This window comes from Trachypithecus francoisi, unplaced genomic scaffold (assembly GCF_009764315.1).
Source record: "Trachypithecus francoisi isolate TF-2019V2 unplaced genomic scaffold, Tfra_2.0 Lachesis_group2, whole genome shotgun sequence".
NCBI lineage: Eukaryota > Metazoa > Chordata > Mammalia > Primates > Cercopithecidae > Trachypithecus > Trachypithecus francoisi.
In genome coordinates, this window is record NW_022681465.1 from 8,200,183 (window position 1) to 8,272,271 (window position 72,089).

Here is a 72,089-nt window from a genome sequence, read left to right on the forward strand (position 1 = left end):
ACATTCCAAGCTATTTGGTAGCTAGAGTTTTCTCACACTTTCTTCAGACAGGATCTTATCTGTTTCTATGGCTTCAAAGACAACCTGAGGCTCCTATTACTGATCCAAACCTTCTCAGGTTTCAAAGGATTTCCAGGTGACTCTTAGACCTACCACATGCAATTGGAACTCAGTGTATCCAAAACGGAGATCAGTGTCTCCCTTTGGACCAAATCTGTCCATGCATCTAAAATCCTGAATTCGTTTGCTAGCATGAAATATTCAAACTGACTATCCTACCTTTCAGTTTCATCTCCTGTCTCTTCACCCACAACTGCAGGTCATTTCAATGTCTCCCCCTACCCAGAACACCCCAGGACTTTCTAGAGCTGCATGCTTTGCATATTCTGTGCCCTCTCTGCCAGGCAGCTGAAAGAACACATCCCCCCATATGCCTCCACTTCCTGGGCCCGACACAAACACATCACAGCCTTGAGCACATCACATCCCCCCATATGCCTCCACTTCCTGGGCCCAACACAAACACATCACAGCCTTGAGCACATCACATCCCCCCATATGCCTGCCCGACACAAACACATTAAGAAAAACAACACCTGGAGAAGCTCCAATAAGGTTACAACCATTTGTAAAAGCGCAGGAACCGATAAGAAGGCTGCTAAAAGCATAACTTCACATTAACATGTAAACCAATTGTAATGCTGTAGCCTAGAGAAATGCCTTGTTCCTCTGTAACCTGACAAGTCCTGTTTACCTCGAGCTATAAAAAGCAAGCGCAGGCATTGTTTGGGGCCCTCTTGAATGCTGTGTTACGGAGGGACCAAGTTCGAACTTGCATTAAAGATCCTTGCCGCTTGGCTTTGACTCTGGACTCTGGTGGTCTTCTTCGGGGAATAAACGGTCTGGGCATAACACAGCCATCTTCCCATCCCCCAACAGCCAGCTCCCAGGCCTCTGCTCAGGGTGGAGGGGGAACCTTTTCTCACCTCCCAGGCCAGCTCAGTGTTCCCAAAGTCTGTATGCTTATGGAAGGTATTCTTCCTTCAATTAAGAGGTCGATCTGCAGGATAAATGTCTGTCTTTTGTGTGATGTAAGCTTTTCTTTGCGTAACTTGCTGAGTCAAATCGTCATCCATGACAACTTCATACTCTACGGACACGCTAGGTTGTTGATCAAGCCTTAATGAATGAACACACAAGGATTTCACAAATGTAGAGTCATGCCAGGAAAGTCAATCTTTGAGCTCAGGGTTGAAATTTATCTTTCAATTTTCCTGGTTATCACCAAGGAACAGCAGAATAATCATGTTTAAAAATTCTACTGTATAGAGGTGTCCGGAGCAAACAGGTCACCCCTAACTTTCTATGCACCGCTCTTGCTGTCCACTCCATGAAAGTTGCCCGAGAGGTGAGAAACTGAAGTGAGGTGGGGGTGGGGTGGGGATATGAAAAGGAAGGCATGACAGGAGGAGAGCCCTAAATACAGCAGAGTGATTCCCAAGCTTTATGACTAGAGAAGCTACTCAGGGAGAAGGCTGAGATGAAGCTTTCAGTTGTAGCCCCAGAGACTGGGATTTGGGAGGTCTGCAGTGGGCCTGGGGACCATCATCAACAAGAATTCTAGGTAAATCTAACCCAAAGTTCTAGAACAATCCTTTGACCAACAATTAGGTGCTGTTGATTTTAGTCCACATCACCAAAGTTGCCAAGAGTGAGGTCCATGATGAAGGAGCTTTGAGTCTTGGTGACTATTCCTTAACTTCCTAAAGCCTTTATGTAAAGTCTGTAAAGTGCTTAGCACAGTGCCTAGGCAAGGGAAGCATTTTTGTGTCTTCATCATTGTTACCATGCTGATGAGGAGGATGAGGACGCCATGACCAAGAGCCCTTCCTTCATCCTGGAAGCTCTTCTTTCCATGCATTGAAAAGTCACCCCTAATAGGTCATAATCTTAAGTAGATGCAGTGGACCTTCTGCCTGGCTGAAGCTTAGACTCATCTTGGGGGCTGTAAAACATTATAAATGCCTGGATCCTGTCTTCATGTGCGGAGACCCAAATTAATTGTTCCTGGTAGAGGGTGGGAACAGGTGGTTGTTAAAAGCTCTTGAGATCAATGAAATATAAATATAATAGTTGAAAACTACTCACGTCTAAAGCATGAGAGGAAATTGAGAGAATTACAGGTGATTAGATAATTCGTCTGATTTTCCCCATTATCTAATTCAGTCCCACATACTAAGCCAGATACTTTAGGAGATTGAAATTCTTATCCCAAACATTTAGGGGGAGATGTGAAGACATATTATACAGGCTCAACTTTGGCCAGCTACAGGGCTTCTAGTTAGCAGACAGCCTCCAGCTGTTAACTCCTTAAGCCTTCTAACTGCGTCATATATTCTTGGGAGTGGCCCTCAACCTGAGGTGATGATAGTTGCCAGGGAATGCTCTTATAGACACCCACAGCCAGTAGCTGGGCAAAATAGCTCCTAGCCATTTTTTTGTTCAAATCTTCCAACAGAATCACTTTGCATAAAGTTCCACACTGGGCTGGGAGAACCTTTTGACAGATCTGTGCCACATTCTGATGGCTCTCTCTGCCAATTTCTGCTTCTTCCTTACCTTTTCCTTCCACAGGTATTACTCGTCCAAAGTTTCTTGTGCTTCTAGCCATCTCTGTCTTCTTCCTGGAGAACCCAACCTATAATGAGGACATCGGGATGAGCAGATCCACTGAAACACAGAAGAAATATAATGCACTTACAAATCAGAAAAAGCCAGTGGGGTGAGGGAGGGAAAATACTAGAAGTCAAACTAGTGAGTCACAGGCCGTGGAGATACATCTTCTCTTTTTATTCACATTGACAGTTTTGCAGAATAGAGATTGTGAATTCTACTTGGTAGATACTAAACCTGGGAACTTCAGTGGTCTAGAAATGTACTGTGTCACATAACTTATCATAGGTGAGTAAGAACATGATCTCAGGCATGTCTAGAACTAATGCTTACATTTTGTCCTCTACACTATACTGTTTCTAGGTCCTCCATTTCATAACCATTTTATCCTTGTCTGAACTCCTACTTCAGTAACCATAATCTGAAGAGTTCCCTTTGAACAAATTTGCATCATCCTTAATGACTTCCTATGGCCAGATATAAACACACCCTGGACTATAATTGTAAATGCTTTAAAGTTAAGGACTACCCTTTACGTTTCTTGTGTAGCCTGAACTTAACCTAGTAAACAATGTGCCCTCTGTCCATGCTTATTAACCACATGAATAACTCATACAGAATGTAGATGGCCTTGTTCAGAGCTTTGGATGATGTCAATGGCGTGCAAACATGCTGAATACACTGGGTAGCATCCTATTGTTTAGCATTCATTAATGGATTTTTCCCTCCAGAAGCAAGAGCGTGTAGTATGCGTAGTATGCGAATGACATACCTGGCCAAGTTTGGCTTACTCACCTGACATCACTCTTCTGTTGTTTCTGGTCTTTCCCTGAACAAATAAAACCTTCATGTTGTCAGAAGTCCCCCACCCTCCCCTCCCTTCAACACAGCAGAGCAGCTTTGATGTGGCTTCTGATCAGGACTTATGTCCTCCTTCTTGTTTCCCCAAGCACAAAGACATAGCTGCCTCATGACAAGGCAGGGACCCACGAGCTGTTCAGGTCTGCAGGTGGACCACTCAGATGACCCTGTTCTTCTGTTTATTTCTGACTCAGAACTGCCAACCAATTGCCCTTGGACACAAATACTAATTAGTTCATTTATTCATTTAGTGAAAATTGAGGGCATAATTTGGGTCATGTTCCTATTTAACTGCTGTTGCTATGAAAATATCAAACTCAGAAGCTTTTTAATATTTGGGGCTGGACTCAATATCCACCAGTTTCCTCTGATTTTAAAAAATGAGTTACCGGGAAGAATTTCTTTTCACCTGCCCATGTCTATCTGGGATATGGTTCACAGTAAGTAATGTGTTTCCATTTACAAGTCCAGAATTACAAAAGTTCCATTCTTCTAGCCCAAGCATGAACAGGATCTGGCCATTCTGCGGGGTTCTAAGTACTTCAGTGTTCTGCCTCCCACCAGGATGTAACTTAGAAGGAAGAAAGGGAGGGTCACACAAACTACTTAGGAAAATGGGCTAGAGGCAGAGCTTCCAGGATCTGAAAATGCATAACCTGTCTCTGGGGAGATTATGGAGAGATGAAAGCCTACACTTTTTATTTAACTTTCACTTTAGGTTCAGGGGTATATTTGAAGGTCTGTTACATAGGTAAACTCGTGTTACTGGGTTTGTTTTTTTCATCACCGAAGGATTAAGTCCAATACCCAATAGTTATCTTTTCTGCTCTTCTCCCTCCTCCCACCCTCCAGTCTCAAGTCACCCCCAGTGTCTGTTGTTCTCTTCTTTGTATTTATAAGTTCTCACCACTTAACTCCCAATTAGAAGTGAGAACATGTGGTATTTGGTCTTCTGTTGCTGTGTTTGCTGAGATTAACAGCCTCTAACTCCATCCATTTTCTCACAAAAGACATGATCTCATTCTTTTTTATAAGCCTATACTTTTCAAGTGTACCTTGAAGAATGAGCAAGTATTTGCCAAGCAGAGAAGAAAATGAGGGCATGTGAGGGAGGCATGTGAGGGAGGGAGGTTGGCTTGACCAAAGTATTAGAGACCATGGCTTATGGACATGTAGGGTTCAGTATCACTTAAAAGGGTGGTGCATTGCGTTGGAGTCAGTGATTCATCCTATCTCTCCCAGTCTGCCTCTTCAATAGAGGCAGAAATGCTTTGTGGTGGGCAACTGCAAATGTTATATTTGGAATACAGAAAGTGTTCTGCATATATGTGCTTTCATAATATAATTAATTGGTTCAAATGTAATTGGACTACTGAGGTCTACAAAAAGAGTTTGGACACAATTTAGAAAGCTGTAGCAGAGTTAAGACTCGGAACCCTGATGGACCAGTCTTTCCACACCTGGCACTCCCCTGCTCAGCCCTTAGGTCCAGAAAGTGTTACAGGTACACCAAGATATTGATGTCTTCCGCCTTGGAGAAGATTTGTACTTCTGCTGCCATCACAAAGAGTTTTATTTGTTTCCCAATGAACCATACAAACAATATTATTTCCTGTGGTTGCCATGATTGAGAATCCCTGACTTAGGAAAACTCCTGCACCAGGAGACTTGGACAGAAGTAGCCATACCAGCACTGTTGGTGCTAGCAAAAATCTGGAAACATCACATATGGCAATCAACGGAATAACATGAAATTCTGTACTATAAAGGGACATTGTATAGTGGTGAAGATTAAGAAATCTTGGTTATCTGCATGACAAAATAAAAATGAAAAATCGCAAGTCACAGAAGAATGCTTATCTTTCTGTTTGCCTCCAGATCGAACCACACAATGCTAAGTGACACTGCAACCACGTCTTTATGTGGCAAAATCATAAAAGAAAGGGGAGTGATAATCATTATCCAAAGCAGAGGACAATGGGTTGGAAGAGTGTTCAGAGTAGACATCAAAGGTGCTGATGAGGTTGTGGGGTAAATTTGGGTGAGAGGTAACATAATGTTTTCATTTTATTACTTTATATTCAGTACATATGTTTAATACTATATTATTTATGTATTTATTATTTATTAATAAAACGGATAACTTTTGTTGAACTCAAAAGACACGAACAAATACAATTAAGAGTAAATTATTGGCCGGGCGTGGTAGCTCAAGCCTGTAATCCCAGCACTTTGGGAGGCCGAGACGGGTGGATCACGAGGTCAGGAGATTGAGACCATCCTGGCTAACACGGTGAAACCCCGTCTCTACTAAAAACACAAAAAACTAGCCGGGCGAGGTGGCGGGCGCCTGTAGTCCCAGCTACTCGGGAGGCTGAGGCAGGAGAATGGCGTGAACCCGTGAGGCGGAGCTTGCAGTGAGCTGAGATCCGGCCACTGCACTCCAGCCTGGGCGACAGAGCGAGACTCCGTCTCAAAAAAAAAAAAAAAAAAAAAGAGTAAATTATTGGCCTCTCTAGACTACATTTTAACACAGCTGGGTGGGTCACTCGGGCCATGTTGTGCATATGCACAGACACCTGCAGATACACACATACACAGTAACAAGGTAGGCTGCTATGTTTAGATGCTAATGTGTTAAAATAGGAATGTGTTGGTAACAGGTGAGAGGATGAAGGGGACACACTGTGATTCACAGCAGAACTCAGGAAGTGTGCAGACTTTCTTGGGCAATGCCTGGAGCCAAATTTGAAATGGTACCTCTACAACTAAGGTTTGAACATTGGATTGGGGGTCAGACAAGAGAGGAGCCTCTGCATAAGACCAAGGAGTAGTTTTGGTGCCTTCCTGGTGAAGGGAACAGAAAGAGGGAAGAAAAGAGTGAGTGGGAGAGAATGGAAGCTGGGGAGGTGGCAGAAAGCTGCTGACTGCTCTGTAAACACTTCCCCGCCTCCACTGAACCTTCAATAGGAGCTTCCAAATTCATGTGATGCTTGATGTAACTTGTTTGTTTTTGTCTGTTTGACTACAGGAACAAGGGAAAGGACTGAGACTGCATTTGTTCTACAGTGAGAGAAGCACATCCTGCCTCACGTAGAGAGGACTTGGTGAGTCTAACCCCAGGGATTGGTAAGAGAAATAATGGGGAGAGCTGTGGACATCCTAGGCATAAAAGAAGTAAGGAGCCAAATATCTGGGAAGCAAGAAAGCCTTAGCTGGCATCTGAGGGTCGGGCATGACATATGTTCTTAAACATTCATGCAGAGAAACAATAGGTTTAAGTTCTGACCCACTGCTGAGATGTGAACCTGAAGGATCCATACTAATGGTATGAAGTCCAGGACCCTCATCTCTCTGGCTTCTGTTGACTTTCCTGTGTGACTCCCCAAATCTTTTCATGGGTGCAGATTTGTTTATGATCTATGAGGCATCCCAGCCCAGTTCATACTGGGCAGAAGGCAAATTATGAGTCTAATATGGTCTGGCTGCGTCCCCAGCCAAATCTCATCTTGAATTGTAGCTCCCATAATTCCAAGGTGCTGTGGGAGGGACCTGGTTGCATCATGGAGCTGGGTCTTTCCCGAGTTATTCTTGTGATAGTGAGTAAGTCTCATGAGATCCGATGGTTTTATAAATGGGAGTCCCCCTGCACAAGCTCTCTTGCCTGCTGCCATGTAAGACATGACTTTGCTCCTCATTCACCTTCCACCATGATTATAAGGCCTCCCCAGCAATGTGAATTGTGACTCAATTAAACCTCTTTCCTTTATAAATTACCCAGTCTCAGCTATGTCTTCATTAGCAGTGTGAGAACAGACTAATATAGAGTCTTAACCAAATTCACTGCTTTCCCTAACTGGGATGTAGGTGCCTGGGGGGCAGCCCATTCTCAATACCGCTTATATATCCTTCAGCCAACCACATAGACTGTCGCCATGAGTCCCCAGTCAGAAAGCAGGAGGCAGAGGACCAGGGGAAAGAGAGGTCTGTACCTGAAGATGAGGCAGGAGGGAGTGGGCACCAGCCACAGGCTCTGATTCCTTACATGGGGATGTGTCTTAGGACACAGGACAAAGCTCAGGCACCAGAGCAAAGGACTGATCACAAAAGAAGATGTCAAAGGCCAGGTCACTCAAATTGGGTGAGAGGTGAAGCAAGGAAGGCCCCAGAATTGGAGGACCTAGAGGTGTGGGTAAAAAGGCTCCAACTCTGAGAGTTAGAAAGTCCCAAAGACAAGCTTCCAGGTGAACCACTGCAGGTCAGCAACTCAACAAATCCCGAGACAACTGGCTTGTATCCAACTCATGCAGAGAGAAATGGATGCTGCCCAGAGATATTGAAAAATGCTGACACTGTGTAATTAATATAATTTCTAATTGAAGAAAAAATTATAGTTTAACTCAAAGAGCAGCAGCTCATTATGAAAACTGCCTTTTAAAGACCCAATTTACCAAGGACAAGTGAAGGTCTCTGTGGTTGAAACTATTTTTCACTTTGAACCAGTGTTCTTTTGCTGAGGACAAAGTCAGATTTTAAAAATTAATTAAATGTTCATATTGAATCTTTAAATGAAACTCTAAATTCCACTAATTAAGCTTAGAGAACACTTACAATATGAAGGGTCAGATGTTTCCCCTAAAATTCCAGAAAGATATTCAGGCATTCAAATAATTAACCACTGGAGGTTTCATTCCTGGCAAAAATACATGAAAAATGCTGTCGATAAAAGCCTTTACATTAATTTGTGGCAATTAAAATAAGCTTCTACTGGGCTCAAACCTTTGTAACTTTACATGCCACCTGCTAATTGTAGACAACACTCAATGTTTTATCACTCCTGGTCCCTTCACAAGTGAACCCTGCAGCTCACCCATTCATTCACCCAACTTCCTTCATTTAGCAGGAGGTCTTATTCCCCTCTGCAGATGCCACTGCCAGAGCTGGATTCCCATAAAGGAGTCCAGGCTAAAGCCACAGAGACTGTTGTGGAGGTGAGTCTGGCTGTAGTTGGAGAACAGAGTGATTAGACCCTTCCTATTTGTCTGTCCTGGGCCGATTGGTGGGTGATCTGTGCCGCATCCAACATGGGAGCAGAGAGAAACTGGCAGGCAGAGCGGGAACATTGTAAAAAGTGGTGCTCACTTTTCCCATTCCTCCTAACACAGTTCTGCTATACTAGAAGTGACAGCCAGTGGCCACAACTAGAAAACAATCTGCAGTGTGACTTAACTTGTGTATGACATTCCAGCAGATCACTGAACTCGATAGTTGAAGCCAAAATCATTGCTCCACTTTGTGTTTACTATTGTGTGAAGTTGATTCCACTTCAGGTCTCTGCTTAAATTCCTGTCATTAAATGGAAATGTGTTTGGTTTTAAACTTAAAAAAAAAAAAAAAAGACAATGCAGAAATGTTCACACATATTTTCTAGTTCAGGAAAAACATCCTCTTCCTTATCCAAACTTTCCTTTCATCTTTCTCAACTTCATTTTAAGTATGAAAGGGTTGCACATTTAGTTACTTTTATTATATTTTTCTGGGGCTCAGTACTTGAACTAAAAGCAGGAAACTGGGTCTACAATGTCAACATTGGTTTAATCTCAAAATTGTTCTCAAATGTTAAACATATTTTAGGGCTTTGCTGGCTTCAGAAATCCAGAATGTGCATAGGACACACTAAAACATCAAGATTTTTGATACTTCGGTTTAGCTAACATAATGCCAATGAGGCTGATAATGATGGATGGATGGATGACAATCATATACCATGGACAAGTAGGATTCATCCTAGGAATACAGGGAAGGTTTAATATCAAAATTAATTAATGCAATACACTTTACCAGTAGAAAAAGATACTGGTTCATAGATGAACAAGCAGCTGCTTTCCATTCATTCCAACTGTTTAATGATTTAGCACTTACTAACACCAGCCAAGATAGGAAAATGAAAAAAAAATACTTTTTTGTTGTTCATATTGATTTTCATTTAGTTTCCAAGGATCAGTTTCTTCATAATTATAATTTCAGATATTCTTGTCTCAGGAAATTAGTAAAGACTGCATTGATTCTTCATAAATGTCTTATTAGCAAAGCCTCATGTCCTCAGCATCTCTGAGAAGGCATTTTCTTATCTAAAGGGTGAGGCAGGGAGAATCATAAGAACATTGCTTCTCATCATACAGCTGCTCTCAGAGATGTTAGCTCTATCCATCCTGAGCATTATTCCAATTTATTATTAATGTTCATGATTATTATGGTGTTACCTAACAACATCCTTAGGAGCGCCCCTCAGTAAAATAATTCCATTTAAAAATCATAAGAGAAATTGTAAGAAGTATATTTTGGCTAATTACATGTTTCAAAAAGGGAATGAAAATATTATAAACCAAGATAAAAATAATCTGATTAGTCTCTAATTGTGGGATTATGCAGCTGCTGCTTTTGGAAGGAAGGAAGGAAGGAAGGAAGGAAGGAAAGAGGAGAGATATGGAGGGAGGGAGGGAGGGAAAGTATAAAAAAGAGAAAAAGAAAGATGGTAAGAAAACATATGACTTTCTATGCTAAAATACATTCAAGAGCTAAACATTGCTTTCCATATGCCCAGGAAATGTTTATTTTTAGATTTGACTGGTGTTAATCACTGCAGCCTTATAAAGCTGTTTTTCCCATTTACATCCTGGTGGAAAAGAGAATGGAAGTGTCCTAAGTAATGCCTGATGATTTGGAAATAGTCCATTTACTATAATGGATTCAAAGTGAGAGCTACAATATTAACAGTTACACATCACTCTTTTATTTCTATGCCTGTCAAATCTCTTTGTTTTATTATTTAAGGGAGCCATTAACTCCCATCTTCCCTGTGAAAGTTTATTTTATAAGCACTGATAGCCGATATCAAAACCAGACAAAGACATCCAAAGAAAACTACAGACAAATATCTCTTTTGAATACAGACACAATATCTTTAACAAAATACTAGTGAACCCAAAACAGTGACATATAAAAACAATCATATAACATGGACAAGTAGGATTCATCCTAGGAATACAGGGAAGGTTTAACATCAAAATTAATTAATGCAATACACTTTACCAATAGAAATAAAGACAAGAGAAACATGATCATATTAACCGATACATAAAAATTATTTGACAAAATTGAGATCCCTTCATGATAAAAGCACTCAGCAAACAAGGAATAGAGGGAAACTTCCTCAATTTCAGAGCATCTATTTTTTAAAAATGTTAATATCAGACTTAAAGGTGAAAGTGTCAGGCCTCTGAGCCCAAGCAAAGCCATTGCATCCCCTGTGACTTGCACGTATACGCCCAGATGGCCTGAAGTAACTGAAGAATCACAAAAGAAGTAAAAATGCCCTGCCCCTGCCTTAACTGATGACATTCCAGCACAAAAGAAGTGAAAATGGCCGGTCCTTGCCTTAAGTGATGACATTACCTTGTGAAAGTCCTTTTCCTGGCTCATCCTGGCTCAAAAATCTCCCCCACCGAGCACCTTGCGACCCCCACTCCTGCCCACCAGAGAACAACCCCCCTTTGACTGTAATTTTCCTTTACCTACCCAAATCCTATAAAACGGCCCCACCCTTATCTCTCTTTGCTGACTCTCTTTTCAGACTCAGCCCATCGCCTGCAACCAGGTGATTAAAAAGCTTTATTCCTCGCACAAAGCCTATTTGGTGGTCTCTTCAGGTGGAGGTGCATGATAGAAAGATGGGAGGCTTTCTTCGTCAGATCAGCAACTAAACAAGGCTGTCCATACTTATTACTTCTATTGAGCATTGTACTGGAGGTTTTAGCAGTGCAATTAGTCAAGAGAATAAAATTAAAGTTACCCAAATTATAAAGAAAGAAGTAAAGCTATCTCTATTTGCAAATATCAGGATTTTGTATATAAAAAACCTTAAGGTATTCACCAAAAATCTATTAGAACAAATAAAAGAGGTTAGCATGGTTACTGGATGCAAGCTCAACATGTAAAAGTCAACTGTACTTCTAGACATTCGTAATGGACAATCTAAAAATGAAATTAAGAAGTAAATTCCATTCATAATAACATCAAAAAGAATAAAATTATCAGAAACAAATTTAACAAAATAAGCATAAAACTTATATTCTAATATTAGAAAAGATTTTTGAAAGAAAACAAAGAGTATCTAACTAAATGTAAAAACACCCCGTGTTTATGGATCAGAAGACTTAATAATGTTAAGATGAAAATACTCTCCAAATTGGCCTACATATTAAATGCAAGCCCTGTCAAAATTCCAGCTGGCATTTTTGAATTGACAAAGTGATCTTGAAATTCATATGGAAATACAAAGGACTTTGAATAAGCAAACGATCCTGAAAAAACAAAGTTGAAGGACTCATATTTCCCAATATAAAAATATAAAACAATAGAAATCTAGACAGCATGGTATTGACATAAGAATAGACATATAGAGTAATGGATAAAATTGAGAGTCCAGAAAAAAACCCTCTCGTATTTATAGTCAATTGATTTGTGACAGTTGCCAAGACAATCCAATGGGGAAAGAAAACTGTTTTTAACAAATAATGCTGGGACTCCTGGTAATCCACGTGCAAAAGAATGGAGTTGGATCATTACCTCACGTCATATTCACTAATTAACTCAAAATGGGCCATCCACCTAAATGTAAGAGCAAAAACTATGAAACTCCCCCTAGTAGTCCTAAATAACTGGGAGTCAGAGATGCAGTGTCTTGTGTGGGAGAGATGCATTCACTTCGCCACCTGTAGGTGAATTCAGAAAGATTTCTTCTGAAGGATTCACCTAACAGGGTATGTGTTAAATCCCTAAGGACTGCAAACAGACATGGCAATGACCCTTATCTTTTACTTATTTATTTTTTAAGACAGAGTCTCACTCTGTGGGCCAGGCTGGAGTGCAGTGGTGCCATTTTGGCTCACTGCAGCCTTTTCCTCCCAGATTCAAGAAATTCTCCCACCTCAGCCTCCCGAGTAGCTGGAATTACAGTGTGCACCACTATGCCTGGCTAATTTTTGTATTTTTAGTAGAGAGGAGAGTTTCACCATGTTGGCCAGGCTAGTCTCAAACTGCTGACCTCAAGTGATCTGTCTGCCTCAGCCTCCCAACATACTGGGTACAGGCATGAGCCACTGCACCTGGCCTATGGCCCTTACATTTTTAATGTTGTCAAGTAGGGATAATGTTTGTTTATTTGTTTTCAGTTCATGGAGAGAATTATCTATTGAATACCATAAAATATGCAGCATTTTTCCTTTGCTCCCCTCTACTAGGTTACTTGTTTTTCAGTACAGACATTTGCTTATGGAGCACTGGAGCAAATGGAAAATAAATTCAGCCAGGTCTGAATAACCAGACATAAAGCAAATAATCAATGCAATTACTTGTGCAGCTCAACCAGAGAAAAATATCCCCCTCCCCATTAATATGTAAACAGTCAAAATGATTGCAGTAGTAGGAGATATATTTTATTTTTAAACCATTAACATTGAAACTTATTTTCAGAGTTTTGCAGGGGGGAATATAAGTGTCAGGCTGAGGTGGGGGAGGGGCCTCCAATAGACCTTCAGGTGTTTTCATCTAAAACCTTGCTAAACTGAATGCCAGGTCCATGGCCCTCTTCTGAGGTTATCTTTCCTGCTCCTGTTGAAGAACCAAGTCCCAGATTTTGTTCTGTGTAACCTTACTCCTGTTCCCACAGTCCATGTTTGACCCCTTACCCAAGAATGGCCATAAGCTGACCAGCAGCTTTCCACCTGACCTCCACTGGAAGGCTCTGCAGCACTAGAATGACAGTGATGAGGTGGACCAATGAGATTCTCTTTCAGAAGAAGAAACTAAGAAACAGAGACAAGTAAAGCATCAACTATGGGGGCAGAAACATGTTTCTTTGCATTATGCCTGGTACTTGATGCAACCAAAGTAAGTGTCATTCTCTCACAACCGAAGAATATAATCAAAACTAAACAGATGATCAGGTAGGGCTCTGGAAAGGATCTTGCTTAATTATTGGATGGGAAATGATTTCATTGACTGTTTCAGTGACAGTGAAATAAGTCACATAGCAGGAGTAATGTTTTGAAGTTGAGTCATTAGACTACAATATTCAAACCATATAAACAGATATTCAGAAATATGAGGAGCTATAATTCTTTTTTCTTTTTTCTTTTTTTTGATGGAGTCTCCTTCTGTCATGCAGGTTGCAGTGCAGTGTCACGATCTCAGCTCACTGCAAGCTCTGCCTCCCAGGTTCACACCATTCTCCTGCCTCAGCCTCCCAAGTAGCTGGGACTACAGGTGCCTGCCACCCCACCTGGCTAATTTTTTTTTGTATTTATTTTTAGAGAGATGGGTTTTCACCGTGTTAGTCAGGATGGTCTCGATCTTCTAACCTCGTGATCCGCCCGCCTCAGCCTTCCAAAGTGCTGGGATTATAGACGTGAGCCACCGCGCCCGGCATGAGAAGCTACAATTTTTATTTATTTATTTATTATTTATTATTATTATTATACTTTAAGTTCTAGGGTACATGTGCATAACGTGCAGGTTTGTTACATATGTATACTTGTGCCATGTTGGTGTGCTGCACCCATCAACTCGTCAGCACCCATCAATTCGTCATTTATATCAGGTATAACTCCCAGTGCAATCCCTCCCCGCTCCCCCTTCCCCATGATAGACCCCAGTGTGTGATATTCCCCTTCCCGAGTCCAAGTGATTTCATTGTTCAGTACCCACCTATGAGTGAGAACATGCGGTGTTTGGTTTTCTGTTCTTGTGATAGTTTGCTAAGAATGATGGTTTCCAGCTGCATCCATGTCCCTACAAAGGACGCAAACTCATCCTTTTTTATGGCTGCATAGTATTCCATGGTGTATATGTGCCACGTTTTCTTAATCCAGTCTGTCACTAGTGGACATTTGGGTTGATTCCAAGTCTTTGCTATTGTGAATAGTGCCGCAATAAACATATGTGTGCATGTGTCTTTATAGCAGCATGATTTATAATCCTTTGGGTATATACCCAGTAGTGGGATGGCTGGGTCATATGGTACATCTAGTTCTAGATCCTTGAGGAATTGCCATACTGTTTTCCATAATGGTTGAACTAGTTTACAATCCCACCAACAGTGTAAAAGTGTTCCTATTTCTCCACATCCTCTCCAGCACCTGTTGTTTCCTGACTTTTTAATGATTGCCATTCTAAGTGGTGTGAGATGGTATCTCATTGTGGTTTTGATTTGCATTTCTCTGATGGCGAGTGATGATGAGCATTTTTTCATGTGTCTGTTGGCTGTATGAATGTCTTCTTTTGAGAAATGTCTGTTCATATCCTTTGCCCACTTTTTGATGGGGTTGTTTGTTTTTTTCTTGTAAATTTGTTTGAGTTCTTTGTAGGTTCTGGATATCAGCCCTTTGTCAGATGAGTAGATTGCAAAAATTTTCTCCCATTCTGTAGGTTGCCTGTTCACTCTGATGGTAGTTTCTTTTGCTGTGCAGAAGCTCTTTAGTTTAATTAGATCCCATTTGTCAATTTTGGCTTTTGCTGCTGTTGCTTTTGGTATTTTAGACATGAAGTCTTTGCCCATGCCTATGTCCTGAATGGTACTACCTAGGTTTTCTTCTAGGGTTTTTATGGTATTACAATTTTAAGTTACAGAACTACCAAACTTCCCTTGGATTCTAGTTATTACATCCAAATTGAATGAGAAATACACGTTACAAATGACAAAGTCAAAGAGCAAGAAAAGCGAGATGACTTAGCCAGTGAGTTTAAAATCTTCTACTTGGTATCAGTAAGTTGAAACTGTGGGAAAATGTGACAGATGACTTCCCAGCTTGCTCTAGGTCATCACACGGGTTGAGTTTTCTTTCTGATATTCCTCACCTGAACATTTGGAAGAGTCTTTTCTGAGAGATGTGTCCTTGTGTTTTCACTCAGTTTGTATTTTCTGAAGTAGGTTCCTTGACTTGACCTTCACTGATGACTAAGGGCTGTGGAGTTGTTGCACTTCGGTTTGGTAACCACAATGAGATCCAACAGCATTCCCAAGTGTAGAGGGTCCTGTCCCGCACATGCTTATCCTGTTTCTTCATGTGGTTCATGGCACCGACCCTGCCTGTCCTCAGTCATTGACTAAGACAGGTAGCCCTGGGCCTACCTTTCTCCTTGGTTACTAAGGGTCATAAAAATTCTGATTTTTAACACTAACACAAGCACTTTATCAGGACAGATACACAGATACCAATCTTCTGGCAGATGGAATTTATTTGGTTACTGAATACATTCAAGTATAATAATTAGAATTTTAGTTCTAGCTTTAATATTTGTACGGATGCAGGAAAGTATGTTAAATTTGAGTTTATATGAAGGCAAAAGAGATAAGATTGAAAATCTCATATTGATGTGATCAAAGTTTGTTTCTAATTTTACTTTATGAGTAAATACATGACCACTATATATAAAAAATTGAGACATAGGCTCACCACCTAAATCCAAGCACTAGTGGTTACTAGAAGCTAGGAAGGGTAGAGGGAAGGGGAAGATCAAGAGAGACTGATTAATGGGTACCAAAATACAGTGAGAAGAAATTGGGCCTAGTGGTTAATAAATCAGTGGTAGCCTTTTCTCTCCTGAGTTTTATTTAAAAAATTATCGTCCAACCTCATAATGTGTATTAGAAAATACAATTACGTTCAATTTTACAGTAGAATCTTACCACACCGCCTCCTTCAGTGACGAAAATAGAATTGGATAAAACTTCTTTGAAGACACACCCAGCATTTTCTGTGGAAAAAAAAAAACGGGCAAGCATTGTCAATAATTGTAAAGTGTGTCTAATCACAGTAAATGAAATGCAAGAAGATGGAGAACAGTTTAATTAAACATCTTCATTACCAATATATTGACTGAAAATATCCTTTTATAATAACACTTGCAAATTCATCTTCCAATTAGAAGATAAGTAGATCTTCTCATAAGTGAATGATCCTAGAAAAAAAAAACTGCTAGAGATTCTTAAGTCTGTTTCTAAATTATTAATTTCAGCAAACACATACCTACATTAGACTTGCCTTATAAATGTTCTATGAGGAGCAAGATCCCATGGTTCTCCCGTAAAAGTGAAAACTTTGATTTACACTTAGAGCTTTAGAAATATATTTGCGTAAACTCATTACAATTTCTTTGGAAAACAACATCATTATCTAGAACAGAGACAATAATACACTGTTTTTTTGTATAAGCAAGAAGTTGGTAGGTTTGATGTGAGGTGTGCTTAAACTCCAGCAGCTTCCATTAAACCTAAAGGATTTATATGAGACCGGCAGGATTCATATACAAGACGAGACAGTTTTTTTTTTGTTGTTGTTGTTTTTTGTCCACAGACCACACTGCTTTAGTACCTGGGCAACTTTCAATCAATACTGATCATGACAGACACTAGAGAGTAAGGCTGGGAGTCTATAGATCTCAAATAAAGACAGGCAAAGAGGTAGAAAGCCAACCCAAACAGAAAACAGTATGGTTGGTTACTCCATAATGACAGAAGCTGATTACATCCCCTTTAGAATGAATTAGGCTAATGACACACTTATAGAGTATAGCCTCATAGGTATTGTGGATTTGGAACTAGGCTTATACAGCTACTAAAATTATCAAGAAATCATATTTAAATACAAAGCATAATCAGCGTAATCTAATTCAATAATTAATTGTTCTTATTTAATCAAACTACATAGTTATTTAATACAATTGAAGTAGTATGGCATATATAAGTTGTTTTTTAATAGCATGTTTTTAAATTTTTTGCCTGAAAAAAATAATAAAAAACTAATTTTACTCTTTAAATTCAGGTTACTTAGGAGTTCAGAGGAGGCAGAAGAAAGCCAGATTTTATTTTAAATTTGTCAATGAGATGGTTTAAAGGCAAAAAAATTGTAACAAATTATTAAGAGTTGGCTCCATTGTTATTACTCACTGGAATTATTAACTGAAAGTGTATTACATTATTAAACTAAAAATCAACTAAATTTTATACAACTTATGAAGTTCACTCTACCTTTTCCCTTTTCTTTTATGCATAACCCATTACCTATATGAAAACATTTAGAACAAGTTTCAAATTAAGTTTAGGTTTATCAATTCCTATGAAAGTAAATCATTTCAATACTATAAAGCATTTTAATGTGAGAATTTTCACAATTCACTGTTTGTTCATGACACTGGGGTAGTTGCAAATTGCATATAAATGTTGAGAAAGTAAATTGTTGGTAGTGAGATAAATCCATTACTTAATTTTCAGTGTCTGAAGGGACCTCATTGGGGTCTGCAAAATTCTATTATCCTCTCAAGTCTCATTCACCTTAGTCAAGGAAAATGCTACAGCCTGCTATGAGAAGAGTTTGGGACTGTGACATTCCCCCCAAACTGGGAAGGAACTGAGAGACCAAAGAATGACGTGGACCAGCACAGCTTGGTGAGTAGCTGAGCTTATTAGGACTTACAGAGCACTCCTAGAGGGTGGCAGGACAGCTCTAGAAATCTGTGCCACCTTCCATCTTTGAACTGCTTTTAAGTGAATTTTCTAACTCTTTGCCTACTGTGTTTGAACAATGAGATTGTGTTTCTTGGTAGGTTTTCAAATACTTTCCGGAATATTTGGTTTCTCACAGACACCTGCCCCTCAGCTGGGCACCATACCCTTGGCTCACCGCCTGGCCTTCCAGGTTCAGGCAGCAGACATACACACTTAAGTAACCTGGTGGGTGGCCCGTCACACTACACAGTCTGTCCCTCACTTAGCAGTCTAGTCTTCCTCTTTGAGAACTGGAGTTAAATGGCTTGAATCAGGAGCTATAAGAAACTACACAGAGAGAAAAAGTAAGGAATGGGATTTCAGCATTTGTTGAGTTAGTTGTTGAGCCAGTTGTCAGTCTATACCAACATTTCTAGAGTACGTAGAACACTTTTATTGTAAAATCATTGTGGAAGTCATACTGACTTCTGAATTAATAATGATTGGTAGCAAGGAACTATAAAAAGGCCATGTTCTATATCTAAAATATTTTTGGAAGGGAAAAGAGAAAACATGAGGAAGGTCCCTGGTCATGCTTCCTTCCTGGTGTTCATGAAAAGGTTAAGTGAAGATGATAGGTGTGGGTTCAGGGTCCCTGTCCACATCAGAGGGTCTCCTTTCTCTCCCTTGAGGTTACGTCAATTCCACCTGCTGTGTCCCTCAGAGCCTCCCCTACTTGGGGACACCTCTCTCTAGCTCCCTCATTCTTTCTTCACAGTGAAATGATGCCCATCTGTAGTTGTAAACTTTATAAAAGCCAGATTCATAGGTCATGAAGTGTAATCTGTACTGAACATGGTAACATTCCAAAAAGTCAAATTTCTCTTTTTTTTTTCTTTGAGAGAGAGTCTCACTCTGTCGCCCAGGCTGGAGTGCAGTGGCATGATCTTGGCTCACTGCCACCTCCGCCTCCCAGGCTCAAGTAGTTCTCTGCTTCAGCCTGCAAAGTAGCTGGGACTACAGGTGCGTGCCACCACTCGCAGCTAATTTTTTTTTTTTTTTTGTATTTTTAGTAGAGACAGGGTTTCACCATGTTAGTCAGGATGGTCTTGATCTCCTGACTTCATAAACCACCTGCCTCGGCCTCCCAAAGTGCTGGGATTACAGGCATGAGCCACTGCACCTGGCCAAAGTCAAAGTTCTTAAAAATAGAATTTCGTCTTTACCTTACGCCTCTTGAAACCCACTAGACACAATGGATCTCAGGTGTGGGCCTTGAAAACACTTCTGTCTGTCATTGCTTCTCTCACCTCTCTGGTAGTTGTTTCTTCTCAACTGACAGCCCCCTTGCACCCCATCAACAATGAGATGCTGTCACCCCCTTCTTCGCTAGCTTGCACCTTCTCTCCATTTCCTTTGGTACTTTATTCCAGGGACCAACTCAGCCCTTCAGCCAAGTCCTCCCCTTTGCCTCAGCCTCTTGGCCCAGGCTCTATGTCTGAATCTCAGAGGATCAGGGATGGGCTTGATAGAAACAGGGGCTCCTCCAAGACCCAGGGAAGAGTGTGATCCTGAGCAGGTGAAGATGGAGGATGAGGAGGGTTGAGGGAGGCTAGAAATTTCACAGGTGCATTTCCCTGTGGCAAATGCAAAAAAAAAATACAATCTAAAGTCCACAGTAAGGGGTCCTTGCCGACCTTGCACCCTCATCTGTTCTGCTGCATCTCTCCCCACCTCTCGCCCCCCACCAGAGTCCATCATCTGCAAGGGGTTCCCCAGACAGGTTACCATTTCCTGAGTGCAGTCCCTCCTCAACTCACTCCAGTCTGTCTCCACCCCAGATCTTCCATGAAAAATACCTTCCCTGGGTATTTTCCCCACAACATTCGAATTTACTGAACCCTCTACTATCTTCCTCTTGCGTGAGTTTCTAACACTAAAGTCCTTGCCTTCCATTCTTTCTTTCTTTCTGCTTTATTTTTCCACTTCTAACGTTTCAATTAACTTTATTTTGTGTTATTTGTCTCTGTTTAAAATAAGCTCCATGAGGGCAGAGATTTTGTTTATTTTGTTCATTTCTGAATCCCAAGCACATCATAGGTGCTCAGTCAATTTCTTGTGAAGGTGCGAATTGAGTGAATCTTTTCAGGGATACTACTCTCTGTTTTCCTTGCCACCATATTGTCTTAAATTCTCCTTGACCTCACTGGTTGTTTAACTGGATTTCCTTTGCTGACTTGTCATTCTCAATAAAGTCATAAATGATGGTGTTGCTATGGGTTCAGTCCTTGGTCGCCTTCTTTCTCTACTTTCTTTCCCTAGTTTCATGACTTTGAACACTATTTAAAGCCATTGACTGTCTAAATTATATATCCTCCCCAAGGCAAAGATGCTAATAAGAGGAAAGGAAATATAGCCCTTGCAATTTTTACAATACTAATGCTAAGAATGGAGTATTTGGTGTATCAAGGTTGTAACCTTTAATACATGTGCTCAATCTAGAGATGACGATAATAATAATGCTACATTTTCTCCCAGACTCACTGTTATACCTCTGTTTGAAGTTACCAACCCCGGTTCATTCTCTATTCCTTTTAACATCTAAGGGATGATCTATAAAAACAGGCTTCCTCTGATTCAAAGCACTTAGTCTTTTATTTTTTAATTCAATATCTGGCAAAACTTGCTGATTGGATACCAGCTACAGGCTGTGACGACGGTCATGGTCAGTGCCTGCATGGGCCATTTCATGGGCAAATCGCCACTCTATACTAGCTGAGTGGTTATGAGAAGGAACACTTATGTACCTATGGATTCCAGTTTTAGAAGCAGCAAGAGGTTTTTTAAAATTCGTGAATCATTAGGTTTTTTCCTTCACTTCCTTTCAACTGGAGAGCAGCTGACTTGCAGCACTAAGAGTGTGCATTGATATGTTACCTGCCATTTGGCCAAATGTCTAGACACAGATTAAACAGATCAGATGGCTCCTGGGTGCTGCTGCAGCACTATCAAAACCCTGTGGACACCACAGTGGTGGTTGTAGAAACTCTGGGAGAAGCCAAATGGTTTCTAGGAAAGAAATCGTTGATGAGATCCTGCCATGGTTGACTGGCAAAACTCTGAGACTCAGATCGGCATCTATTTCTAAAACTGTTTCCCTTCTCAGAAAATCTTCATCAGGGTTCCTAACATGCAGAGTCAATAAATTAGGCTTTAAAGTACTCACACCATCTGAAAAGAAATTAAATATGAAGAGAAATATTACCTAACAAGAAAACACGCAATAGCCAGGTAAATTTACGCCTCTCATTTGAAAGTTGCCCACATCATTCATGAGTAAGTTTTCCACCTTCAGAACCACCTTTGTGGTGTTTTCTAAATCATCACAATAATGTTAAGATGGCTCTTTCCAAAATCAAATAGATGGTACTTGGAGAAAATGAAATTTCAGAGTAGTTTGATAAAAGGGAAATTAATTTTCTTTTTTATGTCAGAGTTGTGTTGTTAGGATAATAACAGAGAAGATGATTAGGACAATTCAGGAACTGATTGAAGAATAAGATAAGGAGTGATTCTTTCCCCCACCAAACTACCCTTCATCAACTACTTCTGAGCTTGGGAGAGAAGAGGGCGAGTGAAGAGAAGAGGCCTCAGAAGCTTGGCATTTTGCACATTCATCCAATTAGTCTTGCCTCCCTCTCCAAATTAAAGTTCAAGTAACCTCACCCTGCTTCTTTGCCCTGATTGCAGACATGTAGCACAAACACTCAAGATAGGAGAGGAAGCCCTCGGCCACTGAGCAGTGGGAAGAGCATCCCTTCTCTCCTCCGATAACAGGCATTGATAATGCCAGCTTGTCTTCCTCAGCAGTATCTCCGCTGGTTGTCATGACTGGCTCCCAATGCAGAGAAGTTGTCACAGAATGATCAGAGGAGCTGTGCCATCCACTGCCTGACCGTGAGACTTGTCTCTGCCACTGACGGGCTGAGTGACATTTGCAGGTCACTTACTCCCTTCTGACCTCAGTGTCCTCATTGGTAAACTGGAGATTATAGTAGTGTCTAACCTGAAAGATTGCTGAAAAACTACATGAGATACTTCATGTGTAGCTTCTGGTACAGTTAAAATGTCAGCTATCATTTAATTGTCTTGTTTGTCACATCCATCAACAAACTCTGCAACCTGGAGAAGAATAATATCCAAAATACAAACTACACTGACCACATTGGCCAGTGAGGTTCTTCCTTAATGAGTAAGGACCTCCCAGTCCATTTCACTTCAGTGTCCAAGTCTCTGTTCAGAGGTAAGCTAGTGCTTTTCCTGAAGTGTTAAATAATATATTTGACTACTCTTTTAATACCATTACATATGAGAATTTACAAAACAATTGATCATATATGTCAGTTAATATTTTTAATTTAAGAGGGAAGAGCACAACAATGTTCTTCTATTCCTGCGTCTGTGTCTAGGGTTCCCCAGACAACCCCTAGGTTAAGTGATTTGCTAAGAGAACTCACAGGACTGAGCATACATATACTTATGTCCTAAGACTTATTATAGTAAAGGGTACACTTACGTCTTTAATCCATTTTCAGCTGACGTTTGTACATGGTGTAAGATGTGAGTGCATTTTTATTCTTCTCCCTGCGATGATCCAGTTTTCCCAACAGAGAATAGAGACTATCCTTGCCCAATTGCGTATTCTTGGTACCCTTGTCAAGACTTAGTTGACTCTATAAGATTGTGTGTACTTCTGGGCTCTTTATTCTGTTCCACTGGTCTATGTGTCCATACTATACGGTTTTGTTTACTATAGGTTTGTACTATAATTTGGAATCAGGAAATATGATGCCTCCAACTTTGTTCTTCTATCTGAAGATTGCTTTGGCTGTTTGGGGTCTTTTGTAGTTCCATATATTTTAGAATTGTCTTTTATTCTATTTCTGTAAAAAATGCCATTCAATTTTTGATAAATATTACGTTGAGTTTGTAGATTGCTTCAGATGGTATGTATATTTTAATAATATTAATTCTTTCCATTAATCAACATGGGATATCTTTTCATTTATTTGCATCTTCTTCAAATTCTGTCATCAATGTTTTATAGTTTTCAGTATAGAGCTCTTTCATCTCCTTGGTTAAATTTATTGCTAAATATTTTTTGCTCTTTCTGATGCTATTTTAAGTGTAATTATTGTTTTTTATTTCTTTTTCAGAGAGATTGCTATGGCATAAAAATGCAAATGACTTTTGTGTGTTGATTTTTATATCCTCAAAATTACTGAATTCATTTATTAGTTCTAATATGTTTTTATTGGGTCTTCAGGGTTTTCTACATAGAGAATCGTGTCATCTGCAAAAAAAAAAAAAAAAAAATTACTGCTTCTCTTCAAATGTGGTTGCTTTTTATTTATTTTTCTTGTCTTATAGCTCTAGATAATACTTCCAGTACTAAGTTGAATAAAAGTGGTTAGAGGGGGCATCCTTGCCCTGCAGTGGATCTTTGAGAAAAAACTTTCAGCTTTTCACCATTGATTATGTTAGCTGTGGGTTTTTCATAAATGGCCTTTATCATACTGAAAAAATTTCCTTCTGTACCTGTTTTATTGAGGGTTTTTGTTATGAAATAATGTTAAACTTCATCAAATGCTTTTTCTGCATCTCTTGAAATGATCATGTGGTTTTTATCTTTTATTCTGTTAATGCAATGTATCATATTGATGGATTTGCAAATGCTTAATCTTGTATCCCAGAGATAAATCTCACTTTGTCATAGTATGTAATCTTTTTGATAAGTTGTTGAATTTGATTTGCTAGTATTTTATTAAGAATTTTTGTGTCTATATTTATCAGAGACATTGGCTTATAGCTTTCTTTTTGGGGTGCCTTTTTCTGGTTTTGGTGTTAGGGTGATGCTAACCTTATAGCATAAATTTGAAAGTATTCCCTCTACTTCAGTTTTTTGGAAGACTCTAAGAACTGGTATTAATTCTTCCTTGAATGTTTCGTATATTCAGCCAGGAAGCCATCTGGTTATGGGCTCTTTGTTGGGAGGCTTGTAATTAGTACTTCAATGTCTTCTATCCTTTCATTATCTCAACTGTGAAAAATCATTACTTTTGTATTTAATATCACAGAATCCCATTTAGTGTTTATCTTTCAAGTTATATTCTATTCCAAATTGTGTCAGCTATTTGCATACATTTAGTAAACAGAAGGGGCTATCTGTATTTTTAAGGTCTGTGAAAAAAAAATATGGATGTATAGTTATTAATATATCCAACTTTGACACTTTTTAACATTCTAAATTTAGTAATAAGCCATCCAAAATCATGGTGGGAGGGTTGGTAGGGGAAGTAAATCATGGAACACACTACAGTGAATGAACACTAATTTCATCTTTATTGAACAGTGAAGATATGCATTTCCTTAAGTTCTTTCCACAGATTTCTCCAATTCCTTAGATTTGAGTACTCCTAAAACCGATTTAATCTTAACACCACAAAGTTCTAAATAGAAGAGAGATTAATAAAATGACAAGGAACCACTGTGTTCTTATTTCCAAGAATTTCTAAGAGTCAGGCTTTGATGCTCATGGTCAACATGCACTTCCACTGAGGCACCTTATTTAAGCCATAATGGATGCCACTCCCACCCCTACTTGTATTTTATTGCTTTGTCTTATTTCCATATGGTGTAATCAGCCTTCTGCATCAATCATTGTTGATTAACACAATAGTGACTTCCTCTTAACAGTTAACACAAAACCTTTAAGGGTAGAGAACAGCCAGAGCTTACAAGTGCAGCACAACTTTATTTTAAATATTTATTAAATTTATAAATTATCCTGTAATGACACAGAAATCTGTATTCAGAGTCGCTGCATAACTGTGACCCTTCTTTTCTAGATTATTTAAGCTCTCTGTCTGGAGTTCAAGAAAACTACATCTTAGGCTAAACTCTGCTGCAGACTAAGTAGTATTAGAGCAATGAGCCCTCAGCCACAGTGTGCAACGATACAATTAAGAAGTCTTACTCTGTTCTATTTCAAGATGAAGAACTTAACGTATCAAAGTGAAATACAACTGTGTTGTTATTACCACTTTTTCACAAAGCAAAATCTACCATAATGCATATCCTTTTTGATTGGATGCAATTAAGATTTTTAAAAAGAAAAAAGACAAAAATGTCTGTCCCTGTACTAGAAGCCATCTATCACAGAACAATCACTTAATTGCATTTATATGGTTAGTACGGACGAGATGGCAACACACGGTGAGTGAGGATCAATGGCACTCACTATCACATATTGACAACTGGTCAACTAACAAAGCTGAAGTGGCTCTTTTGGTTTCCAGGCGTTATCCTTCTATATTGGCCCGATGAGCTCCCCATAACTCTCCATGGGCAGAGTCCAGAGAAACAGCAACATGTGAGGGGAAGGCAGATGAAGTGGAGTTAGGAAAAGAATAATCACAGAACCAGGAGAAGAGGCAGAAGAGATAGGGTTCTTTCTATAAGGCAAGTAAGGAAAAGATTCTCCGAATACACAAATGGCACATATAAGTTTAATGTTATCTTTATAGAAAGGAACAGAGCCACCATTTGCATAGAAGACACAGTCACTTATAGGACTCCAGTCACTGACATTCCAAAGGAGTTACCATTTGCCATTGTGCCTTCTTCTCTGAGAAGACCTTCCAATAAATTGCCAAAATATCTGCACAATCAGGGCCCAGATGATTTGCGTGGCCCTGGTTGGATTTCCAGCAAGAGAGACACGTAGATGCAGCAAGAAAGCTGACCCAGAATGTGTCTGGGGAGGCCGTTGCCCAGCTGAGGGGTGGCAGTGGGGAAATGTCACAGGAGCAGCAAGATGCAGGTTAGCTGCACCAGCAACAGGGGTCTAATTCACTTTAGAGTTTACATAACAATGAAAAGTAATATAAACCAACTTTTCCCACGGCCACTGGCAAATTTTCTCCAATTTATGTTTGTTCAAGTCAAATCAAAGTGTGAGAAAATACATTTATTTCCAAACCTGGTTTCTTTTTCTAAATTCCAAGCCTGAGATTCCAAACTGATTCTTGCAAAAGATGACATCCAACTCAAAATTCATTAAGATGGCTATAACAGCTAAAATGGAAACATCTAAAAATTAGTTAAAACGTGAAACTTGTTTATAGAAGTGATGAAGTTAGAATTGTCAAACAGGTCTAAACAAACTGAAATGCTATCTCAGAATCCAGCTTCCCACACAATATTTTGGGGGTCTGCCCTGAGTTACCACATAGGATTTGGGGCAGGGCTTCCTGTAGGATTGTTCATATCCGTGGTTGTTTTCTGCAGAAAGGTAACTCTTCCCACCGCAAACTCCCCCTCCCTTTGAGTTAAGAAACAAACTGACTAGTGAGAAATGGAAACTGCAGTAGCATTCTATGTAGGGCATCTTCATCCGTAATCCCGGCCTGATTTGAATCCCAGCCTGTGGTTTGAATTAGCAACATCTTGACATTGTGTGCTATAGAATTTCAATTTGTAAACAGTCAAGGATTTAAAATTAACACACAAACAAGCTCTGGAAGAGTCCACTGCAACCCTGAGTATGATCAGACAGTCTGGAGTGCTTCCTGCTGCTAAGGCCCGGGAGCTTCTCACTATAGTGCTCAGGAGGACAGCAGTCCAGTTATGAGACCATTCAAAACGAACCCTGTAACCAAGCTTCTAGATGGTTGCATTATATAAAAAGCAACTAATATTGACTCTAATTTTATGTAGAAGTGTCTAATTTATGTAAGATCTTCTGTTCGACTAGATTCACATTCTGTTCACATATATTGTTTGGAATAAGAATCTTCGCATATAGTACCACCTGTGCAGGAATATTTTCAATAGTGTGAGAAAGTGTGAGAAAATAAATGTATTGAAACAAGTGTTCTGTTCTTAGAAATAAATGTTCCATTTTTCATAAATAGAGTCGACTCTTCTAAAATTAATGAATTCCAATTTCATGAGAAATCATCAGAAACCTCCAAAACCAAGTCATGACAAACATCATGGACACGCACATCGCCTTCTCGTGGCCACTGTTATGGAAAGAGTCGGACGCTATGGATGTCAGAAATCTTGCTGAGTTGAAGTTCTGCAGTGACGCATTCAGGCCTGCTCAGGAGCAGCCCCGTCCCCCCGACACCATCTCTCCTCACTCCCCAGCCTATTTAGGTATTGATGAAGACCTCCACCGCCTCCTAGAATTACAAGGATATGGCTCTAATCTCTGTCGCATTAGCCTAAACATTTGTGATGGCAAACCAGGAACACTTGTGGAAAGGTCTAGTTTATTCACTCTGCAAACCTGTTCCATGCCAGGCACTCTGGGGGACATTCAGGATAAAAATGATAGAAAAGAGATAGAACTCCTGCCTGCAGAAGTGAGCAAGATAGACAAGGAAATGGTAATTCCTTTTCTCCTCTTAAAACAAAAAAAAGCAAACAAAAATTTCTTGCTTGACCTCCCACGCCCTCCAGATGTGGCATCCATCCTCCACATCCCTTACCTGAATCACATCTGGAGGAGCTGCTCCTAACAGCTGTGTCCACCTGACTTTGACCCACGTCCCTCCTCCTCCTCCCACAGGCTGGCCCTGAGAGGCAGCTGTGGCCTCTATCTGCCCCATCCAGTGCTCACGTCTGTCCTCCTCTTACTTGACTGCTCAGTGGCACTGCCCTCAGCTGGCTAGTCCCACATCTAGTGTGTTGGCCACTTCCCTCATGGATGCAGGGCTGACCCCTCCTGCTCAGTCTGCACTCGGCTTAATCATCACCTCCTGGCAGAGACTGATGTTGATCAGTGAGTACAGGAGCCTGCCTGACACCTGCAGCCACGTCTGTCTCTGCTTCCACTGTGTCTGTTCGTCATCAATTTTCTGGCATCTCACTGGCTGGTGTGTTTATTATCTGCTGTCCCCACTAGAATGTAAGCCCCAAGAGGCCACGAGATGCCTGCATGCTCGCCAGTTTACTCCCCAGTGCTTCAAATGAACTCCAGAAATAGTAAAGTTTCAGTAGATAGCAACAACTTTATGAATAGAACAAATGAAGTAACAAATGTACAACTACAAAGTGAGGTTTTTCAAAGAAACATACTATTAGGATAAAAATGATTTTTTTTTGTTTGCTGCAGAAAGAACTGGTGGGAATAGGGAGGGTGTGGATGCAATCCCAGGCCAAGGGAGGCCGATGTGAGAGGACTGAAGACAGGAGAATGCTGGACAAGTGTGCAAAATTGAAAGGGCATCCCTGAAGCCGGTCTTCAGTATCCTCAGCATATGAGTAATTAAGAAAGAAGAGGTGGAACTCCCCTGCCACACTCTGGAAATTGAACAGGTCTAAATGTCATAACTTGATGAGCCCTGTCCCCTAGATTTTCCGTAAAACATTCTGTTATTTGTGCTTAAGGGATAAGTTGATTCCATGGACCATGTTACAAAAAAATATTGTCTTTGAACCAATCAGAAATTGCCATGATGATTACAGGATTTTTTCTTTTTTTTACATCACAATGTCATCCAACAAAGTGTTGCATTGTCTTAAATTACCTAAACTAAATGGTTTTGCTGGGAAATGGCTATTTTGAAAAGTTAAGAAACAACAATGAGGGCACAAAGTATTGTCTTTCCAATCAAAATATGACCAAAGTATGAAAAAAGATAAAAATTCAAACTGGAAACAAGACGCATAGAAGACGACAAAGATGAGCGAGCATTATGGGTTTTGCTGGTTGCAAGAAGTGGCAGATGAAAAGCCTGAAATTGAAATTGCTCATTTAGAATCTAAAGGCCCAAGTCAAAAGATGGTAGAAAACTCCTCAGATGAGGGCAGAATTCCTACCTGTGGCCAAACAGATGGTGTGGACAAGCATGTCTCTGCTCTGCACAGTATCAATGGCCAGATGGGAAAAGTGACTATTGTCTTCATGAAGGAGGGCACTGTGGTCACTGGCTGCACCACCTCATGCATCAGAATGAACTTCTGAACATCCTGCAAGTCCCTCTTCATCAGATTAATGTCCAGGCTCTGGTCCATGGTGCTGCACTGCAAGGGAAGACAGGCCACGTTACTGGAACCAGATACCTGGATACCCACAGCTGACTATGGCCACCCCTGCTAGAGGAGGGTGACTTGGAGACTGAATAAGCCACAATGTGTAATTGAAGTGTGCAAACATGTTTGCTTCTCCATTTTTCTTGAAGTTCCCATCCTAGCATTTCTCCCATTTTAGAGTTGACCTTATCTTTAAGGACTTTCTCAGCTCCATCATAAAGGTAGATGAACAAAAGTGAAAAAAAAAAAAAAACCACATAGATTGGATGTTATTGCTGACTTTAATTTAAACAGCATATGCATAGAGACTCCTCAACATATTTTAAGTCACTTGGGAGCTATTTGTCTAAGTGCATATTATTATATCTTTTTGATAAATCAGGTACCCAAATTGAAAAATGCAGCTAGAACATAATACAGATTTATGACTTTCCTTGTTAAAGGAATGGGCCTATAAGGCCATGAAAAGAAAATTATGCTCGTTTCCTCTAGAGTGCATATAATACTGTAATATCATTCACGTGGGCGATAAAGAGTCTATATTGGCTTCTTAGTCCATTTGTACTGTTATAACAGAATACCTTAGACTGAGTAATTTATAAAGAACAGAAATTTATTTCTCATAGTTCTGGAGGCTGAGAAGTCCAAGATCAATTTGCCAGCCCATTGAGTGCCTGGTGAAGGCTACTCTCTTCTTCCAAGATGGTGCCCTGTTGCTGCATCCTCCAGAGGGAACAAATGCAATGTCCTCACATGATAGAGGCAGGAAGGCAAGCCAGCCAGTGGCTGTTTGAAGTCTCTTTTATAAGGGCCTTTGTCTCAATCATGATGGAGGAGCCTTCATGGCCTAATTGCCTCTTAAATGCCCCACCTGTTAATTTATTCACATTAGCAACACCTGAATTTTGGAACAGGCACATTCAAACCATAACACTTGATGTATTGCCTTAATTTAGTATTTGTATATTAGAATATATAATGCACCTAATTGAAGAATAAACTCCTAGAAATCAGGGAAATATCATGCCAAATTTTGCACAGTAAGTATGAGGGAAGGAGAGACGAGAAGAGAAAAGAAGGAGAAAAAAGAGAAATAAAGAGAGAAAGATATTTAAGTAGAGCAAAAGCATGAATAAGAAAGTGGCATCTATAAAGAAAAGAAAACCTGACCACTATCGAGAATCTAATTCAGAGCTACATTGCAGAGGCTGGCAGTGTATCAATGTATTCTGTCAAGGAAGAACCAAAAATGCATAGGGAGAAAACAAAGGTTAAGCTTTCCTAGAGCAGAGAACTGAATCAGGAAACCATAATCCTTTTAAAATTTATTTTCATTAACTTAAAATCCTGGTACAAGTAGTGGCTGATTCTCATCAGAGTTTCTTATAAATTGGTTTGATAGAAATGAATTTTCTAGTTCATAACAATATGAAACTACAATTTATAATACGGCATTCTGATACTTGGTTGTATTATTTTGAAAAAAAACACCATATTGAGTTATGACTGGCATTCAAAAAAGCTGTACAAATTTCACATGTACAAACTGATGAGTTTGGAGGTAAATACACTTCCATAAAACTGTGAATGGAAAATGTGTTGGACCCCCAAAATCACTAAGGAAAAATCAACCTGGAAACTGCTTAGGGCAAACCTGTCTCCCATTCTATTCTAAGTCATCCCTCTGCTCACTGAGATAGATGCACATCTAATTGCCTCCTTTGGAAAGGCTAATCAGAAACTCAAAAGAATGCAACCATTTGTCTCTCACCTATCTGTGACCTGGAAGCTCCCTCCCGATTTAATCTTCCTGCCTTTGCTTCAGTTGTCCTGCCTTTCCAGAATGAACCAATGTACTTTTTACATATATTTATTGATGTCTTACGTCTCCCTAAAGTGTATAAAACCATGCTGTGGGCCGGGCGCGGTGGCTCAGCCTGTAATCCCAGCACTTTGGGAGACCGAGACAGGCGAATCACGAGGTCAGGAGATCGGGACCATCCTGGCTACCACAGTGAAACCCCATCTCTACTAAAAATACAAAAAAAGTAGCCGGGCGAGGTGGCGGGCGCCTGTAGTCCCAGCTACTCAGGAGGCTGAGGCAGGAGAATGGCCTGAATTCGGGAGGCGGAGCTTGCAGTGAGCCGAGATTGCGCCACTGCACTCCAGCCTGGGCGACAGAGCGAGACTCCGTCTCAAAAAAAAACAAACAAACAAACAACAACAACAACAAAAAACCATTCTGTGATCTTGGGCACATGTCTTCAGGACTCCCTGAGGCTGTGTCAGGGGCGCATCCTCAACTTTAGCAAAATAAACTTTCTAAATTGACTGAGACCTGTCTCAGATTTTCTGTGTTCACAAAACCATCACCATGATCCATGTCATGAACCTCTCCATTGCCACTAAACGTTTTCTCTCACCTTCGTATTCATTATTATCATTACTATTTTTTGTGATAAGAGCACTTAACATAAGATCCACTCTCTTAGTGATCAGCCAGAACTGGGTACAGGATGCTACCTCGTGAATCCTCCTTACCTGACCTGTGAGATGCCACGGAAAGGTTGTGACATCAAGTCAGGTATTGAACCAGGTATGTAAACTCTATTCAACTCCAACGTTCTGTAATTCTTCAGATTTTTCAATGTCATTTTATAGCATGTGGAACATTTTTATCTCATGCTACACAAATACCATTTACTTTAAAAGAGTGTCAAGAGGAAATATAATTTATTTCGTCCATCCTCATAAATTTGTAATTGGGACAGACCCCCTACAACAAAAGACAGATTAAAAAGACAAAAACAAGCTAATTAACGTGTGCTGAGCATGCCGTGCATGGGAAACTGCAATTAAAGGTAACAGAAAACAATGGCTTAGTACTCAGGCTTATATAGCAACTTCAGCAAACAACAGTGAATTTGTAGAGAAATAACAGGACAAAGGAAAGCAATTTTAGATCTCCAAGCATGGGAAACTCTGCAAAGAGAATACAGGAATAAACCAAAAGGTAAGCTATGTTTGAAGACACCTCTGAGGTCTTCTCTGGGTTGATAAGTCTCTGGTGGTTAATGTTTGTTCTCCCTGGTAGAGATGGGGCAGAATAGTTTTTGTCTTCGCAAATGTATGTTCTACTTTTAGGCAAACAGAGGAAAGGAAAAGAGTTTTGCTATATCTTTCTTCTTAATTGTCTTCAGCTCAACAATCCCTCATATTTTGAGGAGATATATTCTGGTCTCCCACAATATGTACCTCTAACCTGTTATAAAATCAAACACTTTGAAAGCATAGTACAGTTAAAAATATTTGGTTTTTATAATAGGTTTTATGAAATAATTTAAATCATAGTGTATTAAAAATACTTGGCTTTATATCAAATTTCATAATAAAATTTTAAATTATAGTATCAGGCCTCTGAGCCCAAGCCTGCATGTATACATGCAGATGGCCTGAGGCAACCAAAAAGTACAAAAGAATTGAAACAGCCAGCTCTTGTCTTAACTGATTGACCAACCTTATGACATTCCATTATGACTTGTTCCTGCCCTGCCCCAACTGATTCATGGGTCAACCTCGTGATATTCTTCTTCTGTACAATGAGTCTTATGATCTCCCCACCATGCACCTTGTGACCCCCTCCTCTGCTGACAATAGATAACCACCTTTAACTGCAACTTTCCACTGCTTACCCCAGTCCTATAAAACTGCCCCACCCCTACCTGCCTTTGCTGACTCTCTTTTCGGACTCAGCCCACTTGCACGCAAGTGAAATAAACAGCCTTGTTGCTCACAGAAAGCCTATTGATGGTTTCTTCACACGGACTTGCTTGACATTTGGTGCCATGACTTGGATCAGGGGACCTCCCTTGGGAGATCAATCCCCTGTCCTCTTGCTCTTTGCTCAATGAGATAATCCACTATGACCTTGGGTCTTCAGACTGGCCCAAGAAGCACCTCACCAATTTTAAATTAGGTAAGTGGCCTCTTTTTACTCTCTTCTCCAACCTCTCTCACTATCCCTCAACCTCTTTCTCCTTTCAATTTTGGTGCCACCCTTCAATCTCTCCCATCCCTTAATTTCAGTTCCTTTCCTTTTCTGGTAGAGACAGAGGAGATGAGTTTTATCCGTGAACCCAAAATTCTGGTGCTGGTCACAGACTCGAGAAGACAGTCTTCCATTGGTGTTTAATCACTGTAGGGACGTCTGCCTTGATCCTCCACCTTGGTGGCAAGTACCACCCCCACCCCGTCCATGTCTCTACCCCTTTTTTCTCTAAACTTACCTTTTTACTATGGACAACCTTTCGCCCTCCATTCCTCCTTCTTCCCCCTTAGCCTGTGTTCTTAAAAATTTGAAACCTCTTCAACTCTCACCTGATCTAAAACCTAAGCATCTTATTTTCTTCTGCAACACTGCTTGGCCCTAATACTAACTTGATAATGGTTCTAAATGGCCAGAAAATGGCACTTTTGATTTCTCCATCCTACAAGATCTAGATAATTTTTGTCAAAAAAATGGGCAAATCATCTAAAGTGCTTGACATCCAGGCGTTCTTTTCCACATTGGTCTCTCTCTAGTCTCTGCTGCCAATGCGACTCGTCCCAAATCTTCCTTCTTTCCATCCAACCTGTCCCTTCAGTCCCAACCCCAAGTGCCACTGAGTCTTCTGAATCCTTCTTTTCTGCAGGGCCCTCTGACCTCTCTCCCCCTCCCCAGGTCACTCCTCGGTAGGCTGAATCAAGTCCCAATTCTTCCTCAGCCTCTGCTCTCCTACCCTCTAACCCTTCTGTCACCTCCCCTCCCTACACCAGTCCAGCTTACAACTTTGTTCTGCAGCAAATACTCCCCAAACTGCCCAACAATTTATTCTTCAAGAGGTGGCTGGAGCTGAGAGCATCATTAGACTGCATGTACCATTTTCTCTATCAGACCTTTCCCAAATTAATCAACACTTAGGCCCCTTCTCATCAGACCCCACTAAATAGATACAGAAATTCCAGTATTTAACCAGTCCTACAATTTAACTTAGAGTGACTTAAATGTCATCCTAACTTCTACCCTTTCCCCAGATGAGAGGATAGAGTTTAACTACCCTGGCCCAATCTCACGCTCACACCCACCAGCATCATGAGCCAGACCTTGAGGAAGGCATCAGGGGAGTTCCCTGAGAAGATTCCAGATAGGAATACCAGACAGGCTCCCCAGGTATAGCTAGGCGAGATGACACGATTTCCTGCCTAGTTGTGGGGCTTAAAAAGGCAGCTTATAAAGCTGTTAATTATGACAAACTTAAAGAAACTTCCAAGGTAAAGACGAAAACCCAGCCCAGTTCATGGCTCATTTGGCAGCAAGCCTGAGACAATTTACCGCCCTAGACCCAGAAGGACCAGAAGGCCGTCTTATTCTCAATATACATTTTATTACCCAATCCACTGCCAACATTACAAAAAGCTCCAAAAATTAGATTCTGGTCCTCAAACCCCACAACAGGAATTAATTAACCTTGCCTTCAAGGTGCATAATAATAGAGAAATGGCAGCCAAGTGGCAATATATTTCTAAGTTGCAATGATGTGCCTCCACTTTGAAAGAAACCCCAGCCACATCTCCAGTACACAAGAACTTGAAAATGCCTAAACCACAGCAGCCAGGTGTTCCTCCAGGACCTCCTCCCCCAGGATCTTCCTTCAAGTGCTGGAAATCTGGCCATTGGACCAAGGAATGCCTGCAGCCCGGGATTCCTCCTAAGCCATGTCCATTCTGTGTGGATCCTACCAGAAATTGGACTGTCCAAGTCACCCGGCAGCCACTCTCAGAGCCCCTGGAACCCCGTCCCAAGGCTTTCTGACTGACTTCTTCCCAGATCTTCTCAGCTTAGTGGCTGAAGACTGATGCTGCCTGATTGCCTCAGAAACCCCCTGGACTATCACAGACGCTTGGGGTAACTGTTACAGTGGAGGGTAAGTCCGTCCCCTTCTTAATCAATACAGAGGCTACCCACTCCACATTATCTTCTTTTCAAGGGCCTGTTTCCTTGCCTCCATACTATTGTGGGTATTGACAGCCAGGCTTCTAAAGCCCTTAAACTTCCCAAAACTCAATTGTCAACTTGGACAATATTCTTTTATGCACTTCTTTTTAGTTATCCCCACCTGCCCAGCTCCCTTATTAGGCTGAGACATTTTAACCAAATTATCTGCTTCCCTGACTATTCCTGGATTACAGCCACATCTCATTGCTGCCCTTCTTCCCAACCCAAAGCCTCCTTCACGTCTTCCTCTTGTAACTCCCCACCTTAATCCACAAGTATAGGAAATCTTTACTCCCTCCCTGGCAACCAATCACAAAGTCCATTACTATCCCATTAAAACCTAATCACCTTTACCCTGCTCAACACCAGTATCTCATCCCACAACAGGCTTTAATAGGATTAAAGCCTGTTACCACTTGCCTGCTACAGCATGGGCTTCTAAAGTCTACAACCTCTCCTTAAAAATCTCCCATTTTACCTGTCCAAAAACCAGACAAGTCTTACAGGTTAGCTCAGGATCTACGCCTTAGCAACCAAATTGTTTTGTCTATCCCCTCTGTGGTGCCCAACCTGCACACTCTTTTGTCCTCAATACCTCTCTTCACAACTCACTATTCTGTTCTTGATCTTAAAGATGCTCTTTTTCACTATTTTCCTGCACCCCTCATCCCAGCCTCTCTTTGCTTTTACCTGGACTGACCCTGACACCCATCAGTCTCAGCAACTTACCTGGGCTGTACTGCTGCAAGGCTTCTGGGACAGTCCTCATTACTTCAGCCAAGCCCTTTCTCATGATTTACTTTCTTTCCACCCCTCTGCTTCCCACCTTATTCAATACATTAATGACCTCCTACTCTGTAGTCCCTCCTTTGAGTCTTCTTAAGACACCCTCCTGCTCCTTCAACATTTATTCTCCAAAGGATATCAGGTGTCCCCCTCCAAAGCTCAAATTTCTTCCCCATCTGTTACATACCTCAGCATAATTCCTCAAGAAAACACGTGTACTCTCCCTGCTGATCGTCTCTGGCTGATCTCTCAAACCCCAATCCCTTTTACAAAACAACAGCTCCTTTCCTTCCTGGGCATGGTTGGATGCTTTCGCCTTTGAATACCTGGTTTTGTCGTCCTAACAAAACCATTATATAAACTTACAAAGGGTAACCTAGCTGACCCCATAGATCCTAAATCCTTTCCCCATTCCTCTTTCCATTCCTTGAAGACAGCTCCAGAGACTGTTCCTCCACTTGCTCTCCCTGATTCATCCTAACCCTTTTCATTACACACAGCCAAAGTGCAGGGCTGTGCAGTTGGAATTCTTACACAAGGACTGGTACCACACCCTGTAGCCTTTTTGTCCAAACAACTTGACCTTACTGTTTTAGGCTGGCCATCATGTCTCCATGAGGCAGCTGCCACTGCTCTAATACTTTTAGAGGCCTTCAAAATCACAAACTATGCTCAACTAACTCTCTAAAGTTCTCACAACTTACAAAATCTATTTTATTCCTTCTACCTGATGCATATACGTTCTGCTCCTCCACTCCTTCAACTATACTCACTCTTTGTTGAGTCTCCCACAATTACCATTGTTCCTGGCCTGGACTTCAATCCAGCCTCCCACATTATTCTGGATACCACACCCAACCCCCATGACTGTATCTTTCTGATCCACCTGACATTCACTCCATTTCCCCACATTTCCTTCTTTCCTGTTCCTCACCCTGATCACACTTGGTTTATTGATGGCAGCTCCACCAGGCCTAATTGCCACTCACCAGCAAAGGCAGGTTATACTGCAGTATCTTCCACATATATCATCGAGGCTACTGCTCTGCCCTCCTTCACTACCTCTCAGCAAGCCGAACTCATTGCCTTAACTCAGGCCCTCACTCTTGCAAAGAGACTATACATCAATATTTATACTGACTCTAAATATGCCTGCACCACCATGCTGTTATATGGGCAGAAAGAGGTTTCCTCACTATACATGGGTCCTCCATCATTAGCGCCTCTTTAATAAAAACTCTTCTCAAGGCCACTTTTCTTCCAAAGGAAGCTGGAGTTATTCACTGCAAGGGCCATCAAAAGGCATCAGATCCCGTTGCTCAGGGCAACGTTTATGCTGATAAGGTAGCTAAAGAAGCACCTAGCGTTCCAACTTCTGTCCCTCATGGACAGTTTTTCTCCTTCTCATCAATCACTCCAACCTACTCTTCCACTGAAAATTCCACCTATCAGTCTCTTCCCACACAAGGCAAATGGTTCTTAGACCAAGGAAAATATCTCCTTCCAGCCTCACAGGCGCATTCTATTCTATTGTCATTTCATAACCTCTTCCATGTAGGTTACAAGTCGCTAGCCTGCCTCTTAGAATCTTTCATTTCCTTTCCATCGTGGAAATCTATCCTCAGGGAAATAACATTTCAGTGTTCCATCTGCTATTCTACTACTCCTCAGGGATTTCTCAGGCCCCCTCCCTTCCCTACATATCAAGCTTGAGGATTTGCTCCTGCCCAGGACTGGCAAATTGACTTTACCCACATGCCCCAAGTCAAAAAACTAAAATACCTCTTGGTTTGGGCAGACACTTTCACTGGATGGGTAGATGCCTTTACTTCAGGGTTTGAGAAGGCCACCACAGTCATCTTCTGTCAGATATAATTCCTCCATTTGGCCTTCCTACCTCTGTACAGTCTGATAACGGACTGGCCTTCATTAGTCAAGTCACTCAGGCAGTCTCCCAGGCCCTGGGCATTCAATGGAAACTTCATGCTCCTTACCGCCCTCAACCCTCAGGAAACGTAGAAAGAGCTAATGGTCTTTTAAAGACACCCCTCACCAAACTCAGCCTCCAACTTAGAAAGGAATGGAGAGTACTTTTACCACTTGCCCTTATCAGAATTTGAGCCTGTCCTCGGGATGCTACAGGGTATGGTCCATTTGAGCTCCTGTATGGATGCTCCTTTTTTATTAGGCCCCAGGCTCATTCCAGACACCAGCCCTCTAGGTGATTATCTTCCAGTCCTCCAGCAAGCCAGACAGGAAATTCACTGAGCTGCTAATCTTTTTTTGCCTACCCCAGATTCCCAGCCATATGAAGACACTCTAGCTGGACAGTCAGTTCTTGTTAAGAATCTGACCCCTCAGACTCTACAACCTTGGTGGACCAGGCTCCACTTAGTCATCTATAGTTCCCCAATGGCTGTTCATCTGCAGGATCCCCCCACCCCCTACCATTAGGTTCATTGTTCCAGAGTAAAGCTGTGCCCATCAGACAGCCAGCCTGATTTCTCCTCTCCCTCCTGGAAGTCACAAGTACTCTCTCCTACTTCCCTTAAACTCACTCGCATTTCTGAAGAACAGTAATAACCCTTATGAGCCTATTACATCCCTTCATTCTATTAAGTCTATTCATCCTTACCCCACTTTTTGCAACAGGACTTTACGCAGTCACCCCCCAGTACTCGGACTGCACCACAAAAAGTTGTCTTCCCTACTATCTCCTGTATAGTCATACTCCTATTCACCGTTCTCAACAACTCATAAATGCCCTGCTCTTGTTTACACTGACGGCTTACACTGTTTCTCCAAACCATCACAGCTGATATCTCCTGGTGCTATCCTCAAACCATCATGCTTGACTCTTGGCATGGATAGATGATCTTTGCTGGCAGGGCACCCTCCAATACTTTCACCCTGATATAGTTCTGTTTTTTACTTTTATACCTACTCTTATTCTCATTCCCATTCTCATGCCACCCTCTACCTCTCCCCAGCTATCTCCACCACACTATCAATCACACTCACTCTCTTCTAGACATTTCTAATCCCTCCTTAGTGAACAATTGCTGGCTTTGCATTTCCCTTTCTTCCTGTGCTTACACAGCTGTCCCTGCCTTACATACAGACGGGGCAACATCTGTCTCCCGACACCTCCGAACTTCCTTTAACAGCCCTCACCTTTATCCTCCTGAAGAACTTCTTTACTTTCTAGACAGGTCCAGCAAGACCTCCCGAGACATTTCACATCAGCAAGCTGCTGCCTTCCTCCACACTTACTTAAAAAACCTTTCTGCTTATATCAACTCTACTCCCCCCATCTTTGGACCCCTCAACACACAAACTACTATTCCTGTGGCCACTCCTTTATGCATCTCTCAGCAAAGACCCACTGGAATTCCCCTGGGTAAACTTTCACCTTCTCAATGCTCCTTCACTCTTCCTAACTACACACATCACTGAAACAATTGGGGCTTTCCAGCTCCATATTACAGATAAGCCCTCTATCAATACTGACAAACTTAAAAACATTCGCAGTTATTATTGCCTAGGAAAACATTTACCCTGTATTTCACTCCATCCTTGGCTCCTTCTTCTTGTTTACTTATTATACCCAGCCCAGTAAATAACAGTGAAAAGCTGCTCGTAGACACTCAATGTTTTCTCATACACCATGAAAATCGAACCTCCCCCTCTACACAGTTACCCCGTCAGTCCCCATTACAACCTTTGACAGCTGCCGCCCTAGCTGGATCCCTAGGAGTCTGGGTACAAGACACCTCTTTTACTACTCCTTCTCATCTTTTCACTTTGCATTTCAAGTTTTGCCTTGCACAAAGCCTCTTCTTCCTCTGTGGCTGCTCCACCTACATGTGTCTACCTGCTAATTGGACAGGTACATGTACACTAGTTTTTCTTATTCTCAAAATTCAATTTGCAAATGGGAAAACTTCCTGTCCCCTTCATGACACCAACCAGACAAAAAAAGAGTTATTCCTCTAATCCCTCTACTTGTAGGCTTAGGACTTTTTGCTTCCACTATGGCTCTTGGAGCTGGAATAGCAGGTGTTCTAACTTCTGTCACAACCATCTGTAGCCTTTCTGATGACGTTTCTACCAACATTACAGATATATCACAAACTTTATCATCCCTTCAAGCCCAGGTTGATTCCTTAGCCACAGTTGTCCTCCAAAATCCCAGAGGCCTTGACTTACTTGCTGCTGAAAAAGGAGAACTCTGTATATTTTTAAATGAAGAGTGTCGTTTTTACCTAAATCAATCTGGCCTGGTATATGACAACATAAAAAAAAAAAAAAAAAAACCTCAAGGATAGAGCCCCAAAACTCACCAACCAGGCAAATAATTACACTGGACCCACCTGGACACTTTCTAACTGGGTGTCTTGGTTTCTCCCTATTCTTAGTCCCCTGGTACCTGTTTTTCTCCTTCTCTTATTCAGGCCTTGTATCTTCTGTTTAGTTTCTCAATTCATACAAAACTGCATTCAGAGCATCACCAATCATTCTATACGACAAATGCCACTTTTGACAACCCCACGGTACCATCCTCTGCCCCAAGATGTCCCCACAGCCTAAATTCCTATTCTTTGTAACTCATTATAAAATTTTTTAAAGGTGTCCATGTAGCCCCTAATCCTGCTAGAACCAGCCCTGAGAAATATCTATCACCCATTATCTCTCCATACTATCCCCCAATATTTTTTTGCTGCCTCAACACTTCTATTTTGTTTTATTTTTCTTATTAATATAAGAAGAAAGGAATGTCAGCCCTCTGAGCCCAAACCTGCACGTATACATCCAGATGGCCTGAGGCAACTGAAAAGTACAAAAGAATGGAAAGAGCCAGCTCCTGTCTTGACTGATTGACCAACCTTATGGCATTCCATTATGACTTGTTCGTGCCCTGCCCCAGCTAATCCATCCATCGAGCTTGTGACATTCTTGTTTTGGACAATGAGTCTTATGATCTCCCCACCATGCACTTGTGACCCCCTCCTCTGCTGACAATAGATAACCACCTTTAACTGTAACTTTCACCCCAGTTCTATAAAACTGCCACCCGCCCCGCCACCTGCCTTTGCTGACTCTCTTTTTGGACTCAGCCCACTTGCACCCAAGTGAAATAAACAGCCTTGTTGCTCACACAAAGCCTGTTGGTGGTCTGTTCACACAGACATGCTGGACACATAGCGTACTTAAATACTTTGTTTTAAAATAGATTAGAGATTTATTCTTTACAAAACTATAATGCACTTTAAAAGTAGATAATATAAGTGTAGCATTTGATAAAATGTCCTGCATATTACCAAAAAAGGAAAGAAAAGGAGAATTAGAGAATGTTGACATTGGATGAATTTTACAGGCCAGGTTCAATACCTGATTTAATGTCACAACCTTTCTATGGCATCCCACAGGCTAGATGAAGAAGCTTTATGAAGTCAGATGAAGGTCACCATCTTGCACCCAGTCTGACTAATCATCAACCTATACTGCATAAACCAGGGCACGTCTCATGGCTCGGGGACCATGTCCTAAACAAGAGGGTGAAACATCCCCAATGACTGCTCCCATATGGCTTAAAATTATGATAGTTGATGAGAAAACACCCGTTAAATTACTAGGTTGCGTGTCTAGTCTAATATTCATCAAATAGGAGAATACTTGCATTTAGTTCAGTTAATATTTTCACCTACAGTAGATGGGTCCTGTTTCTAGCAATGCTAGATTTAGTGAAATCTAGATTGCACTGAACCAGTCCATAATCACCCAACCCTATACTGCAGGATTAATAGATTTTAATCATGCCTCTTACTCACTAGCCTCCTTTCTCCCTTCTATCTTACCTCAATGGAACAGAACAGAGCCCTCAGAAATAATACCACACATCTACAGCCATCTGATCTTTGACAAACCTGACAAAAACAAGAAATGGGGAAAGGATTCTCTATTTAATAAATGGTGCTGGGAAAATGGGCTAGCCATAAGTAGAAAGCTGAAACTGGATCCTTTCCTTACTCCTTGTACGAAAATTAATTCAAGATGGATTAGAGACTTAAATGTTAGACCTAAAACCATAAAAACCCTAGAAAAAAACCTAGGTAATACCATTCAGGACATGGCAAGGACTTCGTGTCTAAAACACCAAAAGCAACGGCAACAAAAGCTAAAATTGACAAATGGGATCTAATTGAACTAAAGAGCTTCTGCACAGCAAAAGAAACTACCATTAGAGTGAACAGGCAACCTACAGAATGGGAGAAAATTTTTGCAATCTACTCATCTGACAAAGGGCTAATATCCAGAACCTATAAAGAACTCAATCAAATTTACAAGATAAAAACAAGCAACCCCATCAAAAAGTGCGCAAAGGATATGAACAGACACTTCTCAAAAGAAGACATTCATACAGCCAACAGACATGAAAAAATGCTCATCATCACTGGCCATGAGAGAAATGCAAATCAAAACCACAATGAGATACCATCTCACACCAGTTAGAATGGCAATCATTTAAAAATCAGGAAACGACAGGTGCTGGAGAGGATGTGGAGAAATAGGAACACTTTTACACTGTTGGTGGGACTGTAAACTAGTTCAACCATTGTGGAAAACAGTGTAGCGATTCTTCAAGGATCTAGAACTGGAAATACCATTTGACCCAGCCATCCCATTACTGAGTATATACTCAAAGGATTATAAATCATGCTGCTATAAAGACACATGCACATGTATGTTTATTGCAGCACTATTCACAATAGCAAAGACTTGGAATCAACCCAAATGTCCATCAGTGACAGACTGGATTAAGAAAATGTGGCACATATACACCATGGAATACTATGCGGCCATAAAAAAGGATGAGTTCGTGTCCTTTGTAGGGACATGGACGCAGCTGGAAACCATCATTCTCAGCAAACTATCGCAAGAACAGAAAACCAAATACCGCATGTTCTCACTCATAGGTGAGAACTGAACAATGAGATCACCTGGACACAGGAAGGTGACCATCACACACTGGGGCCTATTGTGGGGAGGGGAGAGGGATAGCATTAGGAGATATACCTAATGTAAATGACGAGTTAATGGGTGCAGCACACCAACATGGCACATGTATACATATGTAACAAACCTGCATGCTGTGCACATGTACCCTAGAACTTAAAGTATAATTAAAAAAAAAAAAAGAATGCTAAGGAAATGTCAGATTTTTTCATTTGGACCTCCAACAACAGTCTTCTCATCTGCTTGATCTCATTTCACAATTTTAACTCTGTCAGTTAAGATTTCTGGTAATTATAACTGCACAGAATATCCCACATGCAGAAATGGAGTAGCTGGGTCTGATTTTTTGTCTTAAAATGTTTGTTGGTGACTTTTAAAAAAATAAATAAGCTCAGAATTTAAATTACTATTGGTACAGCAGCATGAAATTGGGCACCGATTTAAGATGCTGTCTCCGGTAATTCCTTCTGTAACTGATACTCGCCGTGTTATGCCCAGACCGTTTATTCCCCAAAGAAGACCACCAGAGTCCAGAGTCAAAGCCAAGCGGCAAGGATCTTTAATGCGAGTTCGAACTTGGTCCCTCCGTTCTACAACATACAAGAGGGCCCCAAATGATGCATGTGCTCGCTTTTTATAGTCCGATGTATACAGGACATGTAGGGTTACAGAGGTACAAAGGAATTCTTTTGGTTGCAGCATCACAACTGGTAATTGGTTAATATTTTAAGTTATACAATTAACAGTTTTCTATTTGTTCCCGCGCATTTAGTAAAACTACAAACGGTTGTGACCTTATCAGGGGCTCTCTATGTGGTGTTTCTGAGATGCATGGGGGTGGGGCGGAATGTGTTTGTGTTGGGTTCAGGAATTCGGGACAAAATAGAGGGATGTGTTTGTACTGGGCCCAGGACTAAGATATGTGGCAGACACCGTTAATTAGAACAGAACAGAGCAGGACAGAGACTTTCACAACGTTTGTCCTTACAATGTCTGGAGTCTATAGATAACCTAATCGGTTAGGTCCGGGGTCGATCTTTAACTAGGCTCAGGGCGCCGCCCGGGATGTCAGGGCGCCGCCCGGGCTGTTTGCCTGTGGACTTCATTTCTGCCTCTTAGTCTCTTCATTTGATCTCTTTCAGCCGGGAAGAGTTTGTGGTTGTTTATTTCAGATGTGTGCACTTATGTAATGAATAATGACAAGTATCTCTCCTGATCATTTTGTAAAAATCGTACCTGAATCTCTTTTCTTTTTCTCTAATGAATTTGCCAATTCTAGTACATAAAGATTGCATACTTTTCAAGAGCTGATAAACAGATGGCATCTGAAAAAAGCAAGAATAAGGAAAAGAAAAATTTAATCCCGTATTAATGCTGATTATTGCTGAGAAGTAGTCAGATTTTTGAAGCACAGACGCCTAGGTTAAACTTCAGCACCGCTACAGACCAGTAAAGATGATGTCACGAGCGCACTTACGCTAGCGTAACCAGCAAACATTGGTAAATCAAAAGAAAACACAACTTTCATGAGTTTGGAGGTAAGTACACTTCCTCAAAACTGTGAAAGGAAAATGTCTTGGACCCACAAAATCACTAAGGAAAACTCAACCTGGAAACTGCTTAGGGCAAACCTGCCTCCCATTCTACTCAAAGTCCACCCTCTGCTCACTGAGATAGATGCATATCTAATTGCCTCCTTTGGAAAGGCTAATCAGAAACTCAAAAGAATGCAACCATTTGTCTCTCACCTATCTGTGACCTGGAAGCTTCATCATCAACACCCAAAGCCGAGATCCTTTGTAGGGACATGGATGCAGCTGGAAACCATCATTCTTAGCAAACTATCACAAGAAGAGAAAACCAAACACCGCATGTTCTCACTCATAGGTGGGAACTGAACAATGAGATCACTTGTACTCGGGAAGGGGAACATCATACACTGGGGCCTATCATGGGGAGGGGGGAGGGGGGAGGGATTGCATTGGGGAGTTATACATGATATAAATGATGAATTGATGGGTGCTGACGAGATGATGGGTGCAGCACACCAACATGGCACAAGTATACATGTGTAACAAACCTGCACGTTATGCACATGTACCCTAGAACTTGAAGTATAATAAAAATTTAAAAAATAAAAAAAAGCCGAGATTCGAATTAAATTTTTCTCAGTATTCTTTGCAGCATGCATTTAACTACTATGTAAGTATTGACCGTCAGCACTAATATATTAATACTTTTATGTACTTCGTGCATGACTACTAGTCCCCATAGATAATATATAGCACTAAACTTTCTCATCAATATTTAATACAATTCCTACCATATAGAAAAAGTTTGGTAATCTGCAAATCTTGTCTTCTGTCCAAGTGTGAAAGCTTAGAGGAACAAGCCTCTTGCGTGAAACCAGTCCTACGTTTCCGCATGAATTATTCATTGTCTTGTGTGGTGTTACTTCCATCTTATCAACTCTAAGAGGCTATGCGTTGTGACACTGATTTTACAAGGTGATTTCTTGTGAGCCTAAAAATGTAGACAGAAGGGAAGATTATCCAGTATAGAATCCCTAGATCTGGTAGGGAATGAAAAAGTTTATTGATTCACTCAGTTTTACTGTGAGGAATTTTACAATAAAAACATCAATAATTTAAAAGCTCGCTATAAAGGCCGGGCGCGGTGGCTCAAGCCTGTAATCCCAGCACTTTGGGAGGCCGAGACGGGCGGATCACGAGGTCAGGAGATCGAGACCATCCTGGTCTACACGGTGAAACCCTGTCTCTACTAAAAAATACAAAAAACTAGCCGGGCGAGATGGCGGGCGCCTGTAGTCCCAGCTACTCGGGAGGCTGAGGCAGGAGAATTCCGGCCACTGCATACAAAAAATTAGCCGGGCGAGGTGGCGGCGCCTGTAGTCCCAGCTACCCGGGAGGCTGAGGCAGGAGAATGGCGGGAACCCGGGAGGCGGAGCTTGCAGTGAGCCGAGATCGCGCCACTGCACTGCAGCCTGGGCGACAGAGCGAGACTCCGTCTCAAAAATAAATAAAATAAATAAAATAAAATAAAATAAAAGCTCGCTATGGATGTCTGTTTTCAGCTTAGACATAGGAAAAGCTGATAAGAAGGTTACTTTAACACAGAAAGAAAAAAAAAATCCGAACAAATTGCAAATCAATGACTTCCTGCACCTATTAGAAAGTTCAAGGCACAGGGCAAACAAGTACAAGCAACCTGAGATTTAGAGAAAGAGAGGCTGCCTGCAGAGTGAAATAGAAACGGAGCATTTGCCTGCCTGGACAGACATCATCAAATCCCACACACGCTGCAGAGAAAATTCAGCTACAAAGTTCCTAAATTGCTACAGGCTGAGCACGGACTAGAACGGGACTGTGAAGCTCCTGAAGCTGGCCAGCTTCCCCTCCAGAAACCTCAACATGAGCTCACAGGAAGCTCAGGGGGAGTCCCAAGACAGCATCCTTCATGGTGCTGGGGAGGGGAGCAGAACAGCAAGAACAGGAGAAACTCTCCCAGCGTTATTTCCCCCATTTATTATAGGGTAACAAGCCTTCATCTGTAGATGAAACAGCGACAAGCACTGTTTCCTTAAGGCACAGCACAGTAGAAACCCATTGCTGCTGGAGGAGAAAAGCAGCCACCACTGAAAGTTCATCCAGACCCACCCCTTCTATCTTAGGTAGCAAACATCAACACCCACAGCCTAATCTGCAAGGGAAAGAGCCACAAGACTGACCTGAGGTACTGATGGAAACCACTACAGCTGGGGAACAGAAAAGAAAATTTAAATACTAGTAATTAAAAATACCGTCTACCCCTAGGGCCCAGCACAACAGACGAAAAGGCACGAGCCCCTCCTGTGAAGGCCACACTCCAGGAACCAGGTCCGTAATGTTGAATCAGAGTATCAGGGCTAGTCCTTCCCCACTGCGACCCCACAATAACGCTTCAGTAAAAATAACAGAGGAACACAATGATGAGAGCTGCTGAAGACAAATTATCTCTGTCAGGCAGCGTAAAGGGAAAACTCATGAGCCCACGGAAGGGCCAGCAGGAGTCATGACGAAACCTCACTGGCAAAGGAACTGACACTTTAAACACGGAAACTAGAGAAAAATCACTTAGGGTAACTTGAAGCCTAGGCTGCCCTGAGGGTAATAGTAGCAACAAAATCCTTCAAATCCAGTTTGACTCCTGATAACATTAGTACAAATCACCCTATTAATAATTTAACAGAAGGAAAGAGTGCTCAAGTTCAAGGACTAAGGAAGGTATTTCAGTATCCACTATCCTGTACAGCTTATCCAAATTGTGTGTGAATCTGTGTCTACCTTTAAAAAAAACAAAAGGAACAACAAAAATACAGTCCACGGAAATTAAGCAATTATCAGAATCAGGTTCAGAGATAAAATAGATTTTTTTTTTTTTTTTTTTTTGAGACGGAGTCTCGCTCTGTTGCCCAGGCTGGCTGCCGTGGCGCGATCTCGGCTCACTGCAAGCTTCGCCTCCCGGGTTCACGCCATTCTCGGGCCTCAGCCTCCGGAGTAGCTGGGACTACAGGCGCCTGCCACCTCGCCCGGCTAGTTTTTTGTATTTTTAGTAGACACGGGGTTTCACTATGTTAGCCAGGATGGTCTCGATCTCCTGACCTCGTGATCCACCCGCCTCGGTCTCCCAAAGTGCTGGAATTACAGGCGTGAGCCACCGAGCCCGGCCCCGTTTGTGCCTTTTTATTGCCGAGTAGTATGCTTGGGATAAATGCCCAAGTGTGCAGCTGCTGAGTTGTATGTCAGTTACATATTTAGTCTTGTAAGAATCTGCTAAACTGTTTTTGGCTGTAGCATTTTACTTTCCCATCATTAATGTATGTGTGATCCAGTTTCTCTGAATCCTTGTAAACATTTGCTGCTGTAAGTATTTTTATTTTAGCCATTCTAATAGATGTGTAGTGAAATCTCATTATGGCTTTGGTTTGCATTTCTCTACTGGTGAAATATTTTGGACCTCTTTTCATGTGCTTATTTGACATGGGCATATCCTTTTTGGTGAAATATCTCTTCATGTCTTTTGTCCATTTGCTGGTAAGATTTTTTTTTTTTGCTTTTGTGTGTTTTATTTTAATATTGTATATCAAGATTTCTTATACATTCTAAATGCTATTTCTTTGTTGGATTCATGGTTCATAAATATTTTCTCCCAGCATATAGCTTTCTTTGGCATTAGCTTCACAGGATATTTTACATATCAATTTTATAAATTATATGATACATAAATTACCAATTTTCCTTTTATGAATTATGTTTTTAATCTGAAATGTAAGATTTTTTTGCTTAACTCTGAATTCCTAATTTTTTTCTTATGCTTGTTATTTCTATAATTTCTATTGCTTTCTATTGATGTATATGATTCATTTCAAGTTAATTTTTGTGTAAGGCATGGCATCTAAGTCAAAACTCACGGCACATTTGTGAAAATTCAGTTAAGCAAATCAGGGCTTTTGATATTGAGAAGGTGGTTTAGACCCATTTCTCCCTGTTTTCTTTACCAAATCAAACTCTAAACCCTGGGGATAGTGTAAGAAGCAACCAAGGGAGACTTCTGAAAGATGACAGGAAGGGGAACCGGTTTGGGACATCAGGATTGGAGAAAAGCACAGTGGCAGGATGTCATCCAACCCTCCATCCCGCAGAAGGCAACCCAGGTCTGGTACTCCATGATCTCTAATGTAGCAACAGAACTTCCATTCCTCCCCCCATATTAAATATTCCTCCCCCACTGACAACATCAGGCAATCTCAACATCACTAGCAATGGGGTGATAAGGACCCCCACCAATGTTAAGTAGACAGAGGAATCTCTCTTCTTTCCTGCAAGTGAGAGTCCACTCCTCTTCTGAGAAATACTGAAGTGCAGGTGGAACCAGAGAGGGGAACCCAACCCAGACAGTGAGCAAGCTGGCCCAGGAAGACTCTTTGACTCCACTGAACTAAGACTCCACTCCCCCACCCCGAAACACTGGTGCAGCCAAGGGGTAACAGCACCCAACTCAGGAAGTCCTCTACATCCCCAAGGGCAGGAGGGATCTTGCCATAGCAAGTAGCCATCCAGGGAATCCTCTTGGTGCCTGCAGGCCTAAGACTCCTCTCTCCCACAGGGAGACAGCCTGCATATAGTCTAGGGAGACCCTTTTACTCCATCAGGCAGCACCAGGGACTAGGATGGCTCAGGAGGCATTACGTAAACCAAGCAGATAAAGCGACATCTACTGAAATAAAAAGTAAACTGTCATTGGAATCACAGCCTTCAAAAATATCACAGGTCCTGCATACTAGACCTGATCAGAGTGGCTGCCTACTAAAATAAAATAGTTACATTAGACGAGTCTTCTAACATGATAGGCAAAATGTCTGGGATACAACACAAATTCACCCGTCATACTGAGAACCAATAACATTGCAACTTGAATGGAAAAAAAAAATCAATTGATACCAACACTAAGATTAATAACATGTTGGAATTATCTGACAGTGATTTTAAAGCAGCCATCATAAAAATGCTCCAGCAACTTACTATACATTCTCTGGAGCCAATGAAAAGATAGAAAAATCTCATTAAAGCAAAAGAAGTTATAAAAAAAAGTCAGTGGAAATTATAGAACTGAAAAAATACAATGGCAAGTTAAAAAAACAAAAAGTAAGCAACTCACTGGATGAGCTCAATAAAGGCGTGGAAGTAACACAGAATGAACTTGAGGACAGATGAGTAGAATTCATCCCATGTGAACAATAGAGAGAAGATAGACTGGGAAAAACAAAAATGAGGGAACAGAGCCTCAGGGACCTGTGAGGCAACAACAAAAGACTCAACATATTTGTTGTCATAAAAGATGAGAAATAAAGTGGAACTAAAATGGTATTTAAAGAAATAATGCCAGAAAATTTCATAAACCTGTTAAAAGACATACCATCACAGATTCAAGAAGTAGAGAAAATCCAAATTAAGACAAACACACAAAAAAATCTACATCAAGATACATCATAATTTGCTCCTGAAAAATAAGTCAAAAAATATTGAAAGCAGCCAGAGGGAAATAATACTTTGTCTACAGAGGTACACTTACTGGAATAGCAGTGGATTTTGTACATGAGCCCACGAGAGTTAGAAGGAACTGGGGCAATATTTTTCAAGTACTGAAAGAAAAGTTCTCCTTTTCAGTCTGAGGGTGATTCCTGTATTCCTGGGTGTATTCATCCATTTTCACACTGCTGATAAAGACATACCCAACACTGAGCAATTTACCAAAGAAAGAGGTTTTTTGCATTTACAGTTCCATATTGCTGGGAAGACCTCACAATCATGGTGGAAGGCAAAGAGGAGCAAGTCACATCTTACATGGATAGCAGCAGGCAAACAGAGAACTTGTTCAGGGGAACTCCTCTTTTTTTTGGTGAGACAGAATTTTGCCCTTGTTGCCCAGGCTGGAGTGCAATCGTATGATCTCTGCTCACTGTAACCTCTGCCTCTCAGGTTTAAGTGATTTTCCTGCCTCAGCCTCCCAAGTAGCTGGGATTACAGGTGCCTGCCACCAGGCCTGGCTAATTTTTGTATTTTTAGCAGAGACAGGATTTCACCATGTTAGCCAGGCTGGTCTCGAACTCTGACCTCAGGTGATCCACCTACCTTGACCTCCCAAAGGACTGGAATTACAAGCATGAGCTACCATGCCAAGCCAAGAACTCCTCTCTATAAAACCATCAGATCTCATGAGACTTGTTCACTACCATGAGAACAGCATGGCAAAGACTCGCCCCCATGATTCAATTACCTCTCACTGGGTTCCTCTCACAACATGTGGAAATTCGAGATGTGATCTGAGTGTGGAGATAGCCAAACCATATCACTGGGGTTCCAAATGAGCTCATTTTCTTCTTCTTTTTTTCAGAGTCCTCTTTTGCTTGTGTCCTGACTTATTTCCAGGGTTTACAGTTGTACTTTACAGGGAGGAGGAGGGAAAGAGATAAGAATATGTTATCTGGGAAAGAGACAAGAATATGTTATCTGTTTCACTGGAAATCTTACGACCTTTCTTTTAATGCTCTGTTTATTTCTTGTAAACTTGTGAGGAAGGAAAGTTATAGGAACTTCCTTGATTATCCCAGAAGGGAAACCTAAAATTTGTTCTGTGGGCTTACTTGAAGTCATGTAAAAAAAATTTTAAAAGAATAGATGTTGCAGTAGGAACATCTTTTTACTTCTTCATGAAAGTTGAGCGATAAAATAACCTTACACTTCTCTGTCCTCATAACTTCAACTTGTGTGACCTACACCACCATTTTTCAGAAAAAAAAAAAAATGTCTGTGGTGATAGAAAGCAGATTACTACTTGCCTTTTCAATATTGATGATTAGAGGTAGGGGATTGATTACAAGGGTACATGGGAAATATATTAGCTGAAGGATATGTACTATATCTTGATTGGGTGGTAGTTACACATTTATATACAATTGATGAAACTTTATAAAGTACGTAATTAAATTTGGAGAACTCTATTGTACATAATTTACAGCTTAAGAAGGCTGGGAAAAGTAGAGAAAAAAACAGTAAAAATGAAAATCTTTATAATACTCTGTTTTCTCTTAAATGGTAAAAAGTTTGTTTTCTAAGAAGGTAATCTCTTTTTTTTTTTTGAAACGACGTTTCACTCTTGTTGCCCAGCTGGCGTGCAATGGCACAATCTCAGCTCACCGCAACCTCTGCCTCCTGAGTTCAAACAATTCTCCTGCCTCAGCCTCCTGAGTAGCTGGGATTACAGGCATGTGCCACCATGCCTGGCTAATTTTGGATTTTTAGTTGAGATAGTGTTTCTCCATGTTGGTCAGGCTGGTCTTGAACTCTCGACCTCAGGTAATCCGCCCACCTTGGCCTCCCAAAGTGCTGGGATTACAGGTGTGAGCCACTTAGATAACACTTGTTCTTAATATAGTGAATGAGGAAGGGGTCACTGTGAATAGCTTAATGATCACCCTTATATTAGTCTGCTCAGGAAATCATACCAAAATACCATAGACTGGTGGCTTAAACATGAGAAATTTATTTCTCAAAGTTCTGGAGGCTGGAAGTCTGATATCCAGGTTCTAGCAGGGCTTGGCTCCTGGTGAAACTCCTCCTCTATGTGTTCTCACATGCAGAGAGAGTGGGGTCTGGTGTCTTCCTCTTCATATAAAGACACCAGCCCTATTGGATTAAGGCCCCACCCTTATTATCTCTTTTTGTTATGGGATCTTTGGAGTGTCAATTTTCTGGCCAGAAACCTCTGTGACCAGTGGTGCCTCTGCTGGAGTTCTTGTCCTGTGTCCAGGAAGAATGAGGTATGCAGACAAGTGGAGGGTGAACAAGATGAAGAGGAGCTTTATTGAGTGTTACAACAGCTTAGAGAAGACCCATAGTGGGAAGCCCCTCTTTGTAGACAGGTCATCTGGAGTGTCCAGCTATCAGCAGAGAGGAGGCCCTGGAGAGGGTGGGTCCTCTCTGCACTGCCAGCAGGTTGTCCCCTTGTCTTCAGCTATCAGTGGAGACAGTATCTCCTCTCTGGAGCTGATAACCTCTGCAACCTCTGCCCTACTCTGGTTGAACCCGGGGCTTTTATGGGACCAAGACGGGGGAAGTACATACGGAATGGTCCATGGGCAGCTGTGGGCAGGCCCAGGAAGAAGCACCATGAGTTTCCTCTTCCTTCTGCAGGACTGGCAGGCCAGACCCAGGCTTCAGGTCTATGCCGGCCCGAAGGTGAGGCTTCACTGGGCACCTGCCCACTTCTGCCCAGGAGCCTGTCTGTCTCCTGGGGCCATCCATGGCATCCAGGCTGCTGGCACTAAGGGGCACCTGCAGACCAGCACCCAGCCTCCCTCAGCCCCCACTCAGCTTCCATTTCTGCACTCTTCCGTTCCCAAAGTCCAGAGTGGGGCAAAGCAGCAGGGCGCTAACATGTCAGGACTGCCTCAAGCGTGCACACACCCAGCTGGTCTGTGACAGCCCCCGGGCTTGGCCCCAACACCGCTCAGAGATGGGAGCTGGTGCTGGCAGTGAGGAGAGGCCAGGCAGCAGGAGCATGCACCTGTGAGCCTGCAAGGGTACTGCAGCCACGGTTTGAGCAGCTGCAGCTGTGCAAATGGGGGTGGAGGAATGGCGACCAGGCTGCTGCCTGCTTCGTGGAGTGGGAGGCCAGGATCTGCAGCCACGCTTGGGCGGCTGCAGCCCCACCCAGGAGGGCAGGGCTGTGTGCCTACTCCCGGCTCCTGAGAGCACAGGGGTGCCGGGATTGCAGCTTGCCTTGGGCAGCCTACTGCGGCACCTAGGGAACTTCCATCCAGACAACTTGGAAGGGGCAGAGTTCCTGCTTGTCCATGGCTCGCCCGGCTCCATGGAGCACCACACTCAGCTGTGCACCCTCACAGGCTGGGACAGTGTCTCCTTTTCTTTGCTGGGCCTGGGGCAGGAGCAACATTGCCCTGAGCTCCCGCTGTGGTCCCAGCACTCATGGACGGCCAGAGCTTCCCCCTCGCCCAGTGGCACAATCTGGCCTGACCCCATCGCAGCGGCCCCGCTGGAGTGCGAGCTGTCGGCCTCCTCCCCGTGCCCTCCCTGAAGTGGCCTGCATGATGGCAACAGCACACCACCGCTGTCACCAGTTTGACTTTATCTTTTTATTTCAATTTAGTCACATTGTGAATTAAGGCTTCAACATACAGATTTGGTGGGTGGGGATGGGGACGACACAGTTCCGCCCACAGTAACCCTACACAGAATATCGTGGCAGAACCCAGCTTCTGAATTATGGCACACTGGTGTGAATAAAACGCACCAGCAGACTGTGTTAATCCGGTTTCACATTAACCTGCTATTGCTAACATCAAAAATGATCAGCACGATTTGCTACACGTTTTAGAAAAATGCACGTCTTTCCATATTATAACCTGCAGAGATTCTTCACCACTGGTGACATAAGGTCTTTGACAAATGAAAGAGCTTTTCTGTATGAAAACTTAGGCCTGAGGAGAAAAAAAAGGTAAAATATTATATATCTTTATGCATATTTGTTTTACGCAGGACATGAAAACATTTTTGCCTTCAAACAGATATCTGAATATATTTTTAAGTGATTTTAGTGCTTTTGAGGAGAACTTGTAAAAGGTTTTATTTTAGAAAATTGAAGTAAAATGCACTTTAGTGATTTTAGTGACCTAAATTTGCTTTAGCAATTACAGTGATTACAGTGCCTGGTGACTCTGTTAGCTTTGAGGACCAACTCTTACTCTCTTCTTTCTAGGTTGCTAGGGAAACCATTTAGGGAAGGCAAGCATGTCCAGAAGAGGCCACTGCTTTACAACGCTCTTGCCTCATCATTAACTTAAAAGCAGGAAGATACAGCTGACAAAATTCTGCAAAGCTGTTAACTTAATTGAGCAAGCTCAAGAGAAGCTTGAGAATCACATAGACTTTCAATTATATTGTTTTTAACAAGTAAGCAAAGCCAAGACCACCAGGAACACACGTGTGGTTAGGCAAGTTAGGTGAGCGCATACCATGGAGAATCATGGATGTCTCAGGAGGAACGTGATAAACTGAATCTACTGTAGGATTTGGATTTGGGTAGGTCATTTGGGGAGGTTCTAAGAGGTTTTGTTCTGGATTAGATGTTAGAAAGCTGGAGGTCGATGAAGTAAAAAAAAAAAAAAAAAAAAACAAATAGCAGTCACTCATTTAGCAGAGAGCAGGGAGTGTATACCGTTCTCGGGAGGCACCGTGACCTTGTTTTTGTCTCTGCTTCAACAGAATTATAAGGTGGTCTTGCTTTGTTTCACTCTGTCTTACTACAGTCTCAGAGTAACCTTGTCTGAGGTGGGTATTCTGATCATGTATTCTGATATTCTCCAACGGGGGAATAGCCTGCTCCAGCTGTGAGTGTTAGGCCAGTTTCTAGAAGTCAGGAGACACTTTCCTCTCTGCCTCAAATGTTATTTTCACAACATTCTGTTGGATGGTATAATGTATTGAACCTGTACATGACATTACCTACACAGTGGAACATCTCAATTTACTTATTTATTTATTTGAGATAGATTCTCACTGTCGCCAAGCTAGAGTGCAGAGGCAGGATCCTGGCTCACTGCAATCTCTGCCTCCTGGGTTCAAGCAATTCTCCTGCCTCAGCCTCCCAAGTAACTGGGATTACAGGCATGTGCCACCACACTCAGCTAATTTTGGTATTTTTAGTAAAGACGGGGTTTCACCATGTTCACTGGGATGGTCTCGATCTCCTGACCCCATGATCTGCCCCCCTTGGCATCCCAAAGTGCTGGGATTACAGGCATGAGTCATCGTGTTGCGCCTCAATTTATTTTTTAAAATTCTAACAACTGGATTTGATTCTATTTTCTGTATTTCTACCTCCCATTTAATAAGCAAGTGTCAGAATTTTACAGGGCAATTAGAATAATTATAGCAACAATATTCGGTGTTCAAAATGAATGGAAATGTGTAGACAACAACTATCCCTGTTAGAACACATTTTCAGGGACAACTAGGCATTTGTTGGGGCAATTGAGTTGGACATGTGCTTTAGTAGGTGAAGCTGAGTTGTACCAATGGACATATAATTAGTAGAATAATTAAAATGCATTATTTGGCTATAAAAGGAGCCAGTAACATTGAGAATAATACACTCACATACACTCACCTAAAGACAGAAATAATGAACTGGACCTCAGTGTTTAGCACCACAGTCTGAACTTGCACCATCTGACCCAGGGCCTCTGCATCCAAAGTACACAAAAAAGCACAGTAAGTCAAGAACACATGAATTATCCAAACAATACTCAAGAACAGAATCAGGATTCCTCTCCAGTGGCTTTGGATCCCAAGTAGAGATGGAGTCCCTCACTGGCATATAGAATGGTGAGCAAGTATTTATAGGGATTGGCTGAGGAAAGTTTTAGAGTAACTAAAGGAGAAGAAAAATGTCCAGAGGGAACTTCATCTCGCTACTCTAAGAGCTCTGAAGAACATCATAGAACAAGCAAAGGAGGAGGAAGGGGTGATCACTAAAGAGCTTGTTAAACAAGGTCACTGTTGGAGAGCATGTGATTTGGGTCCAGAGATGGTGTTTGATGTACTGCCCACCATGACCTCAGTGTGCAATGAGTACCTTAGTGTGTCTACGTCATGCCCACTTTCCAATCCATGAAAGCTCCCCCGTTCATATTTCTCATGTAGATTTGTCCCTACATCCTTCTCCTTCCATAGAAAAGTCCCTCTGATGTCTCCAAAGCACCCTGAGCTTGCCTTTCTCCAAAATTTATTTTTAGGGTGCTTTAACTAAGTGTGATTTTAATAAAAATGGTCAAACAAATGTTATTCTATGAAGTAGGTAAGAAATAACGTGTTTAAGTATATACAGCTTACTGTAGTCAAGAAACCAAATGACATTTGGGAGCACATTGGCCACCTACAGTGTGGCCTTCCAAGACAATGCCTGGCCTCTGACTGTGGTCTTCAATTGAATAAGGGAGCTCCATTTGTTAGACAGAAGAGACTTGAAACTAAGCCGGTAACATCCTTATCCTTTTCGAAAGACAGGAAGAAAAAGAAATAATCTTTAAACTCACCACTGAACCATGGAACCTTCAGATAGAAAGTACCTCCCTAGGCCTGCATTTTACAGATACAGTCTGTGTGATTTTCGGGTAGAAGAGAGGCTTCAATGTCCCCAGAAAGAATAAAAAAGAATGCAAGTTGTTTTCTTTTATTTAAATATTTAAAAATCTGTTTCTTGCTAATGTGCAATTTGCCACAAATCTAATTTGTGTCGATTCTGAGTTAATCAAAGAAATTATAAAGCAAGTGTCACTTTATCTTAGTTTCAATTTATTTATTTTTTATTTTTCTTTTTTTGAGATGGAGTCTTGTTCTGTCACCAGACTGGAGGGCAGTGGCATGATCTCAGCTCACCGCAAGCTCCATCTCCTGGGTTCAAGCGATTCTCCTGCCTCAGCCTCCTGAGTAGCTGGGACTACAGGTTCCTGCCACCACACTCAGCTAATTTTTGTATTTTTAGAGGAGACAGGGTTTCACCATGTTGGCCAAGATGGTCTCAATCTCTTGGCCTTGTGATCCACCCGCCTCGGCCTCCCACAGTGGCAGGGACCACTTTCTAATCAACAATGAAAGTGAGTGAGAGATCTGAGGGTGCCTTTGTACATTATTCTTATGGATACACATGAGCAGAAGATGTGCTAACTAAGCAAGGCTGAAAATAGGCATGAGCATATGTCAGCCTGCGGAATGATTTCATGTGTGTGTGCCTGGACATATGTATGGAGATACAGCTTTCATCACACATGCTTGGATAGCATATTTACTTGTGAATTACACAGTTTCTTATAACAATTCATGTGCAAAAAAGAAGTTATACCTAATTTAAGAATTTTGTTTTACAACTTTGTTTCCAAAATGCTAATGTAAAATAGTCACTGTCATTATTCAGAAAAAAATCCAAACTTTACAGAAATATTTGGCATTGAGAAGATGAACAACAAAAAGATTGAAAAAGAAATTACTGTTATTTGTTGCCTGGTGATATATGTAAGTTTCTTTACAACATGCGTTTAGGAGTAATTCATAAAATTATTTTATTTAGTATGGCCTATGCTTACTGATTATATTTTTTAATTAAAAATGAATGCTGCGGCCGGGCGCGGTGGCTCAAGCCTGTAATCCCAGCACTTTGGGAGGCCGAGACGGGCGGATCACGAGGTCAGGAGATCGAGACCATCCTGGCTAACATGGTGAAACCCCGTCTCTACTAAAAATACAAAAACTAGCCGGGCGAGGTGGCGGGCGCCTGTAGTCCCAGCTACTCGGGAGGCTGAGGCAGGAGAATGGCGGGAACCCGGGAGGCGGAGCTTGCAGTGAGCTGAGATCTGGCCACTGCACTCCAGTCCGGGCGACAGAGCGAGACTCCGCCTCAAAAAAAAAAAAAAAAAAAAAAAAAAAAAAGAATGCTGCTTTTATTTTTTAAAATAACCTGAAAGATCATAAATAGCACTTAAGAGTGTAGAAAATATGCAATTGTAAAGATATGGAACATATCTAAGTCTCCATCAGCCAACTAGTGGATAAAGAAAATGTGTATATATACACCATGGTTTACTACTCAGTCATAAAAAGGAATGAAATAATGTCTTTTGCAGCAACTTATATAGAGCTGGAGGCCATTATTCTAAGTAACTCAGGAACAGAAAACCAAATATCATATATTCTCACATATAAGTGGGAGCTAAGCTATGAGGATACAAAGCCATACGAATGATATAACGGGCTTTGAGGGCTCAGTGATGAAGGTTGAGAAGAGGGTGAGGGATAGAAAATTACCCATTGGGTACAGTGTAAACTGCTCACATCATGGGTGCATCAAAATCTCAGAAATCACCAATAAGGAACTTGCCTATGTGTGTTAGCCTGTTTTCATGCTGCTGATAAAGACATATCTGAGACTGGAAAATTTATAAAGAAAAGAGGTTTAATGGACTCGCAGTTGCATGTGGTTGGGGAGGCCTCAGAATCATGGCAGAATTTGAAAGGCACTCTTACATGGTGGCAGCAAGACAGAATTTGTGCAGGGAAACTCCCCCTTATGAAACCATCATATCTCGTGAGACTTACTCACTATCATGAGAATGGCATGGTAAAGACCCGACCCCATGTTTCAATTACCTCCCACCAGGTCCTTCCTATGACACATGGGAATTGTGGGAGCTGCAATTCAAAATGAGATTTTGGTGGGGACACAGCCAAACCATATCACTATGTAAATGAAAACCCTCTGTACCCCCAAAACTATTGAAATAAAAGTAAAATTTTAAAAGGAGTATAGGAAATATTTATAAGGGAAAGGTTAAGGAAAATAATTTTGACAACATTAACTTGAATTCAAGAAATCTGGAAATATTTTACACACACCAATATAGTTCAAAGGTTTAAATTTGTATTAAAAATAAGATTTAACAGAAGGAATATATTAAACTACAGCATTATTTTGTTCTTACCAAACATCCTCTTCAATCTTCAGCTAGAGAATAATCCATTTCACTGCTTAAGCCTTGATGCCTACCTCTTTGGGGAAGAAACTGCTTCAGAGAAACTAAAGGATAGACGTGGACCAGGGTAAAGAAAAGGCAGAAGCACCTCGAAATAATTTCTTAAAGTACAGTGTTGAATGATTAATTGTGACATGGCATTTACTGGAAAAAAATATTGCAGTCTTTTGGAGCAAATTTGCTGAAACACCTAGACCAGAGTATTTTATAAATAGAGTGATAATATAATTTATAATTCAAATTGGAATGCTTTTGAGTGGGAAACAGCCTTCTATATTTATGCCAGGACAATGAAAAGTGTAAACCAGGACTTACTCCTCTTAGAATTAATCTTCAGACAATCAACACTTAACCATTTCCCTGATTTGATATATCAATGATAACACAATTCTATGCAATACATTGAAGTTCTGTATAATGTATAATAAGGCATACTTTATTTGTGCAGCATTCATGTGAATGTCATCTTTTAGGTGACAGATTTTCCTAGGTTTGAGGCTACACAGCTTTGCTTCTTTACTCTCATGATATTTTGCTAGGGGAATGGAGACAGCCAACAAACAGGAAAGGCTCACTAATCCCTGGTAATTTTAAATATGTAAATGTAACCTAAATATTTTTAATGAGTTACTAATGAAACATGAGGAACCTACTCTTGGTCTTTGTTTTTCTTTTATAGTCCTTCTTTGTCTTTGTGTTAAAGTCTGAGGATCTCTTACACAAATATATCTTATTCCCAATCTCCATTTGTCCTTATTTCACTTGTTCTGTGACTGCCACTTGCATTTATGAATTATCTGCATGAGGAAATGTAATCAGACTAGAGAGCACCTAGGGCAGATGCTTCACATTTCCAGGGAACTCTTGTGTGGACCCTGCCAAACAGGCTCTCACTGTCCTGGGACAGAGCCCAACAAAGTCACCCAGCCTGGCTGTTACTTGGCTGGTGAGTCAGTGCCTATTCACAGGGAGAGGTGCCGACCTCCACAAAACACTTCTCTTCAAGGTAAGCAGAACTGATTTCTCCTTCAATTAAGCACAGCGAGAGGATTTTTATTTCTTCCGGGCAAATTATCTTTAATCACCAGGAAGTGAATGAGTGTTATTTTTTTAAACCACAGGAGAGTTTATTTCATGCTTAGCTCACATCTTCAAAGCATTTCAAGGCAGGAGAATTTAAGCCAATGTTTGAGTCTCCTTTATTTAAAAAATAGCTCATAAAATGATTCTGTTGCAGTAAGAATACTTTTGGATACATGGTAAGTGGATGTCATGTTAGATTATTTCAATATGAGATTATGATCCTAAGAAGAAAAAAACAGTGAAGTTCGTTGTGACAACTGGGGACAGATTAATAATAGTTTATTCACAAACAGAAAATAAATTGGGATCATTTGGGGTGGACAATACTAATGTCCATGTTATTAAAAACTGGTGAAGCAATTGCTCAAAGTTCCCATTGATGAAGGGGTATAGTTCTCTCTTTTGAAGGCATATAGTTCGGTCTTCACTCAGGAGCTCAACTTTACATTCTAATTTGGAAATATGATTCTTGTTTCCTCAATTTTCATTTTGTTGAAAGCAAGTTTTACAGCATCTCTATTTTAGGTATCTCTATTTTAGGCATTAATCATTAAATATTTACTTCTTTATAGTAAACTCCCTTGTATAATTGTTTAAAAAGGGTTTTAACTGATTAACATTTTAAGGAATGAAGCAGTATAGGTACATCCCTAAGCACATACACTTGTTTTTAAGAGAGATTTTGGTACAGAGAAGGGATCTGACTTTGAAACTTAGATTTATTACCAAACACATTATTTGGGGTTCCTGTTTTCTTCAGTGATACACCTGGATAACCCACTTTCCTCAGTAAATAACTAATTAAAAACAATTGAAAATAGAGTTTACAAATAATTATGAAAGTCAGATTGTCAGTTTTCTCATCTTCAATTCATTTAAAGCAGATTAATCTGTTGTTTTCTTTTGGATCATCAGTAATATAGTTTTTCCTTCTCTTCATTTAACAAATTTTTTCATATTTTGACTGCTTATCAAGACAATTTGTCACATATTCATCCTAAAATGACTGATTGAGTGTGGACTGTGTTTAGGTGTTTAATAAAGTGCTGGGCACACAAATGAAAAAGGTGTCACTCTACTCATTAAGGAGTTCATGAGGCAGTTATTAATTAATTTATTCAAAAAATAGTATTGCTTAGCACTGTTCTCAGCTTTCAGGATAGATTGATGAATAAAAGCCATAGAAATATAACTGGTTTGTGGAACTTGTTTCATAGTAATGGGAGACAATTACAATAATCATGAAAATTTGAAAATTATACGGTATGTTAGAAACCAGTAAGTGTTACGGAAAAAATATGAGTTCAGGAATGCTAGATGGGGAGTAGTGATATTGAATATGTGGTCATTCAGAAAACAACATTTGAGCAAAGACTTAAGGGAGTTGAAGAATTTGACCAACTGAATACTGAATGGAAAACCTTTATACATGGAGGGAAAAACAAATACTAAAAAAAGGGATACTCAATCTAGAACGCTAAGATTAGTTGAGTAATCAGGAAATTAACAAGTACATTTCTTCATTATATGTATTAAAGAAAAATCAACTGATACTATTAAGTTACTTTGGTAGGGTTGCTACAACAAAGTACCACAAACTGGGTCGCTTAAATCACAGAAATGTATTGTGTCATAGCTACGAATCCAAGTTTATGGTACCTTCAGAAGTGAAGGAGAATCTGGCCCAAGATTCTCCCTGGCTCCTGGTGGTTTGTTGGCAATGTTTTGTATCCCTTGGCTTTCTTGAAGAATCTTATCTCTGCTTTCATCTTTACATGGCATTCTCCCTTCACTGGGGTTTGTCTCCAAATTTCTCATTTTATAAAGAAATAATCTCCAAATAAAGTTAAATTCTGAGGTACTAGGGTTTAGGACTTGATCATGTGAATTTTTAGGGGACACTATTCAACTAATAACTGTAAATTTGTGCATTTATATTTTTTGCTATGATAACAATACTGCCTTATTTTTCCAATATGTATATTCCATGTTAAATTTTGTTTGTCTTCAAATTGATTTATGTACAGATGGGGTCTCACCATGTTGCCCAGGCTGGTCCTGAATTCCATGCCTCAAGCAGTTCTCTCACCTCAGCCTCCCAAATCGTTGAGATTACAGATGTGAACCAATGCATCTGGTTATTTTGTTTAATTTTAGATTTCTTATCCAGTGTTTATCATCAACTTGGAGATGATATTTTCTTCCCTTTTATTTCAATATTTTTGCCATTTCAATAGTTATTTGTAGCCCTTTAACAATATCAAATAGGGAAAAAAATCTATTCATTTTAGAGTCAATTGATTCATTGGCAAATGGTTTGAAAATTGCTGGTAAAAATTGAATCTGGAGATCATGTTTAAACTCAATTATGCATGCCAATATTGTTCCCAACACTACAAATAATCCAGTCTTGATTATAAGTTATCAATGATTTATTCAAGTTCACAATTCTTTTAAAAAATTAAACAGCAACTTCTTTGTGCACAAAAAATGCTTTTAAACTTGATGTTTTAAAACAATGTTTGGTTTATTTTTGTACTAGTCAGTTATCTCCAGAGAAACAGACATGTGTATATATAGAGGTAAATTTTATTTTAAAGAATTGGCTTACACAATTTTGGAAGCTGACAAGCATAAAATCTGCAGGTTAAACTGGCAGGCTGAAGACCCAGGAAAGAATTGATGTTACATCCTCAAGCCTGAAGGCAGTCTGGATGCAAAATTCTTTCTTACTTGGGGAACCTGAGTCATATATCTTAATGCCTTCAACTGGCAGGATGAGGCCTACTCACATTATGGTTTGTAATCTGCTTTACTCAAGGTCTACTGATTGAAATGTTAATATCATCTAAAAAAGTCAGTCTTCATAGCAACAATTTGACCGGTGTTTGACCCACAACTGGCCAAACTGGGTACTATGTCCTACCTATGATGACATATAACACAACACATCACAATCCTGTGTTATTAAATCCTGTTAGGCCTCAAGGTGAAGGCCTACTCTGTGGTTCACACAGACAGAAGTGAAAGCATTTCACATGTTAACAACTGATCACCATTCACACAGACACACACACAAATCCATATCTAGTTTTAATATTCCTCCTGAAAAAAAATATCTAATCAGAAAAAGAAAGTTGCTCAAATGGTTAAAACACTATTTGACCAGTTATATTATGGTTTGGGAAAAAGTAACTGAATTAAACTGTTCATGTGTCCTATGAACTTAATCAATGCAAAATAGGGAATCAATGTTCAATTAAAATCTCAATGTGTGTGTCCTATTTTGATGAGTATAGGTAAATTTTAACCAGCCTAAATTATCTTTATAAAATGCATGCACAATTGCTGGGCTAGAGATTGTTTTTCAAACCATGCCAGAAAAAGTCAGATCTAGCCTCAGCTCAAGTATCTACCCGGCATGCAATGCATCGCATATTCCAGTTATGGTAATCTATTCATCATTTGTCAATGTCGTATCTGGAATGCTGCCGGAAATGCTCTTCCATCACTCCCATCACCTACTTTCCTTCAAAATTCAGCCCACAAATCACTCCATGTATCATTTTCTGACTTTCTTTAAGTCCTAAATTCTAGTATAATACCGTAGTGTTTTGTATGAACTTCAGTGTGAGTGTGCACATCATATTAAACTGTGATCAACCATGCACCTATCTTTTGCTGGATTGTGCTGCATCAACTTGGCTAAAGTTATAAACTATATTTCCCAGTTCCTTGAGAAGCTCAAATTTTTTATTTTATTTATTTTTTAGAGATGAGTTCTCACTCTTTTGCACAGGCTGGAAGACAGTACATATTTATAGCTCACTGCAGCCTCAAACTCCTCGGTTTAAGCAATCCTCCTGCTTCAGCCTCTCAAGGTCACATGGTGTGTGACCAGAGGCACACACCATCGCAGTTGGCTAAAAATCAAGTTTACAGTTCAAAGAAAGAATCTGAGAAAGATTTGGAAAATGGAAGCCTTTTAAATTATTTATTTGTATAATCAAACAGAAAGGTTTCATGTCTAGTGAACAAATTGATGTCTCACTTGAATCACCACAATAGAGTTTATAGCCCTATTCACAGGCCAAGACCCTTTTGAATGAAATGGAAGCCTGATCTCTTTAGGGAAGGAACAATACTACACAGTCAGAAATTAAGAATTTAAATCTTCCTCTTATTCATTTCCAAAGTACCTGAAACTCTTTACTAGGTCACTGTGCTTTGTGGAAGAGAAATAAATGCTCTTCATAGGCTCTACAGTGATACTTATTCTTAGGAACTCAAAGTGTTGTTGTGGTTCATTAGTCAAAGTAGGAGTTTACAGAATTGATTAACGTAGTTTTAGCACGGTTCTATCTCACATGGGGCCAGAAGGTCCCCAAATCTATTCTGTGGTATTTTTTTTCTCCAGTTTCAAAATGCAAAGTTGGAATCAAAATACTCAGACCTGGAAATATTTCTATATGGCTTTCTTGATTTGTGGACTGAGGACGATTACAGAAGAAATATGAAGTTGAACTGTTTCTACTACCAAAGTAATGAAAGCAATACCACACTCATGGAAGAGATGTGGAGATTAGAGCCTCCATCAGGAATCTAAAGGATGCAGGGGCTGTGCAGGAGACTTGGATCTTGGAAAACAGCAATAGAATATCATAAACTTAATCATATGGTGACTCCAATGGTAACTGTTGTTCAGTTGTGTGTGTGTGTTTATTTCATTGAAAAAAATGAATACAGTCAATTACCAGGTATGGGGCTATAAATCTGGTGAATGCTTTTATGGCTATATTTTTTAATGAAGGGTACTGAAATAGTTTGCTTTCAGCTGGCAAAATTGTCTAACTTCTAGACTATATCAACTCTCTAGTCCTATGTAATAATATAATCCATGAGAATCTTGGTGACCTCTGCATTCCACAGGACATGATGCTGGCCCTCTACAGTGCTGAGCAGACCTGGTGAGCACAAAGTCGCAAATATCCCAGACACCCTGACCAGAGACATACATGTATACCAGGGACAGGAATAAATACTTAAAAATGCAAGACGTTGCCACCTTCTTCGATGTCTTGGTGAGAGGTCCAGTGTTCAGAAGGCACACTGAGATACAAGGCAAAGGCCTCTTTGGATCTGTAGTGTGCTACCTCTTGAATGAGAAATCTTAGAAGCTATCAGTATTGAATGGTGACCAGAGGAAAATACTGCTTTACATATAGATCTGGGCTGTCATACAAACTGATCTGCTACTGGGGCCTCATGACCTAGCAGATCCAAAAGTATTCGACGTATTTGTGGCAGATGCGAATGCTGTTTAGAACCTTTGGGAGGTCACTGTAGAAGCACAATGCAAAACTTCAGGATTTTGGAGCAAAGCTTTGTCATCATTTGCACACACAGTGTTCTCTTTTGATAGCTCCTGGTGTGCTACAGGAGCTATCAAAAGAAGAAGTAGGGACAGAATCTGTGACTCTGAGCCACTAAGTAAACATTCAACCTCTTCTGCCCTTCAAGAACTGGGAAATGTCTGAAAAAACAAGCAATGAATCATGTAGATAGCAGCACTCCATTACAAGTTGTAGTTTCATACATGAGACTGGTCTCAAGCAAGACCAAAAGGTAAAAGTAAGAGGCTCAAATTTGCATGGCCCCTCTCTTGCTGCATTAACCGTTGTCTCTCAATGCAAGCATACTGTAACATTTTGATGGAAGAGGAAAATACTGAGTCTTGCTTACGGATAATTCTATGTAACATGCTGGCATCACCTAAAAGTGGAGAACTGCAAGAGTACTGCCCCATCCAAGAAAACCCTTCAGCAGCCCCATTCTTCAGGAACCGTGAAGGACTATGGCAAGGTAAACACTTTCTGTGGGTAGAACTCCAAAAAATGCCCCCAAGTGTTCTTTTCCTTGGAAGGAAATTATCAGGGTTGTATATCTATGTACATAAGCTAATAGATTGTGCAGATAATCCAAAATCTCAAAGGACCAGAATTAGAAAATGGGTAACAAAGAGGTGTGGGGAAGAGATGTGTCACAGTAGAAAGATATTTTTGTCCTACCATAAGTGCTATGAAAGAAATTCTGGGGTATCAAATGGGGTGTGTAGAAGGGATTAAATCAGTAATTATTAGGATTTAGAAGGGAAGTCACCTATACTTTTAAAAACAATGTAATGTAGAGCTTGTCTCCAGAAAAAAAATACATGTATATGGTACATAATTTACATTTTCTGAAGGTTCATGAACCTTCTAACCAAAACGATGCCTACAAATATCTTAGACTAAAGGTTCAAAACATCATTTTCAATAGCACAATCTGATAAGAACTGGAAATCTTTTTCAAATCTGATTTCAAAGTGAACAAAACATGCTTTAAAGCCTAGCCTCCAAGTAGACAGACTGCTTAACTGGGTGCTTCAACATATTAGAATCTATCCAGTCTCTTTCCCATTCAGTCTGTTTTATTCTCTTTGCCTTGTTCACTCTCTAAAACACAAGAACCAGAACATTTTATGAATAATCTTAGAGATCAACTAACCTAACCCCCTCTCCCTGAGTTTTACTGATGAATAAAAAGACCCCAAAGGTAAAGTGAGGCACCAGCATAGTGTGACAAAATCAGACATAATCATTATAATTAATAGTTACAGTATACTTTCTTTGTGCTACCATGTTTGTTTTACATGTATTGAATGTATTAACTTATTCAATAACTTAATTCTCACACAATTCTACTAGTATCATCTCCAAGGAAACTATGACTTGAGGATTAACTTGTCCCAAGTCACATGGTTGGCATGTAATGAAAGTACCTGGTATGTGGCCTGACATGGGTGGGCATTAAGGAAGAAAATAATAGCAGTTTCTTTCCTTCTTCGTGTTCCTTCTTGATAGAACCATCTGACAATGAAAGGACCCAGACTCAATTTTCCCAACTTTAGAGCCTTTTCTACCCCTGATCCCTCAATCCTGCCTTTCGTGCCATTCCTGTCCTGTGTCTCAACCTGACAATGAAAGATTTATATCGGATCAAATGAAACTCGCATACTTTCTAGTCAGAAGTTTCCCTTGTCAATTTTCCTTGCCACCTCAAAGAAAAGCTTATCTACATTAAGTTCCTTTTTACTGATTTGTATTTTTATGTTCCCCCAAAATTTCACATCGATATACAAGAATCTTCTGTTGCTAGTTTAAATAATTTTCTGCTTAATTCAATGATTATATTTATCTCCAAAATAATATGATCTATTTTTCTTTCTTTATCCTCACTATATATTTCCTTTAACTGAGATCCAGCCATCTGACATATCTAGGTAGACTTGATTTGATATAAAATTATAAACTAACCCTCTTAAGAAAATGTCCAAAGTGACTAACATTGGTTAGGTCAGTAAATATCCTGCTCTTCTGGAAACTGCCTGCCTCTCTTTCCATAAAATGGTTAAGTTTCTTTAACTATTTTCTTCTGGTTCAAATGCTTTACCACGTGACTTCTGTTTTAGATGATTATGGAAAAGAAAGTCAAAACATTGCTGAGTATAAAGCATTCCTGGACTCTGAAACATCAAAATTTCAAACATTAATTATTCTAGTCTAAGTTATAACCAGCTTATCTTGAAACTAATGAAGAAAATGAGAGCTAAATGTGTTTAGCATAAGTCAGATAGATTATATTTAATCAGTGAACATGAATTAAGAGTTTAACAATATTATGCTGAAAAAGAATAAAAATGAGGCCGGGCGCGGTGGCTCAAGCCTGTAATCCCAGCACTTTGGGAGGCCGAGACGGGCGGATCATGAGGTCAGGAGATCGAGACCATCCTGGCTAACAAGGTGAAACCCCGTCTCTACTACTAAAAAATATAAAAAATTAGCCGGGCGAGGTGGCGGGCGCCTGTAGTCCCAGCTACTCGGGAGGCTGAGGCAGGAGAATGGCATGAGCCCGGGAGGCGGAGCTTGCAGTGAGCTGAGATCCGGCCACAGCACTCTAGCCTGGGCGACAGAGCGAGACTCCGTCTCAAAAAAAAAAAAAAAAAAAAAAAAAAAAAAAAAAAAGAATAAAAATGAGGGAATAGCATATTTTCTAGTTTTCTGAACAAAATGCAGGTTTTCATGGCAAGTAACTGACTTTCCCAAGTGGTTTTATTAATTGAAAACCACTTGGTTTAAATTAAAAGTTTATTCAGTCATACTTATTTTATTGTACACTTTGCTTTATTGTGCTTCACAGATACTGTCTTTTATACACACATATATATATAAATTGAATGGTTGTGGCAGCCTTGCATTGAGCAAGTCTATCAGCGCCATTTTTCCAACAGCATGTGCTTAGTTCGTGTATCTGTGTCAAATTTTGGTAATCCTCACAATATTTCAAACTTTTTCTTATTATTGTATCTGTTATGATGATATGTGGCAAGTGATCTTTGACGTTACTATTATAATTGTTTGGGGGTGCCAAGAGCCACACCCATATAAGACTTTAAACTGAATTGGTAAATATGTGTGTTCTGGTAGCACCACCAATCATCTGTTCCCCATCTCTCTCCCTCCCATTAAGTCTCCCTGTTCCCTGAGACACAATGTTAAAACTAGACCAATGAATAACCCTACAGTGGCCTCTAGGCATTCAAGTGAAAGGGAGACTTGCAAGTCTCTCGCTTTAAATCAAAAGCTTGCAATGATTAAGCTTCGCAAGGAAGGCATGTCAAAAGCTGGATAGGTTGAAAGCTAGGCCTCTTGTTCCAAAGGGTTAGCCAAGTTTTGAATGCAAAGGAAACGTTCTTGAAAAAAAATTAAAAGTGCAACCTCAGTGAATATAGGGATAAGAAGAAAGTGAAACAGTCTTTTTGCTCATCTGGGGAAAGTTTTAGCGGTCTGGATAGGTCAAATCAGACATATCATACCTATAAGCCAATGTTTAATCCAGAACAAAGCCCCAGTTCTCTTCTTTTCTATGATGACTGAGAGACATAAGAAAGCTGCAGAGAATTTTAAAGCTGGCAGACACTGGCTGATGAGGATTAAGGAAAGAAGCTGTCTCCATACATAAAAGTGCAACGTGAAGCAGCAAGTGCCAATGTAGACACTGCCATAAGTTATCCAGAAGATCATTGATAAAGGTGGCTACACTGAACAACAGTTTTTCAGTGTAGACAAAATAGCCTTATGTGGAATGAGATGCTGTCTAGGACTTCATCTGACATGCTTTATTGTGATAATCATTTTATTGAGGTGGTCTGGAACTGAATCCCCAATATCTCTGACATATGCCTGTAATTTGCAAGGGGGAAAACAACTTTCTGCTATTACATTCAAAATGGATTTTGAAGGGGTCAGTTTTCCTTTTTCTTTGTTTCTTTTTTTTGAGACGGAGTCTTGCTCTATCACTCAGGCTGGAGTATAATGGCACAATCTCTGCTCACTGCAACCTCTGCCTCCCAGGCTCAAGCAATTCTGCTGCCTCAGCCTCCCAAGTAGCTGGGACTATAGGCACACGCCACCATGCCTGGCTAATTTTTGTATTTCAGTAGAGATGGGTTTCACCATATTGGCCAGGCTGGTCTTGAACTCCTGATGTCATGATGTGCCCACCTTGGCCTCCCAAAGTGCTGGGATTACAAGCATGAGCCACTGCCCCTGGCCCAGGAGTCAGTTTTCTATATCACTTGACTTTCTGTGCTCAGAAAGTTCAGCAACATGTTGCTCTAGGTCTTTGTTTAAAAAAAAGTTATTGTGCCCAAATTATTAGAAATTTTCTAAGACTTAGTATCTATTTCTTTATTAGAACCGAGAAAAAGAGAGATCACAGGTAGTGTCTGATCAAAAACCACAAGTATGCTGCACACTTGGCCTATTTAGGATTCAAGTTAGAAACTGTCAACTGAGAGATGTTAATTATCTTCTTTTTAAAAGTTGCTTGTAGATCCCCTTTTTCAGCCCAGAATATTTTATAAAATGACACTGATATGTTTTGAATATATGTTCCCACCAAATTTCACACTGAATTTTAATCCCCAATGTTGGAGGCAGGGGCCGGTGGGAGGTGTTTGGGTCATGGAGGCAGATCCCTTAGGCTTGGTGCTGACTTCCTGATATGGAGTTCCTGCAACATCCGGTAGTTACAAATTGTGGCACCTCCCCACCGCTTTTCTCTCTTGCTCTTGCTGGCCTTCCACCATGAATAAAAGCTCCCTGAGGCCTCCCCCAGAAGCCTAACAGATGCCAGCACCATGCTGTACAGCCTGCAGAACTGTGAGCCAATTAAACCTGTTTTCTTTATAAACTACCCAGTCTCAGGTATTTCTTGATAGCAATACAAGAATGGACTAATACAGACTGATTTGTTTTATGCGACCACCAGAGCCAGTGCCAGAGAAAAGGCAAGTAGGCAAGATAAAAGGAGACTTTATTACGTAGCCAATGTAAAGAAAGAGGAGGCGAGGTTCACCAGTCTCCCACGGCGGAGGCTGAGGAAGTCCCTCCGGCGTTCTCAGGGGAGGTTCCTAAGTCCACATATGAGGAGGGGGCCGAGGAAGTTCACGCCGGGTGCCTGCCTGGAGCGGCTTTTATGTCTTGGGCCTGGGAGTGGAAGGGTGGTAGGCGGGATGCCCGCGGGTCGAGGGCCGTGTGGTGGGCCCGGCCAGGTAGGTTTCGATTTCCTCCGTCGGATGTCATGCTGCGCCTGTGCAGTTGACCTGTGCCTTTCCCGGGCGCGGGAAAGTTGGTGACGAAGAACCCGGAAGTACGCCATGTTAGTCACCTTTGTTCTTTGTTTTCCTCTCCCTCCGTCCAGACACAGACATACTATTTTTGTGTGTGTGGTAAATTCTTCCAGTTTCTCACCTTGTATACCCAGCGCTGCCCTAATCAGACCTAGGGAGTTTCATCATACTTCTTTCAATACAAAGATTGTAAATATCTATGAACTCTTTTAAGACAATTTGTATTCTGCCATCACGCTTCCTAAGCTACCTTGTGGATCCACATGCAACAGAATCAGAACTTTCAAAGCAGTCACCAAACATGTAATTGACAGCTTTTAAAAAAAATTCAAAATGAGATTAACAAGCACCGAAGGTGTTATTCTCTTGTATTTCTTTTAGCAGCATTCCATCACTATCTGTTTCTTCCATTTCAGAAATCTGCAGAACTGCTGTAGAATATCAAGCAGTTATTCTTGTAAAGTGAATTTTTTTTTTTAGCTCACTGCAAAACATCTATTCACCCATGTTTTAGTCTTTTGTTCATTCTCTTCCAAGTATGTACTTGGGAAAACAACAGGACACCAACCAGACAAGCTCATTACCATTGTCTGTAGATAATCTTTTACAGTTGGTGTGAAAAATCTCACCCTGAACTATGGTGGTTATAGTGAAAAGACCCATGGACACAAGTATGACTTGTGAACATAATTCATAAAGCACCCAGAGCCCCAGTGTGGCAACACCAGATGAATGAAAAAGGTTCTTCTACCAAGTTATGAAAATCATGTCATTCTCAATTTCCCTCAACAGTATCCAAATTTTAAAAAGAATATAAGTATAATGATGAAATACTACAAAAATATCATTTGAGATCACATTGCACTCAATGAAAATTATCCATGTTTATGAAAATAAAGATCTGTATCCAAAAAAGATAGCGAAATGTCCACAATAAATTATAAACACCAGACCATCAGGGACTTCGATCCCTTTATCCCAAGGCCTAGAAAACTGCCCAGCACCTAATAACAATACTGACTTTTGAGTATTTCACCACGTGCCAGGCAGTTCTGATAGGCTCTATATTTCAACTTAAGGCTTACAGGCC

The 72,089-nt window shown here is 40.7% G+C and overlaps 1 long non-coding RNA gene across 1 annotated transcript; it reads left to right on the forward strand.

The window, feature by feature from the left end:
• Positions 1 to 32,883: 32,883 nt before the first annotated feature.
• On the forward strand, positions 32,884 to 41,159 carry LOC117064739. The gene is made up of 2 exons (XR_004429642.1): positions 32,884 to 33,158; positions 40,772 to 41,159. It is a non-coding gene; the product is annotated as an uncharacterized LOC117064739 (long non-coding RNA).
• Positions 41,160 to 72,089: the final 30,930 nt, after the last annotated feature.